This window comes from Cyanistes caeruleus, chromosome 1, assembly GCF_971803275.1.
Source record: "Cyanistes caeruleus chromosome 1, bCyaCae1.hap1.1, whole genome shotgun sequence".
NCBI classification, from domain to species: Eukaryota; Metazoa; Chordata; class Aves; order Passeriformes; family Paridae; genus Cyanistes; species Cyanistes caeruleus.
In genome coordinates this window covers 132,830,312-132,902,400 of record NC_141701.1, presented here as the reverse complement: position 1 = coordinate 132,902,400, position 72,089 = coordinate 132,830,312, and the positions used below count along the sequence as shown (strand labels likewise).

Here is a 72,089-nt window from a genome sequence, read left to right as displayed (position 1 = left end):
AGCTGGGCACTCCAGGCAAAGCCACTCCTCTCATCCTGAGTGTCTTGCTCTACAGGCTGGTGAAAAAAAACAGAGAATGCTGTAGCTACATTACTGCCACCTTTTCCATTTCTCACTAGTAACTTCACAAGAATGCAACTTAGTTTACTTTGGTAATAAACAAACAAACAAATAAATATAAATGCAAGTCTCACTTCAAGGTACTGCACCAGCCACTGTTTTAAATGCTCAAACCTTTAAAATGAGATCTATTCAGATAGCCAATATTATTTCTTTACAAAATATAACAAACCTGAAATACCCTAAGCTTCTGAACCTCTACAAGATCTTGGGCAGAAAATAAGTTCATAGGTTAGTTACCTTAGTAACCTGTTTTCCACAACAGCTTTTTTTCTCTTCCATTACAAACAGCAAATTTTCTCTTCCATTATGTTAAAATCTGATCTTGCTAGGAACTCCCAAATGTGAAGTAAAAATGCATTTAAAAGACAGGAATGCTATAAAATGGGAAGAGATATTACTTCAGCAGTTTTTGAAGGTTTAAAGCCTTTTGCTCATTTGGTTCTGGCACAGTGCAAAAACACAACCAAATGTAAACATTTACTGCAAAGCCTGGTTTTGTATATCCAAAAATTTTAAGGATGACAGCCAAATGTCTTGTCAATTCACCGTGAGAGCCCAGAAAGGTACAACCCTTCTTTGTTGTAATATCCAGTGTATAATAATGGAGTTAATTTTCCTTCCAGAAAAATACCTACTAATTTTCATTTCTACTATCTTGGATCTGGCCCACACCATAAATAAGGGATTAGTATGAAGTATACAGTATTCATAAGAATGCATTTACTATCACTTTCATTACCTCTAGATTTTCTTCAGACCATAAATGTATTCTTGGGGCAAACATGCAATATACAGGCAGTGTCACCACTGTAAGTGTTGATATTTTCAAATGATTCATGATATGAACTGTTATATTCTGTGACTTTATGGGCAATATATATCTGACCCAGAAAAAATTACAGCATTTAGAAAATAGACACTAGTTTCTCTAGAGCAGCTATATCATCAACTTCTGTTTTATTGTTTATAACTAAAAAAATGTCAAGAAACAATATCTAAAATATTCCATGGTTTGCAAACCAATGAGCTTATTTTATTCTAAACCCACTAACTTGTGTCATGAGAAGGATAGGAATTACTCTTCTTAAGGAAATGCATTTTTAGGATTTTGCATTAAAGATTTACAAGGGAATAAATATTATTGAAACATAGCATTTCTTGGGTGAATAGAAGTAATTTTCAATTCCATAGGTGTTTACAGCACAAAAGAGTGTCTTTCACTGTACCATAGTAAAGCGTGAGTCTTAAGGCAAACAAAAGCTTTCCCTGGAAGAGCCAAATTTTGAACATTTTGGAAAAAAGTCAATAGGAGCAAATATTGCTGCAATAAACCTGCTGAATGCCCTCCGCTCTGTGTTGTAGCACCGTTGTGAATGCCAGCTAGTTGTAATTGCCTGAAAAAAAACCTTTGAGAAAGCATGTGATCAAAGCAACAAAAGTAAGTGAAACAGCACAGAAGTGTGTATTTGTGAACTTCCAAAGACTTAATTTTCATTTTCTACAGAGGAAGTATTGTGCAAGTTTCTACATTTGCAACTATAAATACTGATAATTTTTTGACAGCAAGAAATAAGCAATTGAAATTTAGGGCAAATTGCTACCTACAGTGATTCTTTAAAGGGCTCTGAAAACTGTTTTAATTAAAGGATTTATATTTTTTTTTAATTCAAATAAATGCACTGAGATCACCTTCAAGATACATTCAATTTTTTATTATAGTTCAATCACATTTACCTTTCATTTCTTCCTGAGGCAATCTCTGAAGTGTAAGGGGCTATTGCTTTAACTGAGGACACATTCACTCAGATAAAGAGACATCTTACAAACTCGGCATTTTAAAGCCTGTGTTCCAGACTTATGAACAGCTCTAGAAAGACAAGAAGTGCTATCCAAATAGAAAACTTTATCTGATGGGCACATTTTGGCATTAACAAAAGCATGGAAAGTACAGTCAGATCTGTGCAGTGCAGGAAGCTGAAGGAGTTTATTGATAGCAAGTAAACTATTAACATCTGAAAATAAAACATCATTCTTTGAATTTCAGATTTTCAAACAAGCTTATTTTTGAGACAATGTTTGGGTACTTCTATTGACATAGCTTTGGCAGAAATGAAGATGGTAGTAAGTAGAGTTTTCACTTTTTATCTTAATTTTTCAAAATTGCTTACTTGTTTAAACTTTTAACATATGAATCTGTATAGTTCTAGTGGTTTTTGTACAGCAAAAGTTGTACTAATTTGCAGGGATGTGGACTGGCTGGGAGTGTTAGAATAAAACCCCTATGCAATATGTGTCTCATCTCATTCTTTTCCCATCTCTACTCTGTAGCAGTAGTTTAACAGAGAATATCGTACACTCTTGGAACTCTGTAAGTCTGGATGAAAAGGACAAAGTCAGGGTAAAGTTGCTATATATAAATAATTTTTCGAGTTACATAAAATTGTTAAATAATGCCATTTGATTGTTAAACTCCCTAAATTCAGGTTCTGTTATATTCTAAGCAATTCAAAATGTTATCTCTCAAGGATTCAAGACCTAGAAATTAGGAATTTTCTAGGGCCCAGCCAAGACATGCTTCAAAATTGCCTAATTTGTTTTGACCAAAAGTATGATCACTGCCCCTCCAGAGATGGTTGAAAGAAAAACACAGATCCCTATTCTTAGGCAAGATATCTAATGTGTGAAGAACGTTGCTGGGGATATTGCCTTGTTGCTTTTATCAGGAGGAACTTAAGATCCCTGTCTCCTACTCCCTGAAGGACTTACATCACACTTACTGGCAGCTCTGAGGCATGACACTCGTCTATTCTCTTCAGAACTCCACAGGAATTAATTTAAGGTAGTAGGCTGGAGAAAAAGAGAGGAAGGAATGTGAACTGCAGGTGGTACAGAACTGGGGCTTGTGCTGCCATTGAGAGGGATCATCATGGGTTGGAGAAATTGGCAAATGGAAATCCCATCAAGTTCAAGAAGTCAAAATGCCAAGTCCTGTCCCCAGGGAGGAATAACCCCACGCACCAGTACAGGCTGGGATCAAGCTGGAAATCAGCTTTGTGAAGGAGACTTTTGCCCTTTTGTGCTGTAGGAACAGGTTGGTGGCTCATGTCCAGCTTGTCTGTCAGCATTGCTAGCATTGCCTCTTGAAGCCCTGATGAGATATATCTGGAGCACTGGGCCCAGTGCTGAATGTCCCAGGACAAGAAACATGGAAATACAAGGCCAGCAAACTTTTGCAAAGATGCTTAAGGGCTTGTAGCATTTGCTGCACGAGAAGCTGAGAGGGCTGGGATTGTTCAGCCTCAGGAAGAGAAGGCTTGTGGGCATGCTATCCATGAGTAAGGATGCTTGAAGTTAAACTGTTGTGCAGAAGATGGAGACAGACTCTTCTCAGTGGTATTTAGCAGCAGGACGAGAGGTGAAGTACACAAGAGGCACAGGTTGCCCAGAAAGGTTGTGCAGTCTCCATCCTTGGAGATTCTCAAAATTTAGCTGGACATGACTGTGGGAAACCTTGTCTAGCTGAGCCTGCTCTGAGCTAGGGTGGTTGGACTAGAGAATCTCCAGAGGTGTTTTCCACCTCAGCTCTTCTCTGGCTGTTATTCTGCAGCCTGGTGACCAATTTATCACTTGGGGATTCTAGTCTTTGCTCCAAGGAACAGTAGAGCCTGTAGAAAACACACAATCTGGAAATGGGACTAAATATTTTTTGATTCGTTTTTGAGTATTCTGATCTGCAATTACGTTTCATAGAGCCTGCCAGAATAGCCTCCTTCAACCAATCTCTAACAGAGAGGAGTGATCAGATGCAGATCTTTGATAGAAAACGATAGAAAACTATCAGGAGAGGATTACATCCAGACTGGATTATCCCTGCAATCTCAATCTCAAAGGCCTCTAAACTCTAGAGGAAAAGGTAGGATTAATATATTTTGCTACCTTTTGCATTAGCCACACATAGGAACAGGTAGTTTCTGTGCAGATATTTGGAGCTTTCCACTGACAATCCTGTCCTACTGCCCTTGTGCTCCCTTACAAAGCCTTGTGCAAAGATAAGACCACAAAGCTAAGGAAGTTTATTTTTCTGTATCTAACTAGTGATGTACAAATTGACAAACTTATCAAGCCCTAGGGGTTACCTGAAGCACCCCAAGATGCTGCTTAAAACTGATTGGAAATCCCCATGTTATGAGCTTCCTGTTGAACTCTAGTCGAAATTCTTCCAATTTCCTTACCATTCTTCAGAATTCAGCTGATGAGATAATGTGAGAGACAAGGCACGGAAAAAAATCTCATTTGTGAAGGAACTCTTCTTCATTGGATTTTCCCTGAGAGAGCTTGATTGGTTATTATCTCATTTAAGTAGGTAATATGGAACACTGTATAATTAGAGTGAAAATAGTAAATGTAGCCAACAGGCAGAGCTAAAGACAAGCATACTAGTGCCAAAACTGTTACATACTATTGATGATTATTATCTGGCATCACAGACATGTCAAACACTGCTTCTTCCCTGTAACTGCATGGGAAATTATTTTCTCTTATTTGTCTTACACTTGTAAACCTCAAAACAGCAAGGACCCATTCACACTGTAAGGTGCAGTACTAAGTAATTTAGAAGTTTACTTTCAACCTTTCAACCTTTTTTTCTTTCTTTTTTTTTTCTCCCTTGAAGCAGATTAATTATCGTAGAAGTATTTGCAGCAGCCTATCTGTCACCAGAAAATAATAACACAAGGCAGCTAGAACTGTGGTGGTAGACTTACTGGAAGGGTATTCCATGATCTGGTTAAACTTAACAAATTGAATTTGCTTTTATTTTGTTAAAAATCAGTTCCACAATGGATTAGCTAATGAAGTGTCCTTGCGGTGACTGAAGGATGTAAACCAGATACAGGGTTTTTGAGCTGGTCTGTAGTAGAGATGTTTATATCTCACATTTTAAATAGACATAGGGGATAAATGAACATGCAATGTGTTTTTCATCAAACGTACTGCCTAGGAACTTTCAGTACTTGAGAAACAGTGCTGGTTGCCAGCTGTATTTCAGATTATCTCCTTATCATGTAGATCTCAGTAACAGAGGCACTGTGCAGACTTGGGAGTTGTGTTATAAAGAATCCAAAAGCCCGTGTTGTCTTTTGTTTAAAATAGCACGAAGCAGAAATTACTGCTTTTAGTAGAATTTTGCCCAATATAAAAGAAAAAACCCTGAGAATTCTGGAGTGGTTTATTCTTTACATGCTGCACAGTCTCACTGATTTTCAGAGCATTAGAAAGCAGTCTTGAGTCTGACATCTGATGCTAGTTTGTAATTGTGAATATAGTGAATGTAAATGTCTCTTCTGCCAAAACTTTGTGTGTCTTACCACGTGAACCACCAATTTCCGTGGGGAACAAACTTGGCAGTTCTTTGTAAAAGGTGGTTATTTCTGAAATGATTAGGACAAAAGTGCAGAAGACAGGAAAAGGCCTTTTTGCTCTTCAAGTAGCCATTTTGAACACAGAAAAATGCAATTTGTGAGAAAGCCAGGGACCTGAAGGTTTGTTTTTAATGTCTGAGTTACCCTTTGTGTTGTGAATTCTGAAGGGAAAAGTATGGAATATTTCTTACTTGAAATCAATATGAGATACTCAAAAGCAATTCTTGATATTGCTACAGCTTACATTCATACGAGAACTATAAACTGCAAGAATGTATTGCAAGTGCATATCTACTTCAAGACATCAGCAATTTTCAGTTTATACTGCCTAAATCCAATATTTATCCTTTATAAGAAACTGTTTTCCTGTGTCTTCATCTGTAAGACTAGTAGGCTGTAGAAATGAAAGTGGTTAGCAATTGTTTTACTGAGAATTTTCAAAACATTAGGCACATGCCCAGGGTCAGTTAATATGTCTCAGCTTGGAAGCAAAAGCTTTAAAAGAGCAAATGTAGACGTGCAGAAGACGTGATCATTTGCAGTCTAATGTAAACTGGTGAATAGCAGTGCTGGTACTTGCACCTTGACATTTAAATACTTTGTTGGGGTTATAGTTGTTCCTTCCCTTTTTATAAAAAAGGTGGAGTATGATTTCTAATAACAAAATAAAACAAACAAGTTAAAAAATCTCAAGCAACAAACCAACCAAAAAAAAAAAAAAAAAAAAAAAGGCAGGAACTTCTTGCTCAATTTACGCTTCCTTAGAATTCAAACCATCCTTTCTGAAGTCTCTCTTGCCCATGATCCAATGCACACTATAGTAATGAAATGTCTCTAAAAATCAGGTTTTCTCCATCAAAACTGAAACTTAACACATAGCAAGGATTATATTGGTGGGAGAAACTAAGTGAGAGGAAGGGAAGGAAACAGAAAAAGACACTTCACTCAAGTGAAATACATTTTAATTACTTCTAGAAAACACTTTTCCTTGAACAGGAATCACAGTCAAGAATGAATGATTAATAATTCTGTGCACTCCAACCTAAGAATTTTGATGGTGTATTAAAATATTACATGCTAGAAAGGAATTTAAGAATAGTCATGTGCTTTCTTAGTCTACCCTAATAATGCCAGAAACATCAGATATTCAGCTACTCTGTTGTCTAGACAAATGGCATACTCTTGCTAATTGCAAGTACAAAAAGCCAATTTGAAAACTAGGTTTTATGATAGTAGGAAATGATAGAAAATGGACTATGGTCTCATAAGCTTTTTTTCCTCTCATTACTTGAGATGGAATTTACATCCTGTGCACAAAATTACACTGATTTCATCAACTATGAATATATATTTTCCAAACTACATGCCTATGAACACAGAGATAATATTTTCAGTGCCTGTTTCAAGTTTGAGACTTATTAAAAGTTATCTATTTTGTAGTATGGAAACTATATCCAATGCTAAAACTTGACTTCTTAGCCATAATAATTTCCAGCAACATTTGAGAGAATTGTGTGGGGTTTGTGCTTGTCAATGAAAAGTGCTGCAATGATGAGAGGGTCATTCTTTATGTATTCGTTGTTTGTTTTGCCACTTACACCTATACACCTTACATATCTATAAGAACTTTCTCATAGACAGTTCCTTGCTCTGGCTTTCCAGTTCTGTATCAGTTTTGCCCTGTTTGTTTCAAAGTGAAAAGGGAGATGCTTTGCATGTGCACAGGATGAGGAATCACTGTGCAATTTACAGTGCATTTCCACTTGTGTTCAGTTTTTTACCACATTACAGAAGAGACCTTATTGTCCATTTTATCTTTTTCTCTGAAACCTTGTGCAAAGTGCACAAAAAAATTATCATCAGTGATATTCTGGAGTGTAACAGAATGATTTTAACTTGTGTGGGACTTCTCATGTGGATAGTACCAGGGAAAATAATTGCATTCATGGCTATAGCACAGTGTAGATGTTTTCTGAATGCTGCTGTGCTGTCCTGGGCATACTGAACCACCAGATGTATATTGCCCATTTACAACTTTCCAAACTTGCTGATAGTTGTAGCTACCTGCTCCTGAGTCACTGTACCATGCATATAGTTGGCATTAGGTTGTACACTCAAATTCAGTACCCATCCCCTTCTGGATTGGGATGACAGTCAAAAAGTAGGTGTACTCTTGCTCCAGAGCTCACACTGTGCCTTTGCACAGGAATATGTAGGTGGACTTGTCTTGAAATTAGGGCACTCTACCATTTGTTAGTGATAAAACCACCCAAGAACACCAAGACAACACTAACACACTTCAGTATAGAATCAAAAGATGACTTACTTGTGTTTGTGCTCAGTACTCACAGCAGTGTCTCTCCAAAAATGAGTTGCATTACTGGTACCACTGTGTATATAATAGTACCTCCTTCTGTGTGAGTCTCAGTTAATTCTTTAACATCGTGTTTCCCTTTCTGAAGAAATAAACTGTGGCAACACAGAAACCTGTTCAAAACCATCTGCGTGGGTGGTGGACAAGAACAGGTAACAGCCTATACCATATGGGTTATGGTATTTGCATAGCAGGAGGAAGGACAAGCACTACAAAGTCCCTGCCAGAAAAGCCAGAAAGTTTTCCTGAGGCTTTTCCTGAGGGAGTGCTGGTGGATATACACCAGCAATACAGTGACACCTGGGATATTCTGAAACACTTGCCAGGCCTGAGCTGTGGCTACTGTTCTCCTACCCTGTGCCCTGATGAGGACAGCCTGGGCAGCTACCCAACAGAGCAGTGCAGGCATTGTCCTGCTGCCCTCCCTGCAGCATGAGAGTCCATGGAGGACAATTCGGTGTGATCTAAAATCAAGATGGAATATGCTATAATAATTGACCAGTCTATTTCCCTATGCATATCTCTTGTCACCTCTCCTGGATGGGTCAAATTAGGTCCTTCTGACTCCTGGGAAAAGGAGGAGGGATCCCCAGCCAGATGCAGTGGAACAAAACGATGCCACATAGAGACACATCTATAGCACCGCGTTGGAGCTGGTCGGCATGATCTTGGGCCAATATGTAAATGGTTGCCAGGCAGATTTAGGCTGCCAGGTAATCCTGTGCTTAGTGTTCTCTGGCAATGTCAGAGCTGAGACCCTGGCAGAGAGACACTGTCACGTCGCGCTCCCTTTGGGTGCCCTGCAGCTGTAGCGTGGAGACGGATCTCCCTGGGAATCCCTGGGATCACCCTGACTGCTGGGCTCCTGCGGATCATTGCCCTGGGAATCTTTGGGATCACCCTGACTGCTGGGCTCCTGCGGATCATTGCCCTGCGGGAGTCCCCCCGACACTGGGGATGTCGGCCAGACCGCTTTCACAATAGTTTTCACTTCCAAAGCAGGCAACACGAACCAACGTGCCTGTAGCGAGCTGCCGCAGGGTGAGACAGCGTAAACCCTTAGATGCTCCCGCTGGAAGTGCCGAAGTGGCAGCCTGCAGCTCCCCCTCGGGAGTCCCTGCTCCGCGCCCCGTCCCTTGCAGGGGCGAGCGGCACCAGCCCTGCGCGGTCCCTGCACCCTGCCCCGGGATGCGGCTCTGCGCTGCCGCCGCCGGCAGCTTGGCAGGGACTTCAATGCGCCCCGGCGTCTGTGCAGGGTCTCCCGTTGTGCTTGGTCCTGTTATCAGGGACATAAAAGGAAAGAGGCACTTCTTACATTCCCCTACGTGACCCAGAGCAACAGCTCCATGTGTGGATTTTTTGTTCTTTTGGGGAGAAGGGAATGTAAGTGGGTCTAGTAAAATAAATTGCAGAACTTTTTGTTTTGATTAAAACCATTGTGCAATTACTGCTTGTATTTTCTGTAGTCACATTCCTACAGCTACAGTCACAACAGAAGGCAGCTTGTTTTTAAAACGAGAGGAAGGCTTGACAAAAGGTTACAGTTAAGAAAGAAAAGCTAAGAACATTGGTAAGCCTTAATCCATACATCAGATACAGACAGATATAAACCTGTTTAAAACTGCTACAATAACAATTAGCTTTCCCAAGTGCAATGGCAGGGTGATAGAAAAACAATTCAAGGGTAAATACCAAAACTAACCATGTTCTCTTATATGAAAAAGGTATTTTTCTGTCTCTGGAGAAAATGCCACATTCATATTTAAAGCATAAAATACAGTAAAGGAATAGATGGCAGTATTTAAAACATGCAGATGAGCTCCAGAAACTTGAGGGCATTGCTATAACTGACTGCAAAGAAGGAACTATTTATCTTAGGAGTCACTGGATAATGTGTAACATATACAGAAAGGAGAGGTACAAGGTCAGTGCTCAGGAGCTGGTAGTTTGGAATTGGAAGTATTCCTTATGAGGTCCTCTGCCATCTAACTTCCAAGAAAAAGTACTGTAGCAAACAAATTCTTTCAACCTTTCCTTTTCTCTCTAGTTTTCTGTGTAGGAAACCAAGATCATTTCATCTTAAGTGTGCCTGAAAACTAAGAATAGATGAAAGGGAGAAATGCTAAACAGCTTCTTCCAGAAAAAATCCTTTATCTATAGATTCATGTATTTAAAGTTTCAAAGGAACTTTATGATTATCTAGTTAGAACTGTCTGACTGGCTGTAAAACCTCACCAAGTAATCTCTCCATCAAGCACATAACATCTGTTTGAGTAATTGCATACCCCTTACAGAGAAACCTAGACCTGATTTAAGGGATGCAAATGATGAAGTTCTGCAGTCCTTACTCAGGATTTGACTTAATGAAAACATTGGCATATTATGCTCTCTATCTGTTAGGTTTGAAGCAACAGAAAGATGTACTGGCTTTAAAAACAGGTCTGCTTCAAATCCCTATGAACAAACTCTACAGATTTAAAACGAACTCAATGAGAAAGCATCATAAGAACACTTGTGCAGAGTTTTCTCTTTTGTAAGGACACAAAAACATATTCTATTATTTTTCTTGGAATTTTTAGAGAACATTGACTAAACAATATTTGACAGGTGAATCTCTTTGGTGTAAAACTTGTTTAGTTTTCTGTTTCAATGGCCTATGGGAACAGTTTCCAGCCCTCTGTAAGGCTAGAGGTCTTGATTTACATGTGGTAATACTTAACCTTCAGTATCTTTTTTAAGACACTAATGTAAAGAGATTTACAGCAGAAACACTAACCTTAAGTAGTGAGATAAGTTCTCTCTAAGTGCCACAAGAATTCAAACTTTCATATGCTGATGAGACTTCAGGTGTTCGGGTTTGACACCAGGGCAAAATGGTCATAGAACTACTCACTTACTGACAAACACCACAGAAGTCAAAGAGCTCTGTGGAAGAAATAAAGATTAACTGGCTTTCTGATCAACATATCTGTGCCTGTGGTGGAAGCTGTGTAAACACATTTGGTTGTTAAATGTGATCAAGATGCTTGATAAGCATATATAGCCAAAAGACAGCATTTTCTTGATAGATGTGGATACAATATGTTCACAGAACATATCTGGATGAGAACCTATGCTCATATGCAACTTTAAAGTGTACACTGCCAGAAATTACTTGCCCTCTTTCAGACACATTAATAAATGTAGACAAATATTTCAGAATACAATAACATTACCAAAACATGATCGTATTGATAATCTTGTTTTCCATGGAAGCAAACATTAGGCATACATAAGCATTCAAACTACGTTAACTCTTCTCTGAAATAATGAATGTTTCCAATATTCATTTGTACCATCTGATACAAGAATAGATTTTGCTTACGTCCAGTGATGCTCTGCTATTGCTTGAATTGACTGTCACAGCTGAAGGTCATAAAGTGACTCGGTGCCAATACAAACAGATGAAATACCGAGAAACAACTTTTAAAAAATATTAGCTTAATAAAATCAAGGACAAGATTTGAGAACAGAAGCATTAGACATGGCTTCTCAACTCACTTTTCAAAGTTACATCAACATAAAAAGCTGTAGTATTTGCACACCTAAAAAAAAGAAGGTAGGATTGTACTTTGGGCCTTAAAAGGAGCTCAGTTCACTCCACTGTCAGAGACTTCCTGTGTTACCTTGGATAAACTGGGTAGGACAAGGTTTCTGAAGGTATGTACATGTCTAAGTTTGTCTAGATTTGCATTGGGGCATTTGCTACAGATTCTCATAACTGTCAGGCACTGAAAATGATTGCATATCTACTTTTAAAATTATCTCTAAGTTTGTTTTTTTTTCCCTGAGGGTTAGACTGGTTGACTAAGGGCTCACAAGCCCATGAGTGTGGGCTATCATAAACAGTGATACACTGTTTCACTTTGCATTTTGGTTAGAATGGTGCCCATGAAGCTTTTGAGAACTAAGAGGTCTGACAGTCTGCTGTAGGAGAGTAGACTCTGTTCCCCTCTGTAATATGAGAATAATTGTACCTTCACTAGGAGCTATTAAATAAACACAGAACACATTGTGAGACAGTCATGTTGTGTCATAATGTAGAGATATTTCAAGACAGAGTTTAGACAAAGAAAACTTTCAGTTGCTTCATAAAGAATATGTCTGTTCTGTAACTTGCTCTCCCTATTTCCACAGATCATCAGAGGAGAAAGAAAGAACATAGATTAGTTCTCATACAAAAGTATAAATAAGTTAGGGGAGAAGTCCTTACACCAGAAATTGAAATCATGTAAAGAGCTGAAATCACACAGCTGAGTGTTGCTTAATACCTCCCGGAAGCTGCTCAGCACATCAGAATCAGGCTAGAATTTGTATATTTGTTTCAGATCCGGTTCTTCAAAACTAGATTAAATGAATCATCTCAACTTAGGCAGAATTACCTTGACATCAAGAGGACTAATTACACAAAAATCACTCAGGATGGGAGGAGTTGCCATGAGGCTAAATGCACTCTAGACAATTGAAAAGGCTCTTTCCACAATACACATCACATATCTATGATTAAGTTAATTGCTGACAGGAAGGCAAGTGTTTATTGAATATGATGTCTCAGAAGCAACATTTGGCTCAAGAAATCCCTTCATTTGTGGAGCCTGAGAGGGATATCAGGGAAAAGAAATTTAAACATATTTTTTATAATCCTTCATAAGCAGTTGCTCATCTCACCAGAGGTGAGATAATGCAAAAGGTGGTTAGTCCAGTGCTTGACTGTCACAGGTTCCATCACACATATGAGAAACTGTATTATAGTCAGAAAAGAATATTCCCAAATTTCTGTAGCATAAACTTCAACATTTACACTTGTCATTTTTTTCCTGCCACAGTGGACCAGTAAAATGAAACTGATGAGAATCTTTATGTTGACAAAGTAGAAAGTGCTGACTTCATAAAATTGCTTTATGCCATTTAGCAGTTAAGCTTTGCTACTCTTTTTAGATTTAAAGAAATAATTCTTTGTACTAAAAGGCAAAAAACCATTCTGTATTCAAATTATTCAGCTATGGTTAGTCCACTTTAATTATTGCATATAAAAGTGTTTTATTCTTTTCTTCAATCAGACTGGCAGAGATCACTTATAGCATTCAACTAGAACAGTCTCAATAAAAACTAATTAAAAGCTCCTGTGAGTTTGAGCATGGGATCTGGTAAACTCAGTAACAAATAAAACATAATTCTAAACATTCATGTTTACAAAAAAAAATAATTACAAAAATCTGAACAATAAGTTAATAAAGTAAAATAGTTATCTACTGTTCAGATATAAAATCCCAGCAACTTAATTTACATATCACTATGGCAGACATGACAAATTGTGAATAATGCTCTATCCACTGTCATAAGTGGTACTTCGAGATTTCCAACAGAAAACTTATATTTTGATTTTCTGTTCAAATACAGCCAAAAGTAAGAGGCAAAGCCAGCCTAATAGTAATCCAAGGTTCTGTAAGAGAAACATCAACCAGGGTCGCCGTGTCTGAATATGAGTCATTTCAGGAAGCTAAAAAAAGAATAAGACAGCAGAATGAGAGCCAGATACATTCATCTGTGGGAAAAAAAAAGTTATGGGAAAACAAGGCAAACTTCATTTAAAAAAAACAACTTTCAAAATGCTGAGCTTCTGACTATACTATTAATGTGTAGTATTTTCTGTACATTTTGACAAAGCTAATCTTGATGACAAAATATTTAAATTAATCAAATTTTACCCACTTCGGTTCTTTTACTAGCACTGCCAAGAATTATAAACAAGATTCTGAAATTTGTTAACTTCTCAATATTTTGTAGTAATTTTATACAGCTGTCTGCAAGGAAATGCTTTTTTAGTAAAATTAGTGATTTCCTTTTGTGGGAATGAACTAGCTGGAGTATTTTTTGCTTCAGTACTATATATAGGGTCAATCATGCTTTTTCTGAAATAACTGGCAACATTCCTATTTACTTGGGCTTTAGTAAATGTACAAGTAGAAAATGGGACTTTTAAAATATGCTTGAAAAAATCATGTTTAGTATTTTTCTCTATGAGTTTTAAATCATGTAATGGAACAACACTTGTTTATAACCATAATAAAGGCTACTTGTACTGACCTTTCACTCTACACAGTGTATTTTATCAAAGGTTTAAACTAAATGTGTGTCTAAACAGACCTTGCAAAAATGATGCCTCAGGCTCAAATTCTCTTAATATTTCTGTTTTATTCAGGGGAAACACTGATGACTGCTAATACTGTCAAATCAACTCTCAAAATAAATAGGGAGCAGTAGTCTGGTGCTGACCTCTGGTTTTGGTTGTGTATTTTTTTCTGTGCTTGAATAAAAACTACTGAGTTCCTGTGCACTTTGGAGGCTCTTCACAGTAGCTGTAACAGCAGCAGCCACTGGGAGACAGTGGAGTGGTGCTGAGCAAGGAGGTTAACAGGAGTGTTTGCTATGCTTCTCCTTCCCTCTGTCAGAGGGGGGGGTCTCTGGGGCTGCTTCTTCTGCATTCTTCTTTCTCTGAAAGTTGGCATGGGCCCAAAACAAAACTGTGCTGAAAAATCTGCCTCCACTTTAGTTTTGCCTGAAAATAACAGGAAAACCCAAATGCCTTGGATCTTCATTACAACCAGGCAGTGATTTAAATTGCAGTACAGAAACTTATGTAGTTATATTTGCTCAGTGTTTAAAGATAATCAGAAACTTTTAACCTAAAGCAAGTGTAAACACCTCAGAGTTCTGGTGTAAATCAAAATCTGAACTGACAGTTTTAAGTACTCAGAGCACACAGAATTTTTCATGGATATGAGTAAAAAACTGTTAATAAAGACCTAGCCTGAATCCAGGGTTCCTGTCTAGATGTTTAGTCTTTCTTATTTATCCTTATAATCAGTCTATTTTTTCCTCTTCCCCAGTGTCTGAGTGAAAAGTTCTCCAAACAGGAAAAAAATCCCATTGCAAAATTGAATTTTCATTTCTGTCGGTGACAATTTATTTATTGCTCTCACTGACAATTTAGGAGTGACACACATGCACAGGAGGTTCCTACGATAATTTTCAAAAGGAATTCTTAGCAAGTAGTACCCTTTCCATGTCCAATGCTGATGTCTGTTCCCTCCATCTAACCTATGTGCATGTAATCAACACACAAACCATTTCTGTTGCCATACCTAGTGTGATATCTTTGCTTATCTGTTAAAATAAAATGGCTGCTGTCACAATATCAGCTATAGTTACTCAACTCTCTCTGAACAAAAAAGTGTGTGGTATAGCAGAGAGAATCTTGTTGTTTAAGAAGCATAATCCTATTCAACTGGCAGATGCAAACCACTTCAAAATTAAGGGAACATAGCACCACATCTAAGCTGTTGGAAGCTCACACTTGCTAATGCTTCAAATCTGTCAGAGGCAAAAGAGGTACTGCTAATCAAGGGTCTGCTCTGTTCCACTCCAGCTCATGTTATCATTAGTGCACAAAAGAAAAGAAGAATTAGGAAGCAGCCTGCTGAAAGAAGGCATGACAGGCTCAGGCATGTATTGGCTAAAAAAGAGTTCTTACCAAGCTGGACACTGATGGCATGGCTGCTGCACTGCAACAGTCCAGTAAATCACTTTAAAACCTACTCCCTTATCTTCAAAATTGAAAACAATTTTTAAATTATTCACAGTAAACTTCTGTTTTGCATAATTTCTTGGTGAAACATGATGGATATAAGTGATTTTATCTTTTGTCCCTTATTCAGTTTCTGAAATCATTAGTCTCTACCCAGCTTGCTAATGGAGTTATAATGCCATTTGTAGAAATGAAAAACCTTTAATTAACCACAGAAGTAGATTTGTGCTACTTTGTCTGTGGTGGCAGTCTCACAGTGCTGTTCTGTCAACAAACCTCCATTCACACCCCTCAATGTTCCTAAGTGCAGAAACCAGTGAGGATGTTCAGTTTTAACTGCTATTCTGACAAGCACACGAATATGTGAAAGCCCATAAAGCAAGTACTGAAAATTACAGTCAAACTTTGTGTACTATCAGAAGTTTGTACACCATTGGCAGGAGCACTGGTAATTGCTGTTTGTAGATGAGAGTGCAGCAGAAAGTAGAACCTAGTTCTGTGCAGAAAGTAGAAAAATACATAAAGAATGGCTCATTTTCTCTTGAGATGTACTATGCAAACATACAAAACTTTTCAGATCTATAGATGGCTGCAATGCTGAATATTTATTTTTTTTTAAATAAAATAATCCCTGTGATGTTTGACACTGGCAGGTGAGCCACCCAATGGCAGTTCTTTTGACAAAATGCAGAGAAAAGCTGCTTAGTCTTATTAATAAAAGGGATTGAGAGAAATAGGCTTCTCCCCCATCTTTCCCTTCTTTCTTCCCTTCCCATCAAGACCAAGATTATGATGACAAGCTGAGAACAAGGGAAAACATGTCCCTGTCTCTGCCTGGAACTATATTTCCTCTTGGGATTTACAGCTGGCACATGGCTTTGAAGACTCAGGGAAAAACTTGGTATTGTTCTAGAAGCTTGTGGATCCCTGATGGATGCCGATCCTACACTGGAGGAAAAATATGTGTACATCATTCCTTGCCCCATTAGTAAATCCATGCCTACACAGCTGGTAGGCAGCCTCACTTCCAAATTTCCCTGTCAGAACAAGCTGCAACTTGTTACACAGTGTTCTTGTCTGTTATTTACTACCTCAGTCAGGACTGTTGACACATCCACAATCCTTTGGCAATTCCATCTTGAACTCTTAGGTGAATTTTATGTTCATTTTACTTTACTTACAATAGCAAAAATAGACTAAAATACTAAGGAGGCCTAAGATGAATTACTGTAAGTAGAATTTTAAATAGGTTATAATACTGGAATGGCATATCAGGTATAAAGTATGATGCCTGAACCTGGTAAAGGGTATCTCAGGCATGACGTGGTAACAAACACAAGGGAGAGATAGACAGCAGTGGGAAAAAACAAAGTAATAATTTATGAAGATACTTTTTTTCCTCCCCCTTGATCTACTCACTCAAAACATTCCATCTTTGTGGAGGAGCTTGCAAGAAACCCTACATCAACACACAATGGTTAAAGAGCCAAGTGACAAAGCTGGGCAGGCATTTAAGTTCTGCATGTGTAACAGTAATCCATCTCTTCAATAAATTATGTGGCCTGAGGCATCTGCATGAGCTATGATTGCTCCACATTTTTGCTCAGTCCTTAGACCTTCCTCCTACCTCCTATCTTCACACCTTATTTTTCTATAGGCAGATCATTGCAATTTTACTGGGAGTATGAAAAATATTGGGCAGCTATTAAAAAGTTGAGGTAATCTGAAGGTTTTTTTAATGCTTAAGAGGTAATTGAAACCTCTCTAGGACAGAATAGAAATGTTCAGGATAAGCACCTTACATTTTAGTTCTGAAACAGAAAATTTGCATTGAAAGAATGGGTGAAAAATATATGAAGAAAAGGGCAGAAAAAGAAAAAAATAACCAGTTTTTTCAAGATCATAAAATCCCCTGAAGGTTCAAATATATATTTTACTAAATAACTAAAATAACTAAAAATACATTGTTTAGAAATCTTTAAACTATTTTTAAAAAAATACTCTAGAAGTTCATTATTCTTTTCTCTTATTTTAGTCTCTTAATGGTTGTTATTTCCCCTTTTCATTATAATGACACCTAGCATGAAAGTGACACAGAAGGAAAACAGATTGCTTTTCTAAGCACTGCTCTTTTTCTCTCCAAGTTCATCCCCCTGCACTTTTCTGACACTTATCGATGATGTGGCTATGCTATAAGGAAAACATAAAAATAGACTGAAGTTCTCACCATTTCTGCTAAAGATAAATACAAGAACATTCCAGCTGTAATAGTAAAAATCCAGTTTTGAATGGATGGGTCAGTTGATAGAGAAAGGCCAATATAAAGTCCTAAGAATGCTGTTAGTGCACTTATAAAATTCATCAAAATTGCAGTCTTCGTGGGGAGCCCTGTACTCAGCAGCACAGCAAAATCTCCTGCATAGAGACAAAGAACATTTATTATTTAGCTGATAAATGTATTTTAAGACTCTTGATAATAAAATATGATGGAAAATAATTTAGATAGGTACAAAATTAGTGACTGATGGAGGGCTGCCTTTAGAAATCTGTAGAATTAGTTATAAACTTGTCCTGTGTGAAAGAAAAATCTCAAAACAACAAAAAAAGTCATACTGACTTGTACTTGTTTAGCTATTCCTAAAGATAGCATACAGTATTGAGAAGTGGCTTTCTGTTAGTTCTCTATGTTCCGTGACATTTCCAACTTGGATTCATGCAAAAGTAAAGTCACATGCTTTCCCAGAGCTTCTAAATATTTCTCTACTGGGCACTTGCCAGTTCAAATCATGTGGGTATATAGTGCTGCGTGGTCTCTGAGTGTGCTACAGGTGTTGCCAGTCAGAGTGATCTATGCCAGTCTGATCCCAGTTTGAGTTTAACCCCACTGATTTCAGTTCTAGTCAACTGGAGTAAGTTGTACATCAGAATCTGTCCTGATGGGATTTTTCTTCTAAAATGAAAGATTTTGTAACAGGCCACAACTAGAAGACTTAAAAAATTTTACTCCATGACTGTAAAGATGTCATTTTGACACTGGGGCACTACTGCCCCAGAATTAGGAAGGTGTCTTTGGAGCTAACTGTCAAGTATTTCTATTTGCTTTGCTATGCAAACAAGAGTTACCAGTTTTACAGCAGTCCTCCATTCCATTTTGTTTGGAGGAATCTTCTATGTAGAACATGAAATGTTCAGTCATTTAATGATAGAAATGAGAACCTGCAGCTGTCATCACCACAATTTCAGGAGCAGCTTTAGCCATGATGGAAGTTTTGCTAGAAAATGTCAATCAGGGGCAATATACAAAAGAACAATACTCCTGTCCTGTCCAGTAAAATAGGTCATACACCTTTAATTACCTTACTGTTCTTGATTAGCAGAAGGAATGAGGGTAGCAAGAAGAATACTTGTTTAAATAGCTCTGCTGCACATTGAAAGTCTTGGATAGCCCATTGTGTCAGGCATGGCCATTATACACACATGGGTCTTGCTTACGGTTTTATTACTTTAGAAATATTTAATTCTATTCAATTATTTGATATATAATATATTAATAATTTTATAATTTATTTATTATTTTATTTTTATTTATTACTTTTTGTGTCAGTACACATAAGAATAACAGGTCACTCCTGACCTGATGTCATTTGCATCTGGAGAAAGTCAAACAGGAAGGCATCCTGTAATGAGTGCAGAAGCCTCCTCTGGTTTTTGTGAAGGGCAAAGAAAGTATCAGTCTCACACAGTAACATTGTAATGCATGATGTTTTAAGCAAGAATTCCCACAGATGTCATACAGGAAATAATTTTTTGGGAAACCTGGAAATGCAAAGTCAATCAGGAAAAATACACACATATATTTCTTACCCATTTCATGAGGAATTTCATGGCATAAAATAGCAATCGTCGTTGTCACACCTGTTTCTGTTGAGGATGAGAATGCTGCTCCTATTACCAAGCCATCAGCAAAATTGTGAAGACTGTCACCCACCAGAACCATTATTGCTAACAAGCTGATTTTTTTACCTCAAAAAAGAAGAAAATAAACCAAACAGATAAAAAGTCCAGTATTAACCCAAACAGATATTGCCAGTTTTCTTACGTTATAAATGATTTCAGTTTTTTGGTGACTTTGCATACAACATTACAAAAAGTCATATTGATCAGAGGGAAATAGTATTTATCTGAATTTCCCTTCTTATTACACTTCCTTCAATAAATTTGAAACAAAAAAAAGTAGGTTTCAGAACAATTCAAAATGAGATGCAAATACCAGGGAATAACTTCCTTATTCTTATTAGGTCAACTATTAGACAAAAAATTAAGTTTGAGTCCAGTCTCATGAAGCATCCTAAGGCTTTCTATTAATCTTTCTTTATTTGATAAAATTCACACAAGTTTTCCTAGTTGTTATTTGGAGTTCTTCCACCATTGCTTACAGAATTGCACAGCTATAGGGAAGATAAATATTTGGTCTCATGCAGATGATTGTTTTAATCCTGTAAAGCTTGCTGCTACTGAGGAATATTTGCAGGGTCTGGGGTTTTTTATGCAATTGTATTACAGTGAAAGATAGAAATCAAAGACAGCAAGCCTCAGAGTATCACTTATAGTACACAGTTACAGCATACTTATATCCAACATTTGTTCCAATCAATTAATGGCTGTTATGCTCATAGTACCCCTATATGGAGCAGCACTCAGGGGTGGAGATGGCAGTTTGTCTTTCCCATACTGTTCTGTGACCTTGTTTTAGTGTGGAACAGTGTACTGGGTGTTCATGGCATCACATCACCTGACATGAGTAGAAAGGTGCTACTAGTGATGCACATACTGAAGTTAAGCCAGGGAATTAGGGACAATCTCTCTGTCCAGCCTGTAAAAGACAGCTGGGTAGAATGCTGAACAGATTCACAGGGAGGCAGTTTATCTCTTCAAGAAGGAGCAAAACTCTGTATAGATTCAATGTCTACACTTAGCAATACATAATCGGCTGCCCCATCCTGTACTTTTTTTCATTAATTTTATCCAGTCTTACAGTCATGACTGCCTAATGTCTGTCAAGAAACTCAGCCAGCTTCCCTCTACACAGAATGGACAGAACACTTTGAAAAGGTTGTTTTCATGCCTGAAGGAGCAGAGTCATGATTTGGGCCTTAAATATGTACTTTTCTTACTTTTGGTGACCCCACATAGACATAATATGACAGACTAAGGAGAAAATGTGAAGCTGCACCGATCTGTCTGAATACAGTTATTTCCAGGTTTCACTCCAGTAATGTTTCTCAGAGATGACCATTTTACAGTGGTGGGGAGATATTTTTCTTACAGAACCTGGCTAGAACCGAAGTCTTCAGACTATTATGAAAAACACACAGAGCACATAAAAGCCTAACAACCATATTCAGAAAATCCTCCCTGGTTGTCTGGGTGCTCTGTGGGTTCAGAGAAATTGGCAGGCTTGTTAGATTTTACTGCCAGCTTACAGAGCTGGACGTGGATGTCCTGAGTTTGCACAGTTCTTTCTAAACACTATGGGCAGTTTATAATCAATAGTGCAGAGCATGAATTACGTAGAAATAATAGATTGCTGCATTACATTAAGTTTGTGATTTGTAATAAGCGCTGGCAAGGATGAAATCATGGCCTGCCCTGAGGTCTTATTAGTCTGTTTTGTTCAAGTATCTGATTACTGGAGAAGATATACCATGATTACTGGAATTCATTCCAGTGTGTTTTAGTATAACACAGGGATCACATTAACATTGTGGAGCAATTACAGATATAAGCTTTGTGAACTTACTTGACAGAAAGTTAAGAAGATGCATGTATAAACAAATCTGAATGTTTATCTTACTTTACTTTCAGCCTATTTTAAAGCAGCTTTGTTACTGGCAATTATCTCACTGCATTATATTCCAACACAAACTATTAACTTGTTAGCGTAACTATTTCTACAAATAAATAGTTACAGAAGTCTCTTCTTCTCCAACAATATTGCTTTCTTTTTTTCTTTGCTTAAATGGGGGACCAGAACTCATAGCAAATTCTATTCTATAATTTTCATGAAACTAATGGCTACAGGACCTCAACCATAAACTTTTTAAGTTTAGAATAAGCATTTAAAACAAACATTTATCTATAAATAGATCTTTTCCAATGTTTCCATGATTAACACAGAAAAAATATTTCTAGTCAATGTAAGGTGTCGCTAAGTGTAAAAAATATAAAATGCTACTGTGTGGTCCTCTCTGATATTGATAGAACAAATATGGATAAATGCAGAGAGAGCTTGTCAGACATCTTTTTCCTTAGAAAGTTTCTTACTTTCTCAGTTACTCCCTATCTATGGTGATTGACTCTTTGCAGTCCTACTTGACAGGCATTTACAGTGAAGCTTTACAGTTTTGGAGTTGCCAGGCTTCTCTTAGACTGCAGATTCCATTCAGTTTTGGGGAAGAAACACTTCTCTCAATATTAAGGTACTTAGGTTATGTTTATGCACTTAGCTATTTAAAAGAAATGTAATGAAACAAACTTTTGTAATTATGTATTCCCCCAAAAATGCCAAATAACCTCCTGCCCTTCACTACTAAGGTTTCATTTCTGGAGGTAAGACTGAGCTATGAGGAAAACTTAAACTAAACATAGATTACTGAGAAGCTATCCCAAATTTAGCTACTTGGAACACATAACATTGAGATCACTAGAAATTTGTTGGTGCTTAGCAGGTAATGGTGATTGAAGCAAATAGAAATATATAGAGATGAACTATATAGTCATGTTCAAACTGGATTGTGTACTACTGGAGAGGTGAAAGTGAAGAAATGAAAACCAGATTTCTAATGCTTCAGAAATAGAAATGAAGTCCACAAGAGCAGAAGAGAACATTAAGAACCTAGAAGAAGTTAATGACACAATTAAATAATGATTGACTGATGACTTGAGATCTGAGATCACAAAATAAGGGGGAGTTAATTACAGTAAATAAATTGATTTAAATTAAAATATTATTCCCTCAGTTGGATGACTGCAACTCTATTGAATTCACCAAGGTCACGAAGTACAGTTAAAGGCAAAATTTGGTTTAAGCTCTATTTTCATATTTTTACTAAGCAGCAAAAAACCAGAAGACAGGAGTTATCTGAAGTTCTCAGAAGAAAACAGATTACTCTAAAAGTGAGAGCCATCATGACTCTGTAATTCCATACCTGTGATTCATCTTTACTTGTTTAAAGAGTCTATTGCTTTACTGTGTAATAAGAGAAGGACAGAGAATTATATTAGCATAGAGAGCCTGCAAAAAAATCTTTCGCCACCTTCAGAAATAAAAGCCTGAGCTAAGTTTAAAATTATAAAAATATCTTTTGTATTATTTTTTGACTATATTCCTTTAAGCAAAGGCTTTAGCAAAATAGATTGCAACAGTGAGACAGCAAATACTAATGCAAGGACAGTGTAAGATTAATGAACTTCACAATTACAGGGTTGGCAGCTGAGAAGGTCTTTAAGCAGAGATTAAATTATGTAGCCAGGCACCATCAGATGTGGTGATGTAGCACACAGCAAACACACAGCAAAGCCAGCTGCACACATTCAATTACATCTTAGGTCTGAAGGATCTTCCTGTCTTGTCTAGTTTTTTTATTGATACTAACTTTTTTTGCTGATCACCTTGCTCTCTGGAGGAACTTCAGCAGGTTCAGAATCTTCTGAGCTTCTCTAGTTAAAAGCAAAGATAATGGATCAGTGTTAAGAATCTCTTTCAGCTGCTGCCATAAATACAGGTAAACATCAATTAAATTCAAGCTATTTGATTTAGATAGTCAATGGTTATTTGCACAGATATCATTACAATAATTTACTGGCCACTGACAGTGTGATTGGTACTGCAGAAACATATAAAATAGAAATCTCACTCACGCCAAGAGGGTTAAGCCTAATTCAGGTAATTCATAGGCATTGTTGCAGCCCAAGAAAACCACATTTCTGCTTGAATATACAAAAATCTGAGCCAAATGCAAGCCTAGAAGGGACATTATAATTAAAATTGCATGTTTTGATTTTGTCAAATAGATGGTTATATTTTCCTGGAGAATGTGTCCATAGGATATCCAGGGGAAAAAAAGTACAATCTTTTAGGGACTCGTGTTGTTCACAGTTTCTCTGTGAAAAGACAAAACTAAAAAAGATGATCATCGATAGGTTTCATCCCCTTTCAAAATATAGGGGGTTTTCTTTGGGGTGGTGCTGCCTCCAATGTCTTGTGTCTCAGCTTTTAGCAATGGCTTCATCTCAGCACCAGGCAGCACTGGCTGGGCATAGCAGCACTTAAGTACACTCCATGGTAAAATTTACCCTTGCTTCAACTGAAGAAAGAGACAGTGTCTTCTTCTTTATCCTAGAGAGATAAACTGATGGACCAGCACTAACATTTAATTAATAGATATTGCAACTGTTGGGAGATAAGGGAGAACATGAGTAAACTCTCACTTCCCTATCTCCTTGGGGCTTTGCTTTCTGATTGGAGAAATTAATAGAAATTCATGTGAGGGAGAGAGAAAAACAAAAGACTTGTTTACTTGAAACTAGAAAGACTGAATTTTAATTTCAGAGGGATTTTTCCCCAAAAAAGTGTCTTAAAACCTGTTATGGCAGCCAGTGGAGTCAACAGCAGCACAAGAGCTCTGTGTTAGGGACAGCAGCCACCACTCCAAAAGCTGTACCAGAGATGTGCACTGGCTACAAAATACAATTTGTTTATTGGTTGGTCATTGGTTGTGAGGAAGGACATGTGCTGTAGAAGCAGGAGAGAGAAGGAAAAAGAATTGTTTCTGCAGTTTCCCATATTCTACATTTTAAAGGAAAGATAAATGTCTCTAATTCCCATGATTGCAGCCAGTCATATGAATTCCAGTAATTGTTCCACTTCTCCTATAATATTTATTCACATGCCACTTCTTTGAACTGTGAGTCAAAACTGCAAGACTAATTACTAATCTGAAGGATTTATAAGTTTTTCTTAGTCAACCAGTGTTTGTCTTAGTATTACTCACAGGGTTCTGAAAAATTGGCTGCTTTTGTACAAACCAGCTCAGCCAGGCTCATTCTATATAGATAATGTGATCTATATAGAACTTTAGGGGGATCTTGCATCTGAGGGAATGACATGTTCATTCATTATTGTAAACCAGAAATTTTGAAGTGTCTCACAAAATCGTGAACATACATCATTCCTCTGTTTGATCTGGATTTTATTGAGAGTTTTCCAAGAGTGTTTTAGAGATTAATGGTGACTTGTGAGTCACTTTTTCTTGGCCATCACAACTACATTTGTAAAATGGAGTTCACCTATGCATCAAGAAACTGGATATAAACTGAAGCAATTTGTTGAAAGAAAGAGAAAACAGGGTAAAATTAATGACTCAATTTAATTTGCAAAGATTTATCTGTCTGGGTACTATGCACAGACAGGTAGATATAGGTAAGCACCATTCCCAGATATCCAAAGTGTTTACATTACTCTTCAAATCTGTAGAAAAATGTTGAAGAACAGTCCAGGATTTGATCTGTTCACTAATTATGCACTTAACTCTCATTGCAGGAAATTATACAAAATTCTGAAGTTTTTCCTAAGGGAGAGTCTGTCTTTACATATGATCATTATTTAAAAAGAAAGAGGGAAAATCTTCAAGAATTTTATCAACAAAAATGTATAACAATACAGGAAGTGTATTGTTATATCAATCTGATACACAATTAAGAAAAGTTATTGTAAAATATCTGGTTTTGATATCTCTGGGAAAGCTCATTATAAACTTCAAAATCTAGAGATTCTTGACAATCATGTCAAGTAATAAGCAATAAATCAATAAAGACTGAAAAATAATACTGATTTATTACATTAATTTTGTTCATTTCTTTTGAGGAACAGAGAAAGAAGAATATAAATTTAGGGAAGTATGTCATATTGGTAACCTACCAACTGTATGGTTGAAGTAGATTTGCCTCTGCCTGAATGTTCATTTAATTCAGACTCCACTGGAAGATCATGGGAATGTCCCCAGTGCCCATTAACTAAAGAAAGGCCCTGCTGAATGAAGATGCTTTGCAATTAGTTCTGAAACTCAATGAACACAGGTGCAGCATTTCTGTCTTTTGTGAAAATTTAGCATTTTTAAGAATTATTTTTTTCCAAACAGAATCTATTGAAAAAGAGCACTGGTTGGCATTGACATTTCCTAATGCTTATGTTGTTAAAAATCCTGAAAAGTGAATCAGATAAATCAGTGACAACCACAATGGCTTGATAAAACTTAATTAATTTTAAAAATTAAATTGAAATTAACCTGAGATAGATATAAAAATTAACTCTGAGGATTCATCTAGTCCTCAGTAGAAAAACTTTAAAAATTTGTGGGATGATAAAATTCTTCTCTCAAACAAGTAACAAAAATGACTTCTTTTTACCAAACAAATAAAATGTCACTGTCATCAAAATACTCTTGTTCTATTAATCTCACATTCTATTCTTATGGCTGACTCAAAGGTAGTGGGAATAGGGAGTCATTGCTCTGTATCTAAATGAGGCCAATCTTCACACACTCTGTAGAACAGAACAAGCAAAGTTTTAGCCTTCTTAAGTGACATTAGGATTGTCTCTCATGCTGAGAAACTTAATGAGCCGTCACATTTTGTGCTACATTCTATCCTTGTGCATAATCATATTTTCAGGCTCTGGCCATACTGAAATAAAGTAATAGAATTACTGTAAGATTGGGTCCTACTGACTGCAATACACATATTAGATTTTCACATCACTGGCATAAGGATCAAAAACAATTTGGAAATTTTAAGATCTCATTCTTGAAAATATCTGATGCTTGCATTTATCTTCCTATTGCATCTTTCTCCTTTTCAAACAAAGCCTAGAGCAAACAACTGTCACTGCTATTTCATATGGATACACACTTTTCACCTGCTCCAGTGTGAGTTAAGAATGCAGGCTTATGGAACACGATTAATTAACTGTTCCCTTTCTGGAATTATAAATTTATGGAACACACTCATGAAGCAAGCACAATCCACAGAGCAAAGCAAAATAGAAACTGAAGGTCAATCTAGTAGGAGCACTTTGGAAAGCAATTATCAATGCTTCATTTAACTCACAGAAATGATAATTAATTTCCACAATCATTTTAACATTCTGTGCATTGCAAAATCTCAAAATACAAGAGTTTCTTAAAGGGTGAATTTTACAAAGCTTTACCTGGTCACGAGGTGTTACCAAAAGAAAGAAACACTTTTCTATCAGAAAAAATCCATGAATTCCTCCAATTATTCCTAAAAGTTTCCAAATATATTCTTTTCCCTCATAGAAATGTTCTACGTCTTGTGTTTCATGTTTATGCAAACCAAGAGTCTAAAATAAAAGAGATAAAGTTAAAAAAATTAAAATGGCAATGTTTTAATTTTTGCTAAGGCAAGTCATAATGTGTTAATTCATTTTATTCTCAGAATTTTATTTTCCCAGTTCTTTCAAGGTTAAGAAAATTTTGTTTTTCTTAAAATTTTGAAATAATCAGCTGAATAATAGAGGATGAAATGTCATTAAGGAGCACAGCTACACTTCTTCATGTCTCAGTGGGGAAAGTGACAATATTTTTAGGGACAGTTTTATGAAATCTCCCTTTATATACATGAGATATATTTTGTTTGCAATATATTGATGTTAAAATTCTATACAAATTACCTGCATTGTTTTAATATGCAAGCTTCATATTGAAAATAGATAAGAAACTACTGGAGAGGGTCCAGCAGAGGCCACGAAAATATTTAGAGGACTGGAGCATCTCTCTTATGAGGAGAGTCTGCTGGAACTGTGCCTGTTCAGTCTAGAGAAGAGAAGTCTGAGCGGGGATCTCATTAATGCATACAAATATCTCAAAGATGGGTGCCAAGAGGGTGGTGTAAGACTCTTTTCACTGGTGCCCAGCAACAGGATGAGGAGCAATGGCCATAAACTAAAACACAAGACGTTCCAACCCAACATGACGTAGAACTTCTTTACAATGAGGGTGGCAAAGCACTGGCACGGGAGGTTGTGCATTCTCCCTCTCTGGAGACATTCAAAAGCACCTTGATGTATTCCTTTGTAACCTGCTCTAGGTTATCCTGCCTTGGCAGTGGGTTGTACCACATGATCTCCAGACATCCCTTCCAACTCTAACTATTCTGTAATTCTGTAACTCTGTGATTCTGTGAAAATAATGCATACATTAATTAATACATAATTAATGCAAAAATGCATTTCTGTTGGTGGGTATGCTTCCTTCTTTCCCCTAGTGTTACAGCACAGCAGCCCTCTTTTGCTCTGAAAGTGAGGGCTATAAAGGCTACTGGATATATCACTTAAAATTAGTGAAGAATACTTTCTCATTTTTAAAAGGTGTTGCTGAAAGAAATGCATTTGTCTGACTCTCAATGAGAATTGCATTCCTTAAACCACTCTCCCAGTTTTGCTTCCAGAGCTGATGCATTGAGCATAAAGAAAATTTTAACCAGAATCTTAAGTGAAGCTGCGATGCTCCCTTTCTGTGGCCACTAGAAGTCTACTCATAACATCTGTCTCATATTAGAGGAGACCGTTAAAAATAAATGAATACACAATGGAAAATGTGGTTCTCTCTTGCATGTTATCCTGTTCTTAAAATTTAGATTATGAATTTAGGAAAAGATCATGCCACACATTTTATTACAGTTCTAGGCATCAGGATTAATTAGGCTGATAACACCTGGTTCTCTGGAACCATCTGTGTAGGGGACTGTGGATACCTCATATAACCTTAGAACAGTTTCTGTTAAAATGTGTTACAGAATCTTTCTCATGAAAGAAATTCATATCCATCTAGAATGTGCATTCCACAGGACTTGTGGGGTTTCTGATTTTTTTTTTTAATAGGAACCTTTCTTTCCTTGAATTCATGAATCATGGATTTCTACTTATTATTATTTTTAACTTCTCTCTGAGCTACATAGTGCAAATGTAATAGGAGTGCTGCAGGGATTTCATGGAAAGCTTTATTTATAAACTGATGAGCATTATCCAGGTTTAAAGGAAACCTTTCTCTGTGTGTATGTGTGCACACATACACATTATGTGTCAACATTTCAAAAGCACAGAAGGGTGTATTACTTACCTGAGGAATAAGATGCAGCAATGCATCTCCAGAAAGGGTTCCAACAGCCAAACCGACAAACAGCTGTAAAATGAGTGTATAGATTTCTTGACAGGAGTTAAATAAAATGAGAGTTGTACCAAACATAGATCCAATAGTAATAAGTAAAACAGCAACAGTGCTGTAACCATATTCTGTAGGGGAAAACAAATGAAAACAAGGGCACCTTTAATCATCCAATATTTGTATTTGTGTTTGAGTATTTATTTTTTATTTGTAATTGTTTCTGAGGGTATGTTCTCATACCTCTGTACACAAGCACACAGGAGAAGTGATTCATTGTGGCACTCTCTGATTTCAATTGGGATTGAGTTAATTTTCCTAGTACCTGCTACAGTGCAGTGTTTTATATTCAGGATGAGAATAACGTTGGTAACACACTGATGTTTTGGTTGTTGCTAAGCTGTACTTACCCTGAGTCAAGGACTTTTCAGTGTCTCATGCTCTGAAAGTGAGGAACTGCACAATCATCTGGGGAAGGAGGGGAACACATCTGGGATAGCTGACCAAACTGGCCAAAGGGATATTCCACACCACAGAACATCATGCCCAGTGTAGAAACTGGGAGGAATCAGCCAGCAGGGGCTGACTACTGCCCAGGGGTGAGCTGGGCATCAGTCAGCAGGTAGTGAGCAATTGTATTGTGCATCATTTGTTTATCTTGGGGTTTATTTCTCTCTCTCTTTTCTTCTTCCTTTCCATTACTAATTGTAGTACTAGTAGGAGGAGTAGCATGAATTGTATATTTTACTTTATTTCAAATAAAACTGATCATAACTCAACTGATGGATTTTACCTTTGTCTGGTCCTCCTCCCCAACCCCTGTGGGAGGTGGCAGTGGGGGAGTGTGCTGGTGGCTACTTCATATTTAGCTTCTGTCTGGGATTAAGCCACAACAGCCACAAGGATCCTTCTAGTCATGTGTGAACGAATGACAGAATTAGAAGCCCAGAAAACATTCATTTTTTCAGGCTTTACATGTGATAGTCTGGTACTTTCAAATTTCAGACCTTAAAAGCCAAACAGACTGTGGCTATGCAAATTAGAAACACTCAGAGCAGCACAGTGAATACTGCTCTGCATTTGCTTCCTCTATTAACAGATTTATGCTTGAGATTCTATGTACTCACATGCCACACCTATGTATCCTTACAGTCAACACCACATTTTTAACAAATCATTTTCTGTAAATAAATGAAGGCCTAAAACCTCAAATGAATATAGTGATCTAATTGAGGTTCTAAACATAAACATTTCATTCCAAATTATATTTACAAATCTGTGGAAATACATCCCTTCAGTTAATACACCAGGACCACCAGTCTATTTTTCCTAGATTACTGGGATGCTTTTGAATGTTAGTCTTATAACACACTGCTCACATTTCCAACCTTTTGCACAACATGAATCCCAATTAATTTCTATAGAAGTTTTATAATGGGACGTAAAACACTGATAAGAAACACACATAAAGGAATTAATGCCAAATATTTAAAACTGCCACTTAACAGTTTCAAACGTTAATAGCACTGAAAGTGCTCAGCACCTCATAAAATCAGACAGTTAATATCACAGACTGCACATCCAAATACAAGAGCATAGTAGATATATATGGAATGTCAGGCCTTGGTGACTTGGCCAAAACAGCACAGCCTGTCAGTAAAATGGAGCTCAGAATAAAACTAATGAGCCTATGCTCAGGTCACCAGGTCACACATGGGTCAAACATGGAGTCCTTTATCGTTTATCTTTATCAAGACTGTATCAAGCAGAAATGTCCCTGTGGTCATGGAAACCTTCTTTTGTCAAAAAGCACAGGGAAAGGGCTGCAGAAACGGCTCTAATTAATTCCATTCTGCACTTGAATAGTCCAATTTTTCTCATCTCTCACCTTTATGAGATCACTAAAATGTCATTGATTGGGCTGATGGCTTTAGACTTGGAAGAATCTCACTTAACAGTGAATTTTTTATGAACCTTGTATGTGACCTGGGTAAGTTCCTTTCTTTTCTTTCTTTGTCCCTTGATTCCCAATCTAAAAAAATGGTCATACCTGTATAGCACAGAAAAGATCAAAGCAGTAAAGACTGCAAGGTGTTCAGGTAATGAGAAGAGAGATAAGAAAGGACTGCTACCTATTGAAGATCCATAATGATTCTTCCTACTCTGTAAGCCTCTTTCTACCATAACAATACTTGGGATATCCATGAGTGTTTCCCCATGCTTTTTACTTCTGGGATATCCACATGTGTCCTTTCATGCTTTTTAATTCATGTGCTGCTCCATAAGGATCATTGGGCAGCAGGATATGGGGAAAAGTTACTAGCTCCAAAACAGACCTTGTCATCTAAAGCTGGACATGTAGATATTAAGAAAAATATATTGAAGACATTAATTTGTAACCTAGAAAGTGCTCCTCGAGATGCAGGCAATTATGGTTAGATGCCTATACCTTTCTGGTCATTTTAATGTCTCTATTATTACACCAGCACACATTTATTTGTAACCACTTCCCAGATATCATTGGCTTAAAGTAAGGAAAAAACCCAGAAAACATTAGGAAGCCTTTAGGTCAGCTCAGATTCAGATTTTTCTTTTATACTGGTGGACTAAGGATTGACTACAGGAGAAGTGGAATCTACGGAACAGGTGGGGCAGAAAACACTGGAAGCAGAGGCACGTGAGGGCTACAACTGCAAGTGGAAACAACCTAATTATATCCTAAATCATTTCTTATTCCAGCTCTATCACACAGGTCCTGCTGCCCTGACACTGTTTTTCTGAATGTTTTTCTTACCACAGTAGTATCCTCAAAGCCTCTCTGCTATAAAATATCACAAAATGAAACACCAGTAGCCTTCATGCAAAACTTACCTATATCAAGCATTTACCACATCATGGTATAAAATACCAGCTAATGTAACCTTGAAGCTATATATAAGAGCAATGCAATGATTACAATGTAAACCTGGTGCAAATTTCACAAAATAAGCCCTTACTGACCAGCAATCCATAGATGAGGACCTTAGCTGGTAGGTTACTGCCTACCAGCTGGCAATATCAAGCAGTCCTCTTACAAATGAAGAAAGAGAGCTTAACACCTTGCATGTTGAAATAGAATTTCAAACACTATAAAATTTAGACCATTGAATCCCCTCACTTCTCAATATAATACTATTATCTGACATGTATGCTATGAAACTATAGAATGCATAAATTACAGATAGCATAAATACCATGTTTTGGTTTATTAATCAATGAAATGACTACAAAAGTCTTGCATCTCTTTTTTGAATTTAAATAATAAATTATTAATAAGAACATAACTCACTTTCCACAGCTGTTGGTGGAAGCTTCGTCTGTTTGAAGTCAGGAAGCTGACATGAACAACTTAAAAGTTGTTGAATGATAGCTGGACTGATTTGCTTGAAGTGGTCCTTAGAAATGGAGGAAGAACTGTTTTTCAAAAATATCTTCACAAGTTCATTGGCAGAGAAACAAACCTTTGTAGAGAAGTATACACAGTTACTAAACATGTTGCAGATACCTGCATTTAATTTGGAGGTTAAATACAGAATCTTAGAAGAATACAGGACAGCCCTAGAAGCAACTTTCTATACATCTATACTCTTTTTTGCCTAAATTAGTTTAATTACTTCACTTTTTTTTTCTGTGCAAACTTGATACTACCATATATATCAGAAAGACCAGAATCTTTGGGATAAAGCTGGTCAATTTCTGTTGAAGCCACTTAAGGTCATAAAAATCTTACAAAATAATATCTCTCAATATTTTATTGTTATATGTGTCAAGAAAAATGTTTTAATACTAATATGAACCATATTGTTAGCTAATCTTGTGAAACTACATTATTTTCAGTAATAGTGCTATTAATATAAGATACTGCCTACATCAAAGCAATACTGAGATTCGTCCTTGTTCTGGTTCTTAAGTAAGATATGGACATAAGTTAGCTTTTTTAGTTCATGAAATGAGGGCATGCCAGCAAACTAGCTATTACACAGTCTAAAAGTGGTCAAAAGATTGTTTGATAATTGTATTATTAGAGGTAATTCAGAATTCCAACAACTTTTTGTTCTTGTTTGGAGCATCTCTTTGTCAAAAGAAGCGATTTTTCATGGAAGCATTCATATTTCAAAAATTTTCATGAAAAATTGGCCGTTCCTCTTCAGGATGAAACTTCAAGTAAAAGCATGAGTACTCAACATAAGAAAACTTCAACTGAAAATTTCTGTTAACACTTTTAAACAGAAGAACTCCAGATCAAATATGTTATCTTACTTAAAGGAATAATCTTTATTTCTTAATTTCACCTGATGAGATGTGATTCAATTTTTTTTAGAAAAATAATTTTCTTTCATTTAAATAAGTCTGCTTCTGAGACTCAAGTGATTCCTAAATATTCTTTCTCTCATTACTGAAGCTTAAGTTTCTTCTGAAGTTGTTATGTATAATTACTTTTAAATAACCCAGTTAAAACTCAAAACATTCCTGCCTTTGTTTATCCATTAGTCAAGTAAAATATGTCTTGTGATTCACTAAGAAACTGAATTAATTGAGCACTGATATATTTTTTTCTGAAAACCACATTCAAGTTTTCAGGATAATGGGTGAGCTTGTCATGTGGACTTTCTGCTGCCTTCAAGCCAAAGGAGAGCATGGAGACAATTCAGCAGCTACCATATTGGAAGAGACCTTAATTTTGCCTGTTCTAGGCAGTGGTTTTGACTCAGAACTAGGGAACACTGACATCTGCTATCAAGTAGGAAGACTAGGATTTTGGCTGGTTATGAGCAGCATTGCTGACCAGTCAGGGCAGGGATGATATGAACACCTTCACTAACAACTTGAGTGATGGAACAGAGCACACCAGATGGCAATCACAGGTGAAATTCAACTGGGACCACTAGTCCATATGCTGATGGGTGTGGTTGCTATTTAGAGGGACTTTGACATGATAAACAAAAGGGCTGACCAGACCTTCATGAAGATCAGCCAAGCCAAACTTACTGTGCTTCACACAGAATAACCCCATGCCACAATAAAGGCTAGGGAAAGCTGACCAGAAGGAAGGCAGGTTTGCAGAAAAAGCCCTTCGGGTGAGTCCTGACAGGAAACTTAAACATGAGCCACCAGCGTGCCTTTGTGGCAATGGTCACTAATTGCACACTGGCCGCATGAGCAAGAGCAGAGCCAGCAGGTACCGGAGAAAGAATATTGCCCACCACTGAGGACATGAAAGTCCACATCTGGACTATGTCCAGCTCAATAACCAGCAGTGCACGACACTGGCAAATTGAGGGAAGTCCAGTGGCTGGCCACCAAGATGGCTAGGGAACTGCAGCACATGGTGTGCCAGGAGAGACTCAGGGACCTGGGTTTGTTCAGTTTGGGAAGAGAAAGGCTGGCAGGTATCTTAAGTCTTCAACTGTCTAAGGTGGTTTAGAGGGAAGAGATAACCAGAGATAACCTTCTCAGAGGCATACAGCAAAAGAAGGAAAGGTGAAAGGTATTAGCTGCAGCAACAAAAAACTCCAATTTGCTATAATAAAGAAGTCCATCAAGACAAAGGCAATAAAGCACTGGTATAGGTTTCCCAAAAAAGACTGTATAAACTTCATTTTTGGAGACATACCAAATTCAGTTGGACATGGCTCTGTGAAACCTGATCTGACTTTGAAGCTGTCTCTTTGAAAAGTACAATAGACAAGATGAGGTCCAGGATTACAATGAATCTAAATTTTAATGTGAATTTATTACCAGGAATTTTCAATGAAAAGCAAAATCTCATCTGTAAAAACAAACTGTATATCCATACATAAAAAATAGCTGTTACGGTCTATTTAGTAAAACGTTCTCATAAGATGTGGGGCATGAGGACCTGCCTCTTTTCTAGTTACAAGGCCTAGCCTTTTAAGTTCTCTGACAAGGAGTCAGAGAACTGTCTCCATTAGTAAAGCAACTATGTGTGTACTCCTGGAGGATGATATCAATGGAATAAGCACATCGATTTTGCATATTTTCATGTGAAAAACTGAATGGAAGGATTGATGGATGGATGGATGGATGGATGGATGGATGGATGGATGGATGGATGGATGGGTGGATGGATGGATGGATGCATGGATGGATGGATGGATGGATGGATGGATGGGTGGATGGATGGATGGATGGATGGATGGATGGATGGATGGATGGGTGGATGGATGGATGGATGGATGAATTATTTGGGCTTCCAAAATCTATGTTTGTTTAATGAGGAAGAATCAATTAATACATAGACATTGTGACACAGATTAATGAATTTAAGATTATTTATCTTATTAGATCATCTGCCACTTAATTTTTATATACATTTTTAATTGTAGAGACAATGATGACTTTAAAAGAAAGCAGTGATGCTTTTTCTGTGGTAATGTTTCAAATAATTATTCCTATACAAAAATTGAATTACAGATCTTAATGCAGCTAGCAAACACAAGCCATAGATGAGTCAAAGTGTTGTGTGTAGCAGAATCTTCTGCTGTTGAAACACAATGGCTATCATAGGTGCAGAAAACAGGAGACAAAATTAGCAACACAGCAGAGAAACATGAAGTGTTCTAATGGAATATGTCAAGGAAAATAGGCATAGCTGAAAAGAAAAGGAATGGGAAAAAAATCCCTTAGAAACTAAGAATTAATACAGAAGAGTAATTATCTTCTGTCCTGATGTTTTTTTGTGGTATTTTTTTTATGTGTACAGAATATTTGGCTCTCAGTTGACTCCTAAGACTCAGATAATGCCCCTGCACACTTATCTTTTGAGTTACAGTTGGTCCCAAAAGTTCAAAAAATCAAAAACTGTGCTTTAAAAATACTTCAATTGCTGGAGAACAATTATTTCTTTTACAGATAGGATCACTGCTGATTTTTGTCCTTCATAATTTAAAATTCATATGAATCACATTTAAAATGACCTTAATTTAAGATTATTTTGAGACCCCGTTAAAAGCCTCATCATACTGATCAGCATGATCCTTTTTTGTGGTCAGCTGCAAAGAAATAAACGTATTGATAGAGTATTTCAAATGCAACACAATTACACAGATAAATATCTATCAGAATAGCATTTACCCAGATGAAATTTGTTTCAGCTCCCCATCAAAAAATGACCCCACAGAAAAAGTCAATTGCATGTCACTCAGTTCTCCTAAATGGAGGAGAAACATTACCACTGAGTTAACATAAAAGGTAAAGGATTAAAACCAATAGAAAAGTGTTATTTAAAGTATATATTTCAAATGTATACATCAATATATATACCAATTACATATAATTATATCAACTATACTTTGAAGCCTTCTTTTTTGTCTAAGGAATGGCACCCATCCTAAAGAATGGAAGTCAATTAACGTCTTGGTCATTGCCATTAAAAAATGTATTAATTTTCAAATTCTTAGGATAAGGATAAAATCATCTGCAGTAGGCCTGTGTCCTTCAAAGTCCTCAGAGAGGATGCTGGGGAGCAGCTATAAACGCTCTGGTTTTACAGTCTTTATACTTTCTAAAGAAGGCTTGTGGATTCCATAGATGGCTATGAAAAGAGTTCAGAAATGCCCAATCTTAAATTTACAGAAGTCTTCTAAAAGCAACTTATATAGAAACTTTAATTTACTTTTTTCCCCTTAGTGCAAAACAATCCTTCTTTCTGCCAGGTCACTTAATGGGTCCTAGAAACCATGTGACATAAAACCACAAGAAATCTTTAACAACTGTATGAAAACATCAGAGCCATGTTACTCCAGTAGTCTATCTTGAATAAACACATGACTCCATGTAATACTAACCATTGTTAGCTCCTCCCAGTGACTTTAATTGCACATTCAACATCCACAAAGTTCCTTCTCCAATTAATATTTAAACAAATATAGCTATACAAATATATATTTTCATCCATATCTACATGTTTTTTTGAAACTAATACATTTTATCTCAGACACATTGCATGGTTTAAAAATAAATTTCAACTTCTGTCAGTGAAATTCTGCCACCAACACTATAACAACATAAAAAAAAAAAATTAACCTGGTCCCAATCTGTGTTCCTTTCACGATCTTCAAAATAACCTTTCAGATAGTCTCCTTTTGTATGGTTTCCTTTGACTGGAGTATCTCTTCTTCCAATATCTCTGATTGCCATACTGTAACGTCTTCTTTTGTGACTGTGAAATTGTCCATTTACAGTGCAGGTCTTTCTGGCTGTAAGCACATTTAGTAGTTGTTCTAGTTCTAGTAATTCATTAGAGAACAGATATGTTACCATGGGAAAATGCACACTTAAAAGACAAAATATTTAAAAGACAATAGGTTTTTTTTGTTTTTGTTTTTTATAACATTGATTAAATTCCTCATTTTAATACCCTGTTCTCAGTTTGATACCAGAGGCAATTTCTGCTTAACAAGTCTGGAAGTTCCAGACCCCCAGATCCTCAGATCCTTCTTTACCAATCACACTGAGATACTTTGCCTATGACTGCCTCAGAAGAAAACAGATGTGACTGAAAGGCAATTCATCTTTCATTTAATCAGCATCTCTGACAAATTATCTATTAATCTTATTAATCTTATCTATTAATTGCTAAATAACTTCACTGTTCTTAAAATTTTCCTGCATAAATATAATTCCACACTAAGCTGTCACACTCAGGTATTTGAATGAGGAAACATCCTCTATAGGGTCCTGAAAATCAATCTTCAGGATGCTGTGCTGCCCTTGAACTTCAGAAGTGCAGCACAAGACTGAATTTTTTTCTGTCTTTTGGTTAACTGGGAAGGATGCCTGCTCACACTACTGAAACAGGAAGGAGAGAGCCAGGATCCCTAATCCAAATCCGAGATCATGCCAGATGTACCTCATGACATAGCTTGGGTGCAATGGGTGCTTCTGCTGATGGTTATTTGAGGGGGCATATCTTCCTCATCACCTTCCTTCACCTCTGCACTTCCAAATGAAGCCTTAACGATAATTCCTGTAAACCTTAATTTGTCCATTAAAAAGTGGTCCACAAATTAATTTTAAGGAAATTTATATAAATGGGAATGTTTCCATATGATAATCCTTTATTTTTATATCTTGTTACTCAGAAAATGCAAATGGTATAATCTTAATGGTAAATCTCACAAAAAGGTTTCTGATAAGATGTTTCACTACATTCTTTTGCCTACTTAGACAAAAAGATCTGAATGGAGCTGCAGATCTATTTGTTTTGTAAATGTAGTAAAACCTAATTTTCTTTTTCTGTGCTTCCAGGTTATTACTCTTTCCTGCAGTTACTATTAAGAATTTGAATAAATTTAAAGGGACCGTATAATGAGATTAGACTTAAAATGGATTTACCCTGTAACAAACTGGTTAAGAATATTTTTCTGTTTTTTTCTGAATTATATCCTAAGTCCACCAACAGTCCTGCTGTTATCTTCACTGGGGCCCAGATTTCACCATATATAGCTATTTAGTAGCACTCTGCTGAGATGGCTCCATCCATTCTTGTAAGAATTATTTTACAAGATCTGGCTGGGCAATCTTAAAGGAAGGGCTTTGCTGCCAAACCAGTTTATGTAAGGACAAACTAAGAGCCCCAGTTTAGGGATAAGGATTATTATTTTTTTAATATTTATTTCAGTGATTCAATGTACTTCTGTGTAACTTATGAATGTTAAAAATGTTTTTACCTATGCTCAATTGAACTTTTTAATCTGTTTTAACCCATACTTAATGTAACTTTTTAAAAGTGCTTTAAAAAGCTTGCAAACTGTTGCTGTTTGCACTCGCCACAAAAATGGAAAAGTAGATGTCTTGTAACAAGCTTCTAAATCCATACCAGGCCCCTGAATAGATGGTGTAGCTTCTTAAACTGCTAAGCAGGCACAACCTTTTACAGAAATTAATAGCTGCTGCTGCTGAGAGCTTGGCATTTGTTTTGTTTGTTTCATGTTTTTTATTTTTTTTGGAGCACTTAGAGCTCTCCTATACTTCTATTTATTTATGATTAAGCAGAATTTCTGATAAGTCCAGTAATAAATTTTCCTGAAGAAAATGAACTTTGCATACTCCAGCTTACCTGTCACTTGGAGCTCAGTGGTACTATTTAGAGAACTGAAAATATATTTTATAAAGAATTCTGGGGAAGGCAAACTTGCTTTCCCCATACAGACTCCTTGGAGAGCCAGGGTAAGGATCAAAGCAGCCAGGCGTGGAAGAGTGTTTTCATCAGCACCATCTCTGTCCATTATATCAGCATTTTTCTCCAAAGTGCTCACATCAACACACTGAAATCAGGAGAAAACAGCATGAAGACAATCCTGTTCACCTCCATTTAAATAATCAGAGTGACAGGAGGAGAAACTGGGAAGAACAATTTCACAGACAGTCAGAGAAGAAAAAATGCTTAGATGTAAGGTGTAATTGCCAGCAGGACAGCTAATCAAAGGACATTTTCAGGAGAACAGGCACCGAATTAAAAATCTTGAAAACTTACTCAGTGTCTAATGGGGAAAAAAATACAGTCCTTCATTCAGGTTATTTTTTCTTAGTGTTATTTTCCTGCTGTTTCTATTGTTCCAAGTGTCCTCCTCAATTACATCTACATCTACTTTCAGAAAGTGGAAGAAAGGGGAGGAGTTTTTGCTAAGTCATGAAAAATTGGCTGAAATAATACAGATTTTAACTCTTCATCTCAAACTTCAGAAAGAATTCTTTAAATGTTTTTAGTTCCTTACCTATTCAATGGAATCATTAGTTTTTTATGGAGTGGTTTTCTGGGGACAATATGGAAAGATATAATTTTGCAGATAAAGGGTGACTTTCCTGCTGGGTGTCCTAATGAAAACAGTAGTCAGTGGTATACAACCATGTGTGTGGAAAACAGCAAACTCTCTCAGTTGCCCAGAAATTTATTCCCCTTTTCATATTTTCTTCCCTTTTTTTCCTTTCTTGTTTATTTTCACTGAAAATGGTTGGATTTGAATGAAAAAAAACAACAACAAAAAGAACAAAGGCAAAAAATTACTTGATTTTTTTTCTAACTCATATTAGAAAAATTAAAAAGTTGTCTAGATAAGCCAGTACAGTGGTCATTAATTTCATACATACTCATCTCTCCTTATGTAGGCCATAAATGCTTCAGAGAGGTGGCTGCTATTTCTTTTCCTGCTCATTCATGATACATTAAAATTTTTACAACCCAAAATTTAATCTCTCATTTCAAACAAGATATTAGGTGCTATGACTAAAGAAGAAGACATTTTCTGTGAAACCAAAGCACATAAAGAGCCACTAAAAATGCTGTTCTTCCATGACTGCCCTTCACCATTGGCCCTTTTCCACAACTCAAGTGTTGTGACTCCAAGTATTATGCTATTATGTTTTGTGTACCTTTCACGAAAGAAACCTCTTTTCCCTCAAGTCAGTGAGTGGTGAAGTCTCAGTTACTGGACAGGCTTGACAACTGATTATACTGCCAGCATAAACAAACAGAACCCTCAGTAAAGCATTTTATGGGTTGTTATTCTATCTTGACATTCCAAATACCCTCCAATGCCTCTTTACAGTTGCTCAGATACCATTGGAGTCCTTGGAAATCAGCACGTTCACCAAGACTCAGAACCAAAAGTACTGGTCAATGAATAATTTATGGTGGGAAACAACCACACAAAGAAGACAGAGAGAGGAACTGGAGGCCCTCAATATTCTGGACACAGCCAGGTCTCCTACCCATCTTCTTTTTATGCAGAAAACCCTACTACAGTAGGCTGTAAATTAAAATCTAATGAAATGAAAATGACAAATTCGAGCTTTGTATAAATCAAATTTAACTCAATACATTGAACAGAACTAAGTGGCTACAAACAGGATCTCAGCCTGTACTTTAGGAGTTGTCTAGCAAAACCCTATTTTATTGCCCATTACAAGGAAAAGTCTTCCTTCAACTTTTAACTCTAGAATATTATTCTATTATTTTATAGATCTTATTTGAGATATAGAATTCTAAACAGCAGTGAGAAAACTCACAGCATGTTTCCTGACTTAGAAACTATGATCTTAGCTGAAAATACTCAACATGCTTTTTTTTCAACTTTAAATTTAAGCTTATCTTTAACAATCTTTCTACGAGGCATATCCATGCTGGTAGATAATTAGTCACAAATGGATGTGTTCTAACTGAAGGAAACCATCATATCTTTGGACAGATTCCTCATTCTGTCTAGCTTTGGATAGATGTGGAAGTGTAGAACCTGGCAAGGATTTCATCACAGCAAAATAATTCATTATTGTTCCTACACCAGCCAGTAATCTATCTGTTCCGCTTCATACCATTGAAACACTTCGACTTTGAACTCAAGAACATTATTCTATTATTTTATAGATCCTATTCAATATAAGGATCTCAAATAGAACCTTATAGCTAGATTAGATAGATAACTCAAATAGATCTCAGATCACTGGTGGTGTATCTATGTGTATCTATGCTAACAAATATCAGAGATGAGGAAGTATTTTCTGTCCTTGGATCCAAGCGCAAGATCTTGCATCTACACAGCTGGGCTCTTTTCCATCTGCCCTAAGCAGAGCAACTGCATCTAAATTACCTATTAGGAATGGTCCCTAAAGTGCAGTATCTCCCCAACCTCTACACAGCAGACCCTGTGGAAGTGGCACATGGCAGAAACAAAGAAAAGCATTAAAGAGCACATATGACGCATTACCAGCGCTCAATCTGTGCTTGGACACTTTCATGTACCCATCTTCTGGAGGACTGTGATAATGGCATAGTCTCTATACTAGCATAAAGGCATTACACCTTTTATAAAGCTAAAGCTATTTTTACATATGATTTCCTTACCTGGTTTTCAGAAGTTTTAAAATGTTGCCTTACTGCAGCTAAAATATCTTCAGTTTCATTCCGTGAAAAATAGTAACAGTCTTCATCATGTCTTAAACTAAGCATACTCTGTAGGTAAAATTTATAATCCTTATTATTCAAGCTGAATTCTGAAGAACACATATCTCTACGATGAAGAATGTAGTAGAGAAGAATAAGAGAAATTCTCTCAAATACTTCTTCACTGAGATGGTCTTCTAAATCTCCTCCAGCTATTAGTAACAAAGCATCTGGTTCAAGGCACTGTTAAGAAATAAAAATAAATGGAAATTCAACTCAAGTGACACCCTGCCAGGCATTTGCAAATACAGATAGGAAGGACAACAGGAGAATACAACTTCTATATTTAAGGGATCAAACCCAAAACTACATAGATGCAGGCTAATGGAATGGCAGGAGGGTGCAGGTAGTTCGTTGCAGTTCTATAGCTGCAAGATCACACTGTGGATTTTTTTTTGCAGAGCCCCTATTGTTTCTAAGAAAAGTCAAATGTCCTAGAGATGGAGCTTTCAGCAACCTGGTCTATCGGAAGGTACCCCTGCCATGGTACAGGGAATGAAACAACATGATCTTTAAGGTCCCTTCAAACTCAAACCATTCTATGATTCTATTCCATAATTCTGTGATTTAGTGGTTTGAGACTCCCTACAATTAGGAATAATTCTGATCAATCATTGTAGAGAGCCAAAACCTTCTGCTAGCTTCAGAAGATTACACTTCTGGTTACAAATATATTATGAATTAGGGCTATTCATATTTTCATCTGTGCATTCTATATGTGTTTACATTATAAGATAAGAACAGTTGCTGAACTGTAGTTAATTGAGGCTATGTAAACAGAAGTTATACAATATTCAATGTACTGCTAAGAGACATAATTGAGCCTGTAATCACACAGCTATTTTTATGTTTCTCAATGAATTCTGTTAAATGCAACAATGAGATCCCGTGTAGAGAGCCAGCACAAGGTCTCAACCCCATTTAGTCCTTCAAATGCATTTTAAGAGGGACTGAAATTACATCTTCACCCTGTGCGGGCTTTACATCTGAGCACAGAATTTTTAATGTGTGTGTGTATGTATATATATATATATATATATGTGTGTGTGTGTGTCTGTGTGTGTGTGTGTATATACATATCTATCTGTCTGTCTGTCTATCTATCTCTCCTTTTTTTCTTGATATAAAGACACTTTATAGAAACTTTTGCCACTCATACAAATGTTAGTCTGAAAATTAGACCAGAAGACTAATAGAGGTCTATCTCAGGCTATGGCAAATAAGACACTGAAGTTCAAAATAAAGAATCTTTCTTGAAGAGACCTTGTAATTGATGTTATTAATTCTGTATCTGATTTTTCTAACAAACTCCTTTCCTAGCATGTTATAGATTTGTCAGCTGATCTCCACAATAATAGAGCATCTGAGCTGTACATTTCAGAGAAGAAACTATAACACATGAGATAACATGGGAGGATCAACACTGCATTCCAATAAATTAATGAATCCAGACAGAATCCAGTTAGTCAGAATAAATTTTTTGTGGCTACAAGCATGATGTGTTTGATGGGGCCCACCTTGTACATTAGATCACTGTCCTACACTGAAGCTGAGTTAATGAAACAAACATTGTCATGTTCAGAAGCCAAGGTTCCTTGAAGGAACTGACAGAGCTGCTATTTTTGAATATGAAGAATTCTAACAAAAATTCTCAAAATAATGAATCTAAATAGATATTAATAGCCAAATTAACTATTTCTATACATGAACTAGATTACAGTATGATTCACTGTATCCTGTCCTACCTACATTGCTTATCAAGGTCTTTAACTTTTCCTAATGCAAACTCTGAGAATTATTCTTTGGACTAGGAGGAATCTATTCTGTTTTCTGTCCCAAAGACCTCAGGTCAGTCAACCAGCCTTTATGAGCACTCAGTAGTAATACAATAAACATACAGCATGAAGTGGAAGATTTTCAAATATTTCTGTAAAATTTTAAAATTCATTGAGGATAAATTACAATCAGTGCATTGTTTGCTCTTGCAAGTAAGATGACTGAAAACTGCTAATTAGAAGGAAGCAGATGCACTGTAAAAGATGCAGTTACTCCATAGTATATGGATAGCCCATAGTGAGTGACCCTTGAAAAGATTTTAAGAGGATATGAAGTATTTTGTCACTTGGTTTTTTCTTTTGTTTCTTAGTTTGGGGGTTTTTCTGCTCCTACTAATATTTTTACAGGAGTAACCATCCATCCTTGATTTAGAAATGCTTATTTCCTACAAAAAATAGAAGCCCAGAACTTGGGCACAGAAGCCTGAGTTTCTTTTGTTTAGGTGGCCAGAAGTTCAAAAATTTTTTTCTTACCAATGCAAGAAATATATGACTGTTGTGTACTTAGGAGATACAGAAATGCCATTCAATAGCTGCCAGCCCCTGCCCAAAAAGTCTAAGGGCCACTACGTAACAACAAACCAGAAGAGGGTCTAAAGAAAGTGTTAAACTTCACTGCTTTTAAATGCCCATTAGAGATATCATAAAAACCAAAATAAAGAAAAGAAAGTCTGAAAACAAAGACATGTGGTATAAACGGAATCCTGGATTTAGAAGGGAAATCAAATCTGAAATCAATTAGTGATTCCCAACAATCAAGTACGAGGAAGAAAATGCCAAGCTAAGGTGGAGCATTCTGTTTCAAATTCTGATGAACTTGAAGGATAGTTCTTCTTGCACAGTTTTTGCTGTCTTGGTTTACCAAACCTTGTTAAATCATCATGGAAGATTTCAGCACAGTGCCATGTGGGCACCATGTGACTGAAAATGCCACATATCTCACAAAGGTTTCCTGCATAAAACCATGATCCTGTGGTGCTGGCACAATAACACTGACAGTGTAGGGTGAGTGCAGTGTTTCTGACACAGAGAGCAGATGACACTGAGGAGTACTGAAAATGGTGAAAGTCCTCAAAGTCTTCCTATAGAAAATTTCCAAGATGAAACCTGAACAGAGCAGCAGTACTGACCAAAGTAAGCCCCAGATAAGTTTCCCTTAGATTTTGTCCATCCAAGGACACAGTGGGCAAGCTCTCCAAAAATACATTACAAATACAAGAAAAACCATGCCACTCAAAAAGAAAAACAAAAAGGGCAAACAAAAACCTAGTCCCCTGTTTTGTGAAGTTTAGAAGAACTATATACCCAGGTTTAATACACTGTCAATTTTTCAGTCTGGGCACATATCTGATGCACATTTGTTGTCCATGTGTGAATAATCTCCTTCATAAAAAAATTATCCATTTAGGTAATGACAGGCACCTACAATATATATGTATGAAATTTCACATTTGGGCTTTTATGAAAAATGGAAACGTTTTTAGAAAGGGTCAATTGAGCAAGTGTCTGTCTACTGCAAAGGATAAAAAGATCCCCACTTCATTGGCTTGGCAGATTGCTGAGAACAGTACCTTGTAAAAACATTCACCTTTCAGACCATCTTCGTAAGTGCGGTATAAAGTGACACTGCTGTATGTAGGTCACTGAACAGTTCCAGAGCCACAGTAATGAAAGCCAAGGCTGACCAAGCCCTTTGTTGTCCCTTTCAGCTAAGTTGCTCAGTAACACTGTCCCTGTCCTTTCTTCATTGAATCAGGACTGAGTTCTGAAAATATTCTCAAGCAGACAACCAATCCCTCTGTGTAACTGTACCCTGGACTACTTCCAGTTTCAATTTGGATTTATTCATTCATTGTTCTGCTTTTCATTTTCCTTGACCTGAACTGCTTACAAAACCCTTCCCTTAATCTTGAATATTTCAGTGAAGTGGCACATAAATCTCAGACAATCCTGTCTGGGTTTTATTTTTATGAACTAAAATCTAGAACAACAAAAAAAGTGGCAGAAGTGGTCCCCAGTGTTTACCTGTCTTTCCACAGTGGAAATCCTGTGCCACAAATTCAAGCTCATGTTTTTATTGTTAGACCAGGTTTCAGAGGGAAAATTTTTATGGGAAAACAAACACTTGGGAACTTTAAAAGGAATGTCTGTCATGTTTGGAATATCTCTTCATGAGTCAAACAATAAATAATAATAATTCAAAATTAAACAAAGCAGGGCCAATTTTTTTTGCTCTAACAAGTGTTTTACATGTTTAGGTATTGTATTCAGGGCAGTATCACTCTAACAAATGTTAGAACTCACTGATGATCCTGTAAAGATATCCCTCATTAATTGAAGCACTAACCAGATTACAATCCTCTTGCATGCCATAAATCCGCTGTGGGCACTCAGCTCTCTCCAGTAACATTTTGACCAGTTCTCGTGAGTGGTTCATGTGGAGCTCAGTGTTTTCAGCTGAGAGAATGCGTAAAACTTCCACCAGAGAGCCTCTGCTGGGAGGATTGCTGCCATCCTGCCCATGCTCTTCCCCAGGCTGTCCTTCAGCAATGAGCACGCTGAATATGAAAGCAGAACATACCACCCCAAGAGCTGGATGCTTGGTCAGAAAACACATCTCCTCTTCCAGCAGTGCGTGACCTGCACTGAATGTTGGATTGTTGTTTGCACTTCACAGCTTAAACTGGAAACCTGAAGAATCTGAATGGTAAAGGGGAAAAAAAACCCAACCTTTTAATTAGTGCAAATGCAATATGTTCGAAAGGATTTATTAATTGGTCGGCTAAGCTGATTTGCAGTGACAAGCTGTTTTCTAACAACAGGGAGCCTGTAAGGGCTTTACAGCACAGAACAGCAGGAAACTAAGACAACCATGGCCTCAAAACTTCTTTAGAATTACCAACAAGAGGTTGTCTCAAAGTGCCCTTCCCTGCCTTAAAAATAGTCTATGGCTTTCATTTCAGTGTTATGTTATTGCATTCACTAATAATTATTTTCAGTAAGAATAGGAAAATACCATGGCTTTGACTTTCATTTCATCATGAAAACACATTTTTAGTAGCAAAAAAAACCCCCTGTAAATAAATATTTCTAGTCTAATCCTAATATGAATGTCCAGTAATTATGTTACATAGCAGTAACATAAAGCAGGTCACATTGTCAAAACACTTTACCAACATTACTAAAATACAGCTATACAGCACAAAAAAAAAAAGGAATAGGATGCACTTAAAAATCAGTGACCACTACTCAGATGGAAGAATTACAAAACTGAGGTTAAAATTTCATTCAAAGAACTCAGTGAATAAACAAGACAAACAAGCTTAACTTGTTAACTCTAGGTGCAAAAGACATTTTGTATCATAAAAGATTCTCTCTTGTCACAATCCTTCCTAATAAATCACTCCTTCTGCTTTAACAGTAATCTATCAAAGCATAAGCAATGTAAAAGAGTTTTGTTTCTGTTTTCCACAGAAGTTTTGATTTTATTAATGGGCAGTGACATACATATTCAGATAGTAAGCCACATATACATTCATCTTCTTTGAAATACAATGTGATACACGTGTCTTATTTTAAAGGAAACTCTTATAATAAAGTATTTAAAATTGAAAAAGAACTGTTGAATTCAAATGAGCATTTAGATACAAGTTAATATGTTTTTAGATATTAGGAAATCTTTTGGTGTTTAGATATATTTCACTGTTAGCAACTAAGAATATGAATTGTTGTTACAAGGACATTATAAGCATTTATTTCTAAATATTATTTTCTTACCTTCTGAAGGGAAAAAGAATGCTTGTGTATCTAGCTTTGTGGCCTTCTGAATCCTCAGAAGTATTTAGCTGCTGGAAGTCCAATGTTTTTAAAATTCCTTGATGGTGCTCTGGAAGCTGGAGAGGATTAGTTTATTGCTGCCTTGAAAAGTTTTCAGTTGCTATGGAGAGAGCTGCCCTTAAGGTAACAATGGAGGTGGATAGGAATTAGTACATGTTCTTCTTGTACTTGCAAGTTCTAAGCATTGCATTATTGAATTAATTTCACATATTCTGGTAGTTATGATTTTATGTAAATAGTGTATTTTAGAAGTACAAGTAGTGTAAAATCTACTAAAGAATGTATTTTGTTATGATGGATAATATATAATTTTATAGCACTTATAATTTTCTCTGTGTTACTAAATTATTTGACCAATTCTACAACAAACCTGAATTATTTTTTTTATTAATATATTACTACTTTCTGAAAATATAAGAACACAATAGAAATCTTTTCAAGCACATCCATAGAAAAATGATATTTTTTCTTTGCAAAACACCACCCATAGAAAACAGCCTCTTTCATCTCCACTTATGCTGTGTCACATTTGCACCAACTGAAAAAGCTGGGATAGCTCAGCCTGTGGTGAAAAAAAATGCCATCCACCCACTCAGATTTTCCAGAGGGACGCTGTTACAAAGTTGACATTTATATCACCACGCCATTACAATATTACTGCACTGGAAGTTAGTGAAAACTGTCACGACTGACAGATTTCTACAGAGACTGGTACACCAGTCACATCATTCTCCCACCTTCCAAACCTTCCGTGCTGTTATAAAGGATCTCAGCTGGCTCAACAAATCCTGTGAAGCAGTAAGCCTGTAGTAATACAAACATCATAATTCTCTTTAAAGCTAGATTAACAAAAAATCCTGGGTTCTAAAATGTCTGTAATGTCCTAAAAGGTGGTGAGCTCAAAGGGAACAGGCTTGTTTTAGCAAGACTGAGAACTGACAACTGATGTTGACTATAAAAGAATTCAACTGACAACCCCAGCTTGAGGGAAGTGTAAAATGTAAACAAATGTTCTCAGAAATACAAAGTACAATTACATGTTCAGATTCTTGCATGATGAAGGCTGACTATTTTAAAAATAAGTCCTACTTTTAAATATTCTTTTATTTTACTTCTCAATTTACAAAAAATATTTATCAAACTAACATTTCTAAATATATCATTTTATGTAAAAAAGAATTACAGAAATTTTTCATATAAATATTTTTATGAGAATGAATTGAAAAGCAGAAACACATGATAATATGTATTTCCTCTGGCTTTTATATAATTTGTACTGTCAAACAAAGCTAACCATGTCCAGATTTGTTCCACTAATAAAAATAATTCCTCAGATAATGGGGGAATAGCTTCCAGCATTTAATTCTGGGGATTGCTCAATCTCCAAACAAACATAGAATAGGTTTATCTGTATATAGTTTGATGTTTTGTGTATAAATACAAATTGAAACTAAGAATTCATTCCATCCACTTAAAGTGTACAAACAGAAGGTGAGTTGTTTCAGTTTACTGAGAAAAGCTAACATTTAAAAACACATTTGACGATTCACAACTATTGAAAACCTCTGAGAGATTTGCATAATAGTATTGGCTACAACTTAATTTAACATTTTTATTACAGAGAGAGATGGTAAAAAAAAGAAAATATTCAGTACATTGAAAAACAACAGATAATAATTGGTACAGGCTAATATGGTTGATCTCAAAGGAGAATTCACTTCCCTTTTTATGATTAAGTGTTGCAAACCTCTTCTGACTTGGAAATGAACTTCTCAGTGGTGGCAAAATCACTGACAGTGATGCAAGGCTCACCCTCTGCTTTTACCCTTGACACTGTGTTTTCAGTCATGCCACTGACATTAAAGAACTATTCTGTCTACACAGCACTTGGATTACTTCTTCTGAACTAACTTCTGGCATCAGCAGTTGCTAAGTCTTCAAACCCTTGTGCAGCAGCATTATTCCCCCACTACCTCCCCATCCTGAAGCTGTGCCAACTGATCAAATGGGACCACAATAATTACACAGCTGTGCAGTAACATGCCCATTAGAAATTTACTAAAAAATTACAGATGAAAGCAAATCACTTACACAGTTTAATATCTTATAAACTCCCAATGCACCTATCACTAATATTGTAACTCATGTGTTATGAGACTAACATTTTGACTCAGATTTTATGCATGAGTTTTGGAGAATTTTGATAAATGGGAAAAAAACTCCATGCACAATGCTCATAAGCCAGAGACTCTCTATTTACTGTAGAATGATAATATGCATGGAAGAAACAACCTCAAGAAGAACTGGAGAACGGGGATAACTCAGAGTGAAGTATATTCCCATTCTAATATAAAAACAGACTCTATAGCAAAACCAAAGGTAAGATGAATTTTGTGATTAAATGAACAAATTTTAAAAAACATTATTGCATTTTACATTTACTTACATACCTTGACATGTTAAAGCAAAGACCTGAGACCAGAAATTTTCAGAAAAAAAAAAAATCAGTATTTTAAAATTAATTTGAACAATTACCATACTGGGGAACTTGCAAGAAAGTAACTGACTGCTTTGTGCATGACCCAGGAAAAAAAGTAAAAGAAGAAATAAGATAAAAAGAGGAATGATAAAAATGTGAACATCTCAAAACTCTATTTCATTAACAAATTCATGATCCCAGACAACTGCATAGAACTTTCTTTCCACCCACAGATACAATCTTTTATGATTTAGAAAGCTCATAGAGTAATAACTTATGGTCTTAGTGAAAAAGGAGTGGAGGCAATTAAGAAATGGCATAACTAGACATAGAACATGAAGGAAGGCTTCTCTGGTTACAGAGGTTTATTTAGTTTGTTAATTTTCATTTTAAGCAAACCAGTAAGACTAACTGAAGCTTATCTGGTTTCTCCCACCTTCACAGCTGCTGTGAGAACTAAAACAAGTTGCCCATTCACAAATGCCATGGATAACTGCACTCTGCAATTTACTGGGTTTCAAACAGTTGGTGAATAAATTGCATAGGAATAGGAAAACTCTTTAGAGGACTCATTCTGAGATGGCAAGGGCATTTGCATGAGCCCTACCAACATGACAAATAGGTTTATTTTAGTTTTACAGTAGAATGGGAAAGGACGTAGGCATAATTTTTGCAAGACCCCTGCTGAACTTCACATCATACTGGGAAATACAGCTATATAGCTCTTATTTCCTCAATACTGTGTTACTTATTTTGTTGAACTAAGCAAATGCATTTTTTTCCTTTTTTACTAATTGCAGCAATTATGGCAAATAGAAGAGAATCTTCTGGCACTGCAGATTTCCTCCATGTTATTAATGTGATGTGTGCACATTGTATAATTACAGCCATAGGCAGCATATTGACATATGAAAGAACTATGTTTTGCATGTAATTTGTGTAGAATTTCAATACATGAAGTATCTTTGCCAATGTAATGCCAGGGTACTGTAATCAAAAATGTCAGTACTTTAAAATGACCACAGTCAATTAAGCTTTTTTGGCATCACATGCCAATCTTAACAATATCACCTATATTAAAGTTGCCAATGAATTAAAATAAATTAATATTATTGAAATTATCTGAGTTACATGTATTAGCACATACACACATATATATACACACCTGAAACAAATCTTGTTTTAGTTCAAGATTACAAAATTCACTTGTCAGCAGAAAGTTTTCAAAGAAATCTATTTACATTAAAGTAGAACAGCAAGAAAGAAAGAAGTTATAGATTACTATACACTCTGAGCCAGCAAACCTTCTTACATTTTAAGAATTATACCTCCAGAGGTGCCTTTTCACTTTTTTTCAATATTGCAGAATTAAGGTGACATTAATTGTCCTAAAATATTGCTGTCAGGAAAACTACTTTGAAATGAAAATGTTCATTTATATGGAAAGTGTGATCCAAAACTCAATTAATTGCCTCCATCTGACTACAGACTTCTCCCTAACACAATCTCTTTATTGCTAACTACCTGGTTGTGTTTAAAATAAAACAAGAGAAAAAACCCAAATACATTTGGATGTAGGGATAACCATCAAGACTATAGTAATTATTATCAAGAACTTGGTCAGAACAGGAGATATTAGTATCCTTGGTATGAAAAAAAGGAGGTTTTGTAAATATAGATACAATGTTGCTCATTTTTTTACATAGAGAATACATAGATTAAAAAAAAAAAAAATCGTTCTTGTGTTTATTATTCTTAGGAGCATTAGAAGCCTAACTTCTATGAAGGTATCTAAATATTAAAGTAGAGCTACTAGACCACTAACTCAGCTTCAGTTATCTGACTTCCTCTTGTACTAAAGGGATGCAGAAATCACTTTCTAAGCTTTTCACTGCTTATTGTATGGTTTTGTTCTGCAGCGTTATCAGACTGTTACGTATACTGTTTCTCTGTTGTTCATTTAGAATTCCAAAGAAATGGGGCTCAAAAACTGAGTTATCTTACTAAGAGTGTCTTACCCAGTCCAAAGCATTTACAGTCCAATCATGTACATTACACTATTAATTTAAATACCCCAAATGAAATATTGTGTAGTATTATAGAGAAATTGAGATAACAAGTGATTACTCTCGTTTTTTAAATTATGACTCAGTGTTCAGTTCTAAAGAAATTCTCACAATACGGAAGAGTCATTTCAGGCAAAAAAACCTGAGTTCTGAGAGATGACTGATGTTTCTCAAGGTCTTCTAGTCTACCCCCAAAAAAAATGAAAAATATAGGTTTCTGAATCATTAATAGAATCCAAAATGAGAGAAGTCAGTTTCTTTTCACCTCCTTGTCTTAAATTCAGTGTGTAAGTGGTACCAACAGTAAGAAGAGCTTAGAGAATATTTGAGTGATTAGATGGGCTTCAAGTAACAGATACTGAAGCAATAAAGGTGAAAAGAAAAAAAAAGGAAAATCCTAGAATGGAAGGACAATGAAAGAACCCGAATTGATAGAAAATAATTTAGCCAAATACAAATTTCATTGCATGACAATGATCTTACTTCTACCTTTATTAAAACTACTGACAAACCACTATCTCTCCCATATAACATGGTATATTCATTGTTCAAATGCTGGGTAACAAGAGTACTGAGAAGAGAGTTCATAATAAGAAATGTTTGTACTTTATGAAATAAACTTTTTCATTTTAAAAATAATTTAAAATAAAATGTTTCTTTCTGTATAACCATAGTTTGCCTGAATACCAGTATTCACAATAAATGCACATATGCAACAATTAGATTCTAAATTAAATGCTTGCTTTTTTCCTAGCCTATAAGAAACATACAGAAAATACAAAATTAACAACTATTTTAACTTTGAAAATACAGCTTGAGTTAAACACACCGTATATCATTGTAGAATTGTTCTGACAAATTTAGAGACAATTCCTTTTTTTATCATCAAGAGGACACACTGTTCATTCTGCTCATTGCTGGCCACAGAATTCTTTGTATCACTAGGTTCTAGAAAAGAATTTCTGTATGCATCTGTAGGTATCAACTATTAGTTCAATGGACAATCCACTTCTATTGGTTACTGTAGCCTTTAATTTGAATTAGGCTGTATATATTTTGGTGGGTCTACGGCAACTATAATTTTAGAAAATCCTGAAATGCTATCTTCAAAGCTATGCTAAAGATAAGCTCAGCTTAAAGCTAACAAATTGATTAAGATGAGGTAAAAAGAGCAAGAGCTAGAAATCCACACAAGTGTAAGTTACTTCTTAAAAAGCAAAACAGCAATCTGCAGCTCGCTGACAATTTGGTACCAATACCCTCTCTACAAAGATTTTTCAAGCCTTCCCTTCTGTTGAACAAAATCTTCCAAAAGTACAGAGATAGGATTTATCTTCTTCTTTGCTCCTAATCTCCTCTCTATAGATAAGGACAATAAAAAATCTGTTAAAAAAAAAAAAAAAAAAAAAAAAGAAAAAGAAAAAAATAATTCAGGCAGTCTTGAATTGCAGTCCATGCTAACTCTCTTCTAAGCAAGTGCTTGTACTTTGATATAGCAGTGAGCAAGCTCTCGTGTGCTACGGATTTATAGTGGAGGGTTCAATGTGAGTAGCTTGTGAACACTGAAAGCAGAAACTTTACTGGAGCTTAGGGTCTGCTACAAGCAGCTTATCTGTTTAGTGTGACATAAACCAAGCCTCCTGCAGCTCTGATTTTGCTGTAGTTCTTGTTCCTGCACTACCTTCCCCACACTTGGAAACAGATTTTGAAGTATACAAGAAGAAAGTTTATTCTAATCACCCTTTCCCCACCGCCTTTATTAAACATACACCAGCCCCACCCCCCGCCCCAGGAATTTGGAAAACCATAATTATAAAGTGTAATCTTAATTTTCACATTTTATTTAGATGAATTTAAAGTAATTAATTATCAAAAACTGGATATGCTTTCTTACATTTAACAATATACAATCTGCAACCCAGTGTGAGGTTCAAAGGAGCCAAGTAGAACAAGTCAATGGCTGGCACTCATAAGCTTGAAAAAGAAAGACTAAGTGGATTAGTATGCAGAGCATTAGGGCATTGAAGTAATTCTCAAAATTAACTCCCTACAAGGAGAGTTGGGGGATTTTTTTTAGCAGAATTTTATTTTTTAAAAAATTGTAATTTTTTGTGCAGAAATCTTAAAAAGAACTAAAGAGGAAACTGAGGCAATTTTATATAAGAGGAAGATAAAAACTCTTCATAAACCAGTGACAAAGTGAAGAAAAAGGGTAACGTAAGTCTGTATGTACTTTCAGATGGAGAATGGATAGATGCAATATATCGGTTTTCCTCCCCATCTTCTGAGTGATGACTCATTGTACTGTTTCTATGCTTGCTTTTGAGGGACATGGAACTCTTCTGCAAGTAAATTTTGCCAGTAAAAGCCAATAAATGACACTGATACATTGGCTGTCTTTATGAGTTTCTGTGTATGTATTAACTTCTGTTTGCTCTCTTACTGCAAGAAGGAATCTGAGATACACCTGTCAAAGACTACTGTCATTGAAAGAGGAAAATGCATGTGCATGAGAGGGAAAAATAGACCCTGTTCCCTTTTGTCATGCTCCTTCATGTTATCTCCTCTTTAACATATTGATAAAGCTGAATTAAATCTTTCAGAATGCAAATTTCTAGCTTTATGTCAACTAATCAATTCTTTAAAAATCTACAAACATTACAGTAAAACTGACACCCTTAACCTGCTTGCAACTCTTTGGTCTCTAATCTGAATATGATTTCCAAAAACATAGTTCCAAAAAGCCTTTTAATATATGCATGGAAACTATTAATTCTCTTTCACCTGTATTTTTTTTTAAAGAAAACACTTTGCAACCTTTATAATTCATACCTGAGTATAGTCTTAATTATCTTTTCTCTTTCTTTTATTTTCATTTCCCCCCCTCATTTAAAAAGGAGGGGTTTTTTTTCTTTTTTGCAGTGTGATCTCCTGAATAAGTGAGGCTAAAGCTGACAAGATCTGTGTGTGCATTTAAGTTGGGTATTATCTAAATTTGCAGCATATGGAAATATTTGGACTAGTCATCTTAGGATCCTTGTACAGTCATTGGAGACTGAGGCATTTTAGGAGGCAGTTTGTCAGGCCTACTCCACAACAAACTTTTGGATGAGAGGAATTGTATAGTAGCCTCTGTAATTATAACACCCTTGACAGCTAAAAGAACCTTGAGCGATTGCCTTTGCTGTAGACATCTGTATTATTAATTACATTTGCCAGTTAAATCCTTCCCTGTCCCTGTATGAATTCCCTCATTCCTTTCACTCCAGTACATTATTACCAATTTTACTACTTCTAATATATCTGACAGAAGATCAAAAATCTCCAAGATTCCTGCAAGTTTTGTGCAAAAAAAAGGGCTAGAAAAAGCATTCTACTAATACCTACATGCAGGAAAGCTGCAGACATAGGACTCAGCTATAGACATGAAATAAACAAAAAGAAATGCTATGAAAACCATAAACCATGCTATTAAAAACAAATCCAAATAAAAGATCCAAAGCCATTGTACACAAACTTCTTCACTGCATCTGATACTTATTTAATTTATAAAGGCTTTCCAATATTTTTATATTCATAAAAAAGAATTCACTGATTGTAAGGCAGTATAATATAACAGGATGTTGACCACTAGAATGTAATGAAGCAATCCCTAATAAAATGCATCTGTAGAAGGAGTAATTTATGACCTCAGAAAAAAACCCCACGTCCATTTGCTAGCTGAGAACCAGATCTCATATCATTTGTTCAAAGAAAAATAAAAATTTTACAGGGTAGAAGGTTCAGGGATTTTTTTGTGAAGTGAAAAACCACAGTAATTCAAGTCCAGAACTTAGAAACTATGCATGAAAATAATTTTCTCTTATTAATGACAATAAATACTGGCATCAACATCATCAAGAAGACAGAAATAAGGGATTAACTCTGTTTTAACTTTTTTTTTAACTCTTTGAGCTACACTGTATTAAAGATTATAAAAGCAGACATCATGAAATCACCTCCTTGCTACACCATTTTACTACTGCTGCCCTCTGCTGCACGGAACAGTTTCCATGTGTCTTTTTTTCATACTAAGCTGGTGAATGACAAGTTTTAGAAGTACAAGTTCAAGTGCATATGCCAGATTGCTTTTGTTTATCCCTCTAACTTGCAATGAAGTTTATTTGGCAGCAAAGGAATGTGAATTTTACAGTAGGACTCAAAATTGTCAAAGTAAATAAATGATTATTGAGGATGATATATGATACAATGAAGAAATATATTCTCAAATTTCTTTTGCAAAGTAGAATGACTTACTCCAAGAGATATTTTGACTCAATTAAACATGCTGCAATATCCATGACATTAATTTTAATGTCTTTTTAAATGTCATCTCTCAATGAATGTTATAAATGAGGAGGCAGTAAGAACAGAAGATCCAACACGAACAGTCTATGAACAGTACACAGTACAGTTTGTTTCCAACATTTTCTTACTCTTTTTTTTAAAATACATCCATCCATCTGTACATCTCAGAAGAAAGTGCTACTCTTCCATACCATACTCCCAACAATAACAAACCTATTTCCTGCAAAGATGTAATTTGCACTGCAGGGTAGCCCAGTTACATTGTGACGTAACACAGCTTTGAAAACACACCCTCAATTGGGTACACATCCAACTACTTATGCATTTAGGTAGTAAAAGGCATAGATAGATACGATGCTTGTCACAGACTCTTTAAAATAGCCTAAAAACGAAACATTTTTAGTTTTACAGCACAAACTGCTCAGCTTAGGCACATTGGTAACTTATCCATATTCACAAATTATGAGGCATGTTTTCTTCCTGTGCATTTTCTAAAACATCCATGGTTTTGTTGAAAACCCTGCAAAAATCCATGGCTTTTGTCCATTTTATTCTGTTTAATACGGCACAGTATTTTAAATTACCTTTTTACTGGAATAAGCAACAAGCTCGAAGGCAAACCGTATGAAGAAAAGGATGGAAAATGAAATCAAATTAATAACCCAGAGCAGAGGACCATAAGGGCTAAGAAAAGCTCTACTGGCCTTAAGCATTGTTTTACGTTGCTCAGCATTATAACACAGCAACAGAAAATGCTACTTAGACAGTGCATGCAAGCTCGACACTGTTTGGGGTCCATTCCCCTCACACCCAGCACAAGCAGCCATTAGAATGAGCTGTTAGAGAACACACCCATCACTGTTGCCTTTACTAAATGCTCATAAACATTTTCCACACATATAGTTAATCCATTTTTGCACTGCCTTTATAAGATCCTCTGCTAAAAAATTTTTGAAATTCCCTACCTCATGTGTAAAATAGGATTTTTTTTCATCCCTTTAAAATCCATTTCCTCTTAAATTTTCCTTACTAAGTTTTTAGCCTACTGTAAAATTCAATCAATGACAGTTCTGTATCCATTTCACAAACTTCCTGATTTTGTAAATATTACCAATATCTCTCATCATCTTTTTTCAGTCCAGATTTAGGTATTTTTTCTCTAGCTTCTCTCTCATAAGAGAGTTGTTCTAGCACTAAATAATTTTGCTTTCCTTTGTATCCAATCAAACCCCATGTTCTCCCCACTTCAAACAATACTCAAAATGTCAGTAGGACACTATACTCCTCATAGCTGAAATTGAATGTACTTACACTGGGTTTTTTAGCAGAACTCACAGAATCCTTTTTTTTCTCTCCTGTATTTCTAAGCCATTACTAATAAAAGGCATTTGATTTAGTTTATCACCTTAATATAATACAGATCCTGGAATCATACTTGTTTTGTAGGTCATCATAACATTGGTATGGATGCATAAAGACAGTAATCTGCAGCAGTTTTCACTGTTCTTCCACATGTTCTGCAAGATGCCTGGTTCTAAAAATCGAAAGAAAAACTTGTGTGCAGGTGGGGAGGAGGTCGATAAGATAGCGTCTCCTAAAATTTATGACTAGTGAGGATGAGGACAGGAAAACACCTACCTTTTTTCCCAAGAGTCCTGTTTCACAGCACGTGCTTTAAAAAAGAAATTACAAGGAACTGCCTCTTGCTGCTGACATGGGAGTAAGCTCTATAAATTCACCTGGTGACCGGTTAAGCATTTTACAGGAATTTACTCAAACTACAAATAAACGTTGCTTGGATTTACCAGATTTGCACATAAATGATGCATCCTGTATTCCTCAAGAAATCTTGTTTCTAAGCATTTTCTTTGTGTCCTGGGGCACTTTCTGTGTGAGCCCCTCCCAAGTGCTGTGCCTGATGCACCCCTGGACATGGTTGGCCCTTGGGCACTGCTGACTCATGTTTAACTTGCCATTGCTAACTTGTGAGCTAAATGGAATCCTTGTTGCTCTTAAGAAAATATCATGTCCCCATATTGAAACTATTATATTAAACTGCTTACTTTGAAGCTGTTTTCAAAGATATAATTTTCCTTTTATGTTACAGCCTTTCAGATTTCAGCTAGTTCTGTGTAAAGACAGGATACAGTCTGCTTTTGTTTTCTTTTGGCTTTTTCAGCAATACAGGCCATTTTCAACTGACAAGTCAATTGAAAACACCATTAGTCTAAATGAAAAAGAAATTAAACAGTCTAAATAGTGATTCATGTGAAACATGAATATATTGTCTTCATTTCTGTAGTGGCTGCTTTCAGGTGCTCTTAACACACCAGTGGTATACTATACAGGAATAATGTAGTGAGAGTATTTGTAAGCATGCTGTGCCAATAAAGGCTTGAGAAATGCTCCACAAATAAGGAAGTCACTGCCCAAGGAAGAGTAGAGCTGTTACCCATTGCACCAAGCGCCCAACAAAGCTTCTTTGATTAAGATTAGTCTAATACTCCCCAAGATCTCTGAGCCTGTACCTAAACAGAAACTGCCTAAATTAAGAAACGCTGGACATAACTACAAACACACCCCACCTTGTCAATCCTGGCTGATTCTGTTGGCTGGGGCTGCTAGGGCAATAGATCCACTATACTATTTCCAATATTAACATAATTCAGCAAAGAGCTGCAGTGGAGGGACCCAGTGTGAAGGAAGACTAGATAAACATACCAACTTCCTTTGGAGACTCAGGTGTTATTTGTCAGCATGACTTCAGGTGGTGCTTACAAGAGATAGGATAGTTGAACTGACAGGCTCTGACACTGGCAGCTGCAGAAGCAGCACTGCACACAAGAGCAGATGTGCCTTGTCACAGGGATTTGCATAGGTGTGACAATAAAGTCACATAAATAATATAATACACACTAGAACAGTGGCCATGCTACCACCACGAGGTAACACTGCTGGAAGGTCGTAACTTTGAGTGTATACACCAAGCCAGCCTTTGTTCTGTTAGCCTGCCTAAAACACAGTTTGCCTGTATAAAGACATTTGATGGTAGCTTCCTTTACAGTACTGCTGTTCTCAATCATCTGTAAGAGAAAATACTGTTGGTTTGGCCGTTAACTGAGAAAATACTTTGCTGTTTTGGATGCACAAGGGGTCACCACTGATGAAATTGTTAAGGTTCCATTCATCAAGAAAATGGGTTTTAGGTCTGATGTCTTCTTACAGCAGCTACAACATAGACTGCTCTGTAATAGCACACAATTCCAGTAGCTCAGAGGAATTGGGCCTTATTCAACTACAGGAAACTGAAGAGAACACTTGTGCACTTGGCCACATTCCAGAAGGTTTTATTTAAATATTCCTATCAAGTAAGCATTTTTGAATTTCAGTTTCTAGCTTTAGCTATAACTCAGATTGGGGACTCATCCAGGATACTGCCCAAGGCTGAGAATCTTAAACTGATATATAAAACACTAACCATAAGTGGTTAGTAAAGAATTCATTTAATTTTATAAGAATGGAGCTCCTAAATTGTGTATAGGCAGAGGACCATACATGAAACATTAAGGATAACAACAACACTATAAAAAGTATTATCAAGACAAAGAATTCATTAGTGTGATTACATATTATTGTATAAATATGGAAGACAGCTGCAACACTGTCTTCTTATAGTAAAACCTACCAAGCTTTCATTCTTAATATGGTAAATGAGCCAATTGAATATTCATGCACTCTTAACTTGTAGTGATTCCACAGTTCATTTGTTGGCTATGTGATTCGCAACATTTCCTTAAAAAATCCAGACTAGTAGAAAATGTCAAAGAAAACTAACAGACTGCAAATTTCCCTTCTTTACAGATTGTCTCTTATTCCCTATGCAGCAGTAAAGTACTGAAGATCCTGCTCAGATTTAAATTCATGTCCTTTTGAACAAGGAAAGCAACAGACTACAAGAAAAGTTTATTGTTTAGAGCTCTATGTTATTTGTAGATAGACTTTTTTTCTGATTCATCACCAGCCAGTTTAGAGAACTGGCTTTAAATTTTTTGCTTTAAAAGATGGCACTTTCAATTGTCCATAACTTACCTACTATAAAGATAAACTAAAGATTAAACAGCAAAGTCACTGAGCATTCCAAGTACTGCACCTGTAACTTTGCATAATGATTGTTTAATCCTGCCAATAATTCTTGATTATTTTCTTAATAGTTTCATATAAATTGTTAGATTAATGTTTAATATAGGAAAAATTAGCACTTCTAATAAAAATTTAAATGTACAAGTAGATAATATGTGATTTATACTACATAATTTGAAAATATTTCTATGTCCAGAAGTTATTCATCGGTGAAATAAGTCATTGTAGTTTGTTACCACAGCCTTTAACAATGTTTGTTTGAATAATAATGTATATGAATACAAGATAAAATCACTGAAACCTTTGCTGAATTTATAAGACCATAATGGACTTCCCTGACAAAATTTGCATAAGTGCAATTTATGCCATTCCAAAACTAATTTAAATACAGAAAATAGCTGATATTTGCCATGAAAAATCCATCACATGTCTCAAATTCCACTGAGACACTTTCTCAAGGAAAGAAAGAGAGAAACACATTGGCTAGAGGCTCACAAATGATTGGACTTGAATCCATCAATTCACCTCATGTATCATATTTCTGTAAGGCTCCAGTCCTGCCAGTTACTGCATGATATACAGCATACAGTATTTTCCTAGAGCAAGCAGAGCCTACACAGGAGCACAAATAAATCCAGTTTGCATTAGGCACAATAAACCCAGCTTACATTTTCAGCAGCAATGAGTTTCTAACAAATTTCTCAGGAAGCAGCTGTACAAGACTACAGGCTTGCTTACATGTAGCACTTTTATGTCAGTTTTGAAAGTGATATTTAAACTGGTTTCACTAAAACTGGAAAAAAAATATGTTAAAGTATAATTTGTTGTAATATAAAGAAACCTCAAATTTTTGATTTTAAACTGACTAAAAGTCAAGGTACATTTTAAGGAATATGAGTGTGTCCACAAGAAACACTCTCTGAATAACTGATAGGGTGGCTGAATGAATGGTGGTTGGAAGGCTGTTATCTTGAAAAGCATTATTAGTTGCCCTATCCTAAGTCTTTATAGGTTAAGTAACTGGCATTCCAAGCATCTTAAGATTTGAGGGACAAAGTATTTCTAGCATGTTGCACAGATAAACACAGTGCTGCAAGTTCCTTACTTAGCTACAAAGCAAGATTAAAGGTTATTTTTAATCTAAGTAAGAAGGAATAACAGACCAAGGAAAGAAATATTCCAAGAAATAAGAGATTACTGAAACAAAGCAGGTGTTACAAGAACAAAGCAGGGAGACAGTTTAATGTGTTTGTTGTTGATAGCAGAGGAAAAATATGTAATCTCTGTAAAATAATCAAAAGATATGGTAGAAGGATAGCTTGACATGAATTGACTCAGCTCTAAGTCTTACAATCTGGTCTCTGATCAAAAAAGGCAATTATCATGCTGTTTTCTGACCTTGTAATCTATTAATCACTTGTGTTATATAAATATGTATTTGAATACAAGCAAGTTGGCATAGCCCTACATACTGGCTAAGCATCTGAATCAATCTAAGTGGAATCATAGAACCACAGAATGATTTGGGCTTGAAGGAACATTCAAGATCTAGTTCCAGCTGCCCCATCATGAGCTCTAGATCAAGTGAACCACTCAGTATCTTCAGAATACCAAACATATGGATTTCTACTCATGTTCTGAGCTCTTACTAAAGCACTAATATGTAAGTTTTCAAGATAGTCTCCTAGTAAACAGAGCTGGAAAGCATCCCAGATGAAGTACATATCTGGCTTTTAGTGCTACAGAAAGTGTCTTTTTGCTAGTCAGTAAAATCTATCTCCATGAATGATTCCACATAAATAAGCAGGTCATATTTCAGGCTTGTTTTCAAATGCTGTAAAACCATTATATAAGCAAGCATGGAACTTGAATGAGTATTTTCTGCAGTTGAATATATTTGGCAATGTCTTACGAAAACATAAATTTTCTTTTCCAAGACAAAATAAAACATTGCTATTAACTGTCAGAATTCCTGACAAAGGAAAGCTAGCTGAGTATTTCAGACAGTAAAGAAACACTTTAAAGGAATCACCCCAGTGGATACATGTGAGAGAAAGAAATAACATTTCATAGCCCTCTGAGATACTCAGTGTAATATATATTTCATCCCTTCATGTCTTTGAAAGGACAATACACCAGCTTTTGTGAAAGCATGTCTGTTAAGCCCAGAAATAGGTTCCGTGCCTTTAAGACTGTCTGTTACTTAACAATGTTATTTCAAACACCAACAGAATAAGGAGGCAGTAGCTGAGAGTCATGTACTTTTTAGAAATATTTCAAACGTTTCACATATTTAAAAGATATGTCATAGAGTCATGTTTGATACTCAAGATTTTGAAGATTATTGTTTAACTGAGTGAAGCTCATTTCTTTTCAACTTTGTCACTGGTAACAACAAGAATTAGCAGAAGCACTACAGTGCCTCAAACAAGAAGTCCATGTATTGAATTGCTTTCTCTCTGACAGAGTCTAATAATGGACACTTAACAGGAGGGTACAAATAATCATATAATGAATCTTCATCACTATACCACCATGTTTCCTTCCAATTAAAAGGTTTAGGAACCTCCCGAGCCAGTGGTTAATCACATTTGGATAACTGCTCAAGGGGCCCTGTCAACCTGTTCTCCAGAAACATGGCAAATCCATTTCTGACAATAGGCCATCCTATGGCAAAGCTCCTGATTTTATAGGCTTCCATAATACTTACCCTTAGACACCTTGTCTTATAACTCCTAGTGCATTAACCTCATCACACTCTCTAACCCCATAACATTATTGCTAATTTTAGCTGTCACTGAACTTGTATTTTAGTTTGACTTTCATAGCACTAAATTTAGTTTCCATCTTATTATGTCATAGCTCAGCAGTGGAAAAATCTTCAGCAGATATCCATACTCAAGCTCTAGTTTTAGCGACCACAAAGACATCAGTAATGTATCATGTCAAGTAAAGGTACCACCACTACCTCTTTCTCCCAGGTGATTTAGGACTTCTTGAATAGGGTATGGTATATATTCTCCACATTTATTGGATCCTTGTAATAGAGCTGTTAGGCCTAATCTTCCAATACAAACCCCACATTTACTCTTTTATAAGCTATTATAGCTATCTCCTAATTATTTCTTTAATACTGTTTCTATCAGTCTACATTATAGAAAATTAAATTAGCCATCTTAAAGTACTCAGCAAACACAGCTTGTTTTAGAGACTGATGTAGTATTTGTGTCTTGCTATTCCTCTGGCACTGGTAATGTTTTCAAGAAGAGATTAAGCAATAGAGCAAACAGCAATTTCTAGTTCTTTCAGAACAACTTTTAGGGCACTTTTAAATTTTTTTTTTCTTAACATATGTAAAATTTGAGTAGAATGTAATTAATGTTACAGTGACCTTCACCCAGCATAATGCTAACAGGGCCTTGTGTTCTTAGGATGGATTAGCCTTCTGTGGTCAGCTTTTGCTCCAAAAGGCAGAGAAGACATGACATTTGCAGTCTACATGACTACATGTATACTACCCCATACAATAAATATAATTCATTGTGCAGATAACCAAATATCTTTGCTTCATTTGAAGTCTCTCAAACTGTTATAATCAATAACAGCAAATGGTTTAAAGAAACAACAAAAACAGAAATACTGTTTGCAATTACACCGATGGTCTCTGATCTGTCAAAACCATATTGCTTCTAATTGCAATTTCCATTTCACTTCCTCAGAAATCTGTAAAGAAATAAATGTACCTCATTAAAGTCTGAAAAAAAAACCCCATAAAAACAACACAATGGACATTTACAGAAATTCAAGTGATGCAGTCAGTGAAGTATCTTCATCCTGACATTATGACAGAAACGTTGGAAATAGAAGTGTCCATATTTATATCCCCAAGAGGGGTAAGACTGGTGTGTAAACAAGTTTCTGAAATTGAGCCAGGAGAATTCCTGTCAGTTCCATATCTCTAATGATAATAAGCTAATGTTCTTTGCATTTCTGTAGACTTTTCAATTTTAAGATTTAAAAGCAATTACCTGATCTTGATAATGCTTCTATGAGACAAACACACATTATCCCTTTATTAGCAAGGGAGATGGAGGCACAGAGTTTTTGATTTCCCATGTAATGAGCTGATTACCAGAACCACCAGTAAATCACTCACACATCCTTTCTCTCTGTTGCTAATATTGTTTAAACTGACCCTAACGTCGTGTATGATGACAAATGCCTATATGCAACACTGCATGGTCCTACAACACTTGTGAGAAGAGGGGAAAAAAGCTAGGAACAAAAGAGAAACTGAAGAAAATTACCATTATTCTACTAGTTCTGCTTCACTTACAAGTCAAACATAAGAAAAAAATATGTACATACAACCTAGAGCTAGAAAAATAGACAACAGGCTGGAGAGAGAAGACCAGGACATTCTCTCATTCGTCATCTAAAAAATTCACGATGTGTCTGAAGCCGTTTCCTCTCATCCCCAGGACAGCCCGTTCCCCTGGGCCCAGGCCGCGTCTCCCAGGGCCTCACGCGTCCCGCTGGGATCAGCCCGCGGGGCAGCGCAGCGCGCCGCTGCTGGGGCACGTCCCGGACACCTCGAGCAAGGGGGATCCGCCCCTGCCGGGCACAAACGCTCCCGGCCAGGGCTCAGCTGCTGCCCTTGGCTCCGGACAGCGGCAACCACGGCGGGCGAGGCCTGCGGGCCGGGGCCGGGCCAGCGCTACGGCTGCTCGCGCTCGCTAGATGGCGCCATCGGCTGCTACGGGGCGTGCGCCCCGGCCCCGGCCCCGGCCAAGGCCTCCATCGTGGCCGCTGCGCCCTCCCCTGCTCTCCCCCCTCCTCTTCTACCCTGTTCTTCCCTCCTCTGCCCTGCTCTCCTTACCCTCCCCTCCCCTTCCCTCTTACACCCTGCCCACCCCTCAGCTCCTGTGCCCTCTCCTCCACTACCATGGCCTCCCCTCCTCTGCCCTCGTCTACAGCTCTGCTGCCCTGCCTTCCTCTCCTGTACCTGCCTCACCGCTGTGCATTCCCGGCTCCCCGACAGACCCCGAACCCTACACAGCCCCGCTGGCTCCCGCAGCTCCCACAGAGGCACTAGGGGAGGCTTCCAGTGCGTGTAGGGCAGCGGGGCCGCTGCTGGCGGCGCGGCTCGGGGCGGGTGTGAGGTGCGGGCCTGCAGCCCCCGCCGGGCTGAGCCCCCGCGCCGGGAAGGGCTGCGGGACTTTCAGCCCGGGGCTTAATGAAAAGGACAGAAGAAGGTTCAGTGTCCCCTCGCTTTTGGGGCCCTGTTCCTTTGTTAGGTTTGGCCACATCGGGCGCTAGCGTGGCTGCCCTGGCAGAGGGAGAGGATGGCCAAGCCACCGAGTCACCCCGAGCTGGGAAGAGGAATCCCACAGTCCGGCCCTGGCACCGAGCGGGGCTGCGGATCTCTCCCAGCCTGAACACCCCACAAGCCCACAGTGACAACCATTGTCAGACTTGGAGGAACACACCAAACCTGTGTTCTTTCATTATGCGAGAGACACGCTCTCCAGTGGTCATTCTTCAGCCCAATAACCAGAGTAATGAGAGGCATCTAGAAATACTCCAGGATGAGGAGGATCCTTCAGTTGCTTTGCACTTCCAGGAGGAAACAATAAAAGCTTACTTGTCAGCAGGGCTTCGATGAAGCCCTGTCCTCAGTGCATGGGTCATGGAACATTGGCATGCCAATGCCAGCTTGTCATCTGAATGTCAGTGTGGGAAAAAAATTTCTCCATTTTGCAGCTTCTGTAGAAGTACCTGGAATCTGACTCAGACAATGTCTGGAATAATATAAACCGTTCAAGTTCTGTTTCTGTTTAAAAAGGGATCAAGTCATGAAGTTGAACAATTTTGTCTGAATATGTAGCAAAGTTATGAGCAAGAAATTACAAAGTTAGTAACAGCTGGGAATTGCAGAAACCCACTGGACAAAACTAATGTTCAGTTAGGAAAAAAAAGCTTGTTTGGTTGTGTGTCAGTGCTAAATGAGCATAAAACTATATCATATGTCAAATTTCAAATAATCTTTCTCAACCATAAAAATTTGCAAAATATTCTTAAGTGTTTAACAGAAGTGCTGAGATTATTACATGAAGACTTTACATTTAAATATATTTCTAAATGTATCTTCTAAACTTGTCTGTGGTAGATAGAAAGTTTGGGAAATGGAGTGAGTTTTCTCTTAGAGATCCTACAACTATATGACAAATTAAGTAACTGCAGTAACCAGTCCACTTTCCTTGATGTAAAAAGAGGTATTAAAATCTGTGGTGTAGTACTTTGATCTCCTTGTAACATTTCAGTTTTGAACTTAATACTAAAATCACTACCGGGGAAGAAAATTAGGGGGAGAGGAGAGGTGCTTGTTAAGAGAATGGTTCAAAGCTGCACCAAGCAAAGTTCAGACTGGACTTAGGAAGCATTTCTCTATCAAGAGAGGTGGTCAAACACTGGAAAAGATTTCATTGAGAAGTGGTCAGTGCCCCAAGCATTTATACCCAGTGTTTAAGAGGTATTTGAGCAATGGCCTTAACGACACACTTTTGTCAGACCTGAATTGTCAGGCAATTGGAATAGATGGTCATTGTAGGTACCTTCCAGTTGAAATAATCTAGTTTACTCTGCTCTGAAATAGAAAGGAAATAACCTAGATATTGGTGGTAATCATCACTGCCAGTAACTGGAAGCAATTGGCTGCTAAAAATTATCTTGGATGTATTTTGGAGGGTGAAAAGTGGAGTATTTGGTGTTCCTCTGAAAATGTTTTTAAAAAATAATTTTTGAGACAAAGTTTATAAAACTGGCAAGGTTTGCTAGAGTAAAGAGAATAAATTGAGGGAAAGAAGAAGAATGTAACAAAAAGTTAATTTTATAAGATCCTAAAATGGGTCAGTTTGGAAGGGACCCCTCTGCCATGGGCAGGTTCACCTTCCACAGACCAGGTTGCTCAAAGCTGCATCCAGTCAAACCTTGAACACTTCCAGGGATGGGGTGGTCCACGACTTTCTGGACAACCTGTTCCAGTGTCTCAACACACTCACAGTCAAGAATTTCTTCCTAACATCTAATTTAAATCTGCCCTTTTTAGGTGTTCCAGCCCCCTCACCATCTTGGTGGCCTCCTCTGGGCTTGGTTCAGCAGGTCCACGTCCTTCCTGTGCCAGTGACCCCAGAGCTGGATGCAGCACTCCAGGTGGGGTCTCACCAGTAGAGGGGGAGAGAATCACTCCCTCACTCTGCCACTTACACTTCTTTTGATACAGCCCAGGACATGCTTGGCTTTCTGAGTTGCAAGGGCAAATGGCCGGCTCATGTCCAGCTTCTTATCCACCAACCCCTAGTCCTTCTCACTAGGGCTGCTCTCAGTCCATTTTCTACCCAGATGTATCTGTGTATTTGTGCAAACAATTTGAAAATTATTTGTTAATACTGTTCAAATAATGAGCCTTTTCTGATCACTTTTTATCAGTGGAACATGGCATCATTTAAAACTATCAGGAAAAAAATAAAAATTCCTGTATAATTCATGAATGTTTCCTACATTGCATGAGGACAATGTTGGGTGGAGTGGCTGAGATATACAAGATATTAATGAGTAATGATATTTAAATGGTAGTGAAGATTTATCTATGACATTATGTATCTATGATGTAAGACTTATCTATGGTATTGTGAACAGAAATGGGGCTTACAGAAGTTAAAAGTAAATTCTGTCCAGCTGAACTAAAAATCGAACAATTCTTGGTAAACTGCAATTACCAGCTTAGCATCAAGATAATGAATACAGAAGGAAATGGATGGGAGAAATATAAACAGAATGTAGCCAAAGTAGGTGCAGTGGTTTTATGGCAGTCTGTGGAGAATGGAAGAGGGAACTTTTAGCAGCAGCACTCTGATGGGACTGAACAGTACTTTTATGCTCAGGTTTTCTACTTCAACTCTGTGTATCAGAGATGGAGAGAGAAGTGGCAGAGCCCTCATTTCTGATGCACAGCACAGCTTAACCTTCCTAAGGGTTCACTGGTGTGAACACATCAGTAGCTGCTCAGGCAAACAGTATGGGGTACATTAAACACAAAGATTGTATCAAGACTATGTGCAGACACACTTCACTGATTTTTCACCTGTCCTGGCACTAGGTTGGGAAGTGTTTGTGGAGGTACCAAGGCAGATGCTTGCCTTGGAAGTTTATTTGTAATTTTGTAGGAGCTTCTGTCTGTGTTCTTAACATTTGCTTAAGAAATGCTATTGGCTCAGTTTCCATTCTAAAATAGTATGGAAAATAAAATCAAAAGAATTTTTTTAATTTGACATAGGCTTTTTATTACCAGAAGTAATTATTTTCAAGCCAGGGGGAAAAAATCTTTGAGGGATGGTTTTGATAGCTGTTTTCTGAGTAGTCTGGAGCTATTGATGATAAATATAATCAACAAAAAGCTATTAGTGTGTTTTGTACAAAATTGCATAAAATATCAATTAAGAACTGGATTCTGTAGAACTCATTTACTGTGAGATAATTGTTTTAGGCTTTGTGTCAGAGAGAATCTAGAGTCTAGATCAGTCTCTAGACCAGATGAAGTAATTGCACCCTAATGTATCCATCTTTCTGTGCCGACCACAGCAATGACCTTGGGTGAATAGTTTAGCTAAATATGGATGCATTTTAGATATCTACATTATGTGAGATGAATTTCATCACCTTCAGGTGCCTTAGATAGCTGAGCCTATGTATGAAAGAAACTATGTTGTCATTGGAAGTGGTAATGATTAAAACAGAGGAAAATCAGGCACCATTTATTTATGAAGATGAGAGGAAAAATTCCACATCACACACATTAGTATGAAACACATCAGTGCTGAAGTGTCTTTTCCACTCTGAATCTAATTTAAAGAGCAGCATTCACAATAGGCAATTTTTTTCTTATTCCAATCACTGAACTGACAGGACAGTGATTTTAAGTATACGGGACTTTTTGGAAAGAAAAGAGAAACACTTAAACATCTTACTTGAGCATAAACACTGGGATTTGAGATTAAGCATTGAAAGGTGTAAGGGCCTTCTTTGTTTTTTGGAGTTTAACCAAGTGCAGCCCAGCTCTCTTCTGTGAGCAATGTGTGAGATGTGTGGGCAATGTCTTACTCATATCCATGGTCAGGTCCAAATGACAAATGCAGAGAAGTCAGTGTCATATGCATTAGTCTCTTCCCCAGTGGCTCTTCTGTTGTTTGAGAGACTGCAGGCTGAATGATGTGTCCTTGCTCTGGCAGGTAATAGTAACAGTGGCTGCCAGCTGTGAGCAGGTCCGGTCAGGACTATGGCTCTCATTCCCTGTCCCCAGGCGTGTGCATCACTTCATAGGCTCACTCTGTACTCATATTTTCAGTGCTCTTCTTACCACAGTGCTCTCTGTCTTTCTGTAGGAGGCATTTTGGATCAGGCTCTGGTCTCTCAGTACCTTGCAGGGAGATCAGCAACATACTTCAATGTCTAGCTTCTGATCCTGTCCAATTCTTGTTCAGTCATGATGTTCAGTCCAACTATAGAGTAGCTGGGCATAAAAAATATACATATATCAAAATATTTTCATATGATAACACATAGAGCTGGCATACAGAGCAGCCTGGCTGTTGAGCTCTCCATGCTCCCTGCGTGGTGGGTGATACATTTGGTCAGCAGAATACTTCTGTTATGAACTCCCAGTTTTTATAGTTAACTTACAAATACCTTTAAAAATTATTCTTTTCTATTGTATGTTTCCTTTTTTCTTTTGGGAAAGGTAACTTTACCAGATTCACTAAGCTGGCCATAAATACAGTAGGGTCCAGCAACCTGTACTATTTGCAAACATAGACCAAGAAAAGTGCTTGCCTTTTGGACTTGTCCAAAGGGCAAGCACAACCACGTATTCCCAGATATCTGTAGTACATTCCAGGAAACAACTGTATCTCTAGTCACCTTTGTGGGAAACAGGTGTTGTTTTTCTCATTTGCACAGTTTTGTGCAAGCTCTCCCAGCTATTTCCTATTTCCTCCTGAAAACAGCAATGACCTTCTTTTTCGCAAGGAGTTGGTATTACAGGACTTACTATGGTAACTTAAGGAACTGTTATCTGAGGGCTGTTATCTCTGTGCTTTACAAAGTGTTCAAATGACATAAATTGTAAAATAAAGTTTTGGTTTACTTAATTTTTAACTGTATTTTAAATAACTTGTGGATGGGAGTTTTGTGTTTGGGTTTTTTTGGTGGTTTGGTTTGTTTTGTTTTTAACCAGGTCTTGGTTAAAAGACCTTATGTTTGTATGACATTACTTGGCTAAATAAGAAAGGGAAAACCATACATTCTTCAGATATCTTTCTATTCCTGTGATTGATTAGAGTTCTTTACTAGCTTAGCCAAAGGTGTAGAATAATGTGTGGAATAATGTGTGTCCATCCAGCAAAGGAGTGCTGGGGAAAATTGAGTTCTTGGGAGGAAATGTTACCAGAGGTGACCCATGTTTTAAGATAGCCCTTGTTAAAATACCTGAAATAAGTATTCCTAGAGGAAGGGAGTACTTCCATTCTAAGTAACTATCAATAACATTTTTAGTTAGAAGCCTTTATTATTTGATGGATATCTAGAAGAAATGTAAATAATAGAGGTAATTCAAGTATGTTCTCAATCTGCTCAAGCATAGGCACAGATGTCCTAGTGCAGAAACCTATTCCTCTTATTCCAGGAATTTTCTTCCCTTGCAGAGATTTTTAGTGTGGCCTCATCTTTTTGTCAGTCAAAGACCGTAAGATGTGGAGTGAGTGAGAAATTCTGACAGAAGGGCCAAAGAAGGAATCTGTTCCCCAGCACATACATTTGGTAGAAGCTCCTCCTCTCTAGTCCTGCTGCTCCATATGCTTCTTCAGTGAGGCCTGTTAGTGCCACATGCCCTCTTGTGGCTTGGGGAAAGGTGTTTCCATTCCTCAGAAGGGGTGATGCATGTTTTAAAATATGCAGAATGATAAACTGACCCCTAAGGCAAACCCTGCTGTTTACAATGGAAGAAAAGCTGAGAAGGGTCTAGGCAACACACTGTCAAATGAAATCACAACAAAAAAGAAAGAATGTATTTTCAAAAAGTACGTCAGTGATTTTTTATCTCTGCGCAGAGAATTACACAATGCACTATAAGACAGCCTTTTATTATACATGCTTGGATTTAAAAAGGGACACCTCTTCATACTAAAAATCATTACTGAAATAAAACCCAATTGCAAGGTCTTCTTCTGTTCTATCTTTATTATTAATTTGAACTGCAGATAAATAGAGGTATTTGCAGAATAGTAGAATAGTTCAAGGCCATAGGAAATGGAATAATAAAAAATTCAGACTGGGGGTAAAATTAAATGAGCCGCTTCAATGTTTTTACAATTTTTTGTCTATTTCTTTTTTTTTTTTTTTTTGTAAACAAATAATGCACAGATGCAAGTATCATAACAGGTTTTGTATGAATGAAAAGATGGTATAAACTATGAAGCTGAAAATATGAAATGAGCAGTGTTTCATAGGTTGGACTCAAGGATCTCAAGGTCTTTTCCAGCCTAGTTAAA

The 72,089-nt window shown here is 36.8% G+C and overlaps 1 protein-coding gene across 50 annotated transcripts; it reads right to left on the bottom strand.

Annotated features, from left to right (window-relative positions):
• Positions 1–11,966: 11,966 nt before the first annotated feature.
• SLC39A12 (solute carrier family 39 member 12) lies at positions 11,967–65,875 on the bottom strand. Of its 50 annotated transcripts, none has more exons than XM_086859285.1 (16): positions 65,492–65,875; positions 64,140–64,209; positions 48,192–48,258; positions 47,395–47,571; positions 45,965–46,317; positions 41,684–41,965; positions 38,903–39,110; positions 36,868–37,070; positions 32,111–32,282; positions 28,741–28,913; positions 26,811–26,963; positions 25,524–25,634; positions 23,200–23,263; positions 19,409–19,567; positions 17,772–17,959; positions 11,967–13,456 (listed from the first exon to the last, which is right to left on the bottom strand). In XM_086859285.1, exons 5-16 carry the CDS (start codon positions 46,232–46,234, stop codon positions 13,328–13,330), a joined length of 2,112 nt encoding a protein of 703 aa, XP_086715411.1. In that variant the 5' UTR covers positions 46,235–46,317; positions 47,395–47,571; positions 48,192–48,258; positions 64,140–64,209; positions 65,492–65,875; the 3' UTR covers positions 11,967–13,327. The 50 variants fall into 50 exon arrangements, with proteins under 50 accessions (XP_086715411.1, XP_086715457.1, XP_086715514.1 ...); XM_086859331.1 differs by having other exon boundaries at positions 25,524–25,631; XM_086859388.1 differs by having other exon boundaries at positions 36,868–37,040.
• Positions 65,876–72,089: the final 6,214 nt, after the last annotated feature.

What these genes read in the sequence shown, in the direction of transcription:
- SLC39A12 (XM_086859285.1), bottom strand. Translation starts at nt 46,234, where the DNA reads ATGTGTTTTCTGACCAAGCATCCAGCTCTTGGGGTGGTATGTTCTGCT. An exon ending in GGAACACAGATTGGGACCAG is followed by an intron (nt 32,283 to 36,867) that starts GTTAATTTTTTT and finishes TTCTCTACAAAG; the next exon opens with GTTTGTTTCTCTGCCAATGA. An exon ending in TGCTGCATCTTATTCCTCAG is followed by an intron (nt 26,964 to 28,740) that starts GTAAGTAATACA and finishes CTTTTATTTTAG; the next exon opens with ACTCTTGGTTTGCATAAACA.